Source organism: Perca fluviatilis, chromosome 7 (assembly GCF_010015445.1).
Source record: "Perca fluviatilis chromosome 7, GENO_Pfluv_1.0, whole genome shotgun sequence".
NCBI classification, from domain to species: Eukaryota; Metazoa; Chordata; class Actinopteri; order Perciformes; family Percidae; genus Perca; species Perca fluviatilis.
The window spans coordinates 18,601,942-18,673,457 of record NC_053118.1 but is presented as its reverse complement, the minus strand read 5'-3'; the positions used below and the strand labels follow the sequence as shown (position 1 = coordinate 18,673,457).

Sequence of the window (71,516 nt, the reverse complement as noted above, 5' to 3'; positions counted from 1 at the left end):
CTGTTCAGCCTGTCCCCATCTCTAACTATTTATTTGATATTTGTGTATAACCTGCTGGAAATGTGTGGAGAGCAGAGATAACTTTTTGTGGGACTCAACTATGAAAAGTATAACCCCATCTAGTGGACAATGTTATCCAACAGGCTTTTTTTACACTATTCAAGAGCTTTTTAGAGAATTTTGTAACTTTCTGTTTGTTTACACCTCTGCAAGAACACCAGCATGACTCCAAAGATATTACAGAATGCCATATACAAAGAACTTCACATTAATTAGCTATTAAAGTGTCTGGAGTTTAATTTGCTGGGTGTTGCATGTATTCTGCCAACAAAGTTAAGTTTCTGTAGAAGTCTATGAGAAAGTGACCCACTTCTCACTTGATTTATTACCTCAGTAATCATTTTCATACTGAGTTTATGGTCTCAATCGCTAGGTTTAAGTATTTCTGTAATACATAATTTTTTTTAATTATGGTTTATTGCCGATTGAAAGTGTGTAACGTAACGTAGAGTGTAAGGGCTCCTCCCTCACTCCTTCCTCTCGTTTAAAATCGTCACATCCGCAACAAGGATGGCTGCGCCTGTAACGGCAAACTAGACAACTCATAGCAGATCTCCACAAACCAATGGGTGACGTCACACATGCTCTGTCCATTAATATAATACAGTATGGTCTCTACAAGATGGTTCAAAATGGCAGTCAACAAACCAATGGGTGACGTCACTGATGCTACATCCATTATGTTTACAGTCTATGAACAGAATAGCATACATTTAACACATAGCAAATTAAATTTGAGCCACTTTAAGCCTGTGATGTTCTTTGTATTTAGCATTCTCGAATATAATTTGGAGTCATGCTGAAGTTCTTGCAGGGGTTGTGTGACACTCCAAACTGTTAGAAATGTAATCATTCCAGTTAACCTAAGCTCCTAAAAAGCTGTACAGAACCCTTAAAATAAACTACTTAAGATGAGATCAGTGAACAATGCCAACTTGGTTTTGAGGAGAAGCTGGCACACAAAATATTTCCATAAGCTTTAGTTCTGTGAGATGTCTCAGACCCAGACATGAACAGAACAGATGAATTGTGTAGCTCTAACCTTTCACAGTCATCTGGACTGTGCTGGCTCGTTGCTTGCTGAGCCAGGAGATGGCAGTACAGGTTAGGCTTTTGACCCCGTCTCCTCCACTCTTCTCTCTGCTCCCGGGGTACAGAGGACATCCTGCCTTCTCCACCATGGTTTCAAAACTCTGCAGCCAAATACTGGCCATGCCCCGCTGTCAGCTGTCACACACCATCCTCACTGAGAAGAACTGGTAAACGCATCACATTCTTCTTTGCTCACTTAGCTGTTATGTCCAATAATCAGGTCACATAAAGAATAATTGTGGGTCTGAAAGTGGAGATCGTCGTTTGCACCCTACATGAGGGACAAGTGAAACTGGAAGCCCGTTCAGTGGTGAAGAGTCGGATATAAAGCAGGACACCTTTCTGCAGACTTTGGTGGGACTCTTGGCACTCCGTGTCAGAAAGTGGTGTATCCCTGCCCTGTCAGATTAAAATATATAATTCTTTATTTTTTTTTATTTTTTTTCATTGCACTCTTCTATTACAGCACCAGGATACTGTATCCACTGGCATACTGCTTTAAAACCTTTTTCAAAATAGAGACTATAAAACCTACATCAGCAGGACAATAAAGGGAATTTTTAATTGCCATATTCACATGCTATGTAGCTTTCGTTTCCCCTAAAATAACTCAAGCCTGTTAGATCTTGTGTGTTATTGTAACGGCCTTCAATAAAAAGAAGAAATTAAACTGAAGGGTTGGTGCTGGCAGAAAAAAACCTGTTGAGTCACACCTTATCCCCCCAAGCCATTATAGCTTTAAGACACCACTGTTTAGAATTAATAGAAGTTGTCTAATAAAAAAACTAAACACTGACCCAATCATTTGTTGCAGGTAACAAAACATCAGTTTCATTTCACGTTAATTTAAAGGGCGTTTTTATTTTATTTTTAAGATTCACATTTAGTCACTATTCAGGGATGTATGAAGGAGTGGTCTGAGGATGAAGACAACCCCTTCTCAGGAGAACTACTTTTGCCCTTAACAGATCAAACTGAAACTCAGTAGAATCCTGCCATCACAGAATGCATCTCCTGATGCTGATCTTTGGGATTGTGCTTCTCCCTAAAGGCACGTTTTTGTTTTATCTGTTTCTTTAAAATGTTTAATCTTAAAAATAGAGAAGGATTGTACATGATTGTCATATGCCACATACCAGTAGGCAACTGTATGCCCAACATATACATGTTATTGGTTAGTTTTACTTGTCACTGCTATTGCTTTTTGTTCCTCACCTGTTCGTCCACGGATGATTTGACCTCCATTATACAAACACACACTATTTTGATGATCTAATTAATGTAATTAATGACTAAAATGCCATCTTAAAATACATTTTGGGTATTTTCAAAATAACAATAACATAATCGCTATGCTATATCGACCAAGGAAGAAGAAGTATATTGAAAATGTCATCAGCATGATAGCAGATGGCAATTCAAGTGACATGGAGCAGTTAGAGGAAGATGATGAGGAGGAGGAGGAATGGACTCCTAAGTCTATGCATGATAATGGAAGTTCAGATAGCCATGATGAGGAAGACTATCAATGAAAGTGTAGCCCATACAATCATGGAAGTTGAGGTCCCAAAAACAACACATCTTTGTACCTAAAATGAACATTGTTGTGAGCAAAACGTTGCCCAAAACGCCCAATGTATCAAACATGATACAAAAACTACTATCATAAACAAAATCATATGGCAAAATCTTTTTTTGGGGGATTTTGTAAAAAGGTTTAATAAACAAAATTCAGGCTTTCCAGGGTTAAGCTTTTGCATGTTTATGGAGGGTAACCTGTGGGTCCTCTCTCAAAGTTTTTGAGTAAAAACTATGCAATTTCACATCACTTTGGGTCGGTACTATTACTGTAGATAACACCCCAAAAGCTTATAGACAAAACAAATCATTATTTTATTATGAAGACATATCACAGGCTTTGTCTGAACATTTTATTCTTCTGGCAATGCTTGTTTTATATAATCATTCTGTAAATCAAAATTTTTAAATAACATTTCAATAATTATATCACAAATAAGGAAGTGATAACAACTGACAAAGCCCATTTATTCAGCTGAAAATGTTTGAAGAGGGTAAGTTCATGTTACAGTCTTCCAGAGAATGTGGTTGACCCAATTGCAGAGACAGCAGGCAGTGTAGCGTTGAAAGGTTTATGGACCTTTTTCACAGCAGACATTTTGACTTGTCATAGTAGGAAAAGCACAGCTGGAATTGATCACCTTAACAATGCTCAATTCCATCAAGTGTCCCAGTAAGCTATTTCAGTGAGTCAGCATGCACAATACCAGGACCTCTCCTAAGTGGAATGCAGCCATCATTAATGGTTTTGAATAAACCTGTGCTTTTCCTACTATATGTCAACATGTCTGCCGGGAAAAAGGTCTATTGGCAAAATCCAAAGACTGGAACAGGCAAAATACAAAAACCAGGAGCAGGTAGGAACCCCAAAACAGGAACAGGAACAGGCAAACACAGAACAGCACTAAGCAATCCACTGACATAACCAAATGAAAATAAACTGAACAGCAAGTACAAACTGGAGACAAAACACAACGATCTGACACAGGACAAGGGAAAACACAAATACTAAATACAGAGGGTAACGAGGTAACAAGAGGCAGGTGAGACAAGGGCTGGGAAACAGGTGAAAAACATCAGGCAATCACAAGAGCGGGAAAACCAAAAGACAGGAAGTAAAACAAGACACGACAAGACAGAAAACCAGACTATCAAAATAAAACAGGAAACAGAGCAAAATACAAAACAGAAAAACAGACCACCACAATAAGACAAAACACAGAACAAAATACCAAAACCATAACAGTTCATTTATTTTACTCAACTGGGCTTGTTCACCTGGTTAAACCTACACCTTTTGACTTGTAATTACACTGCATGGATTATGGATCCTGGATCCTGTTAACCTCCTCCTATAGAAGACCATTCCAAACACTTCAGCTAGGATGATTACAAACAGGAGTTGACACTGCAATGGATGCTGACCGAGAGCTTGATCCTGGCGATGTAGAAACATTTTAGGCTCAATTAAAAGTATTAATAAATGTAATATACACAACTTAATGTATGATCGAACTGCATACCCAGACATGAACAGAACAGATGAATTGTGTAGCTCTAACCTTTCACAGTCATCTGGACTGTGCTGGCTCGTTGCTTGCTGAGCCAGGAGATGGCAGTACAGGTTAGGCTTTTGACCCCGTCTCCTCCACTCTTCTCTCTGCTCCCGGGGTACAGAGGACATCCTGCCTTCTCCACCATGGTTTCAAAACTCTGCAGCCAAATACTGGCCATGCCCCGCTGTCAGCTGTCACACACCATCCTCACTGAGAAGAACTGGTAAACGCATCACATTCTTCTTTGCTCACTTAGCTGTTATGTCCAATAATCAGGTCACATAAAGAATAATTGTGGGTCTGAAAGTGGAGATCGTCGTTTGCACCCTACATGAGGGACAAGTGAAACTGGAAGCCCGTTCAGTGGTGAAGAGTCGGATATAAAGCAGGACACCTTTCTGCAGACTTTGGTGGGAATGAAAACCTGTGGACTCTTGGCACTCGTGTCAGAAAGTGGTGTATCCCTGCCCTGTCAGATTAAAATATATAATTCTTTTATTTTTTTTATTTTTTTCATTGCACTCTTCTATTACAGCACCAGGATACTGTATCCACTGGCATACTGCTTTAAAACCTTTTTCAAAATAGAGACTATAAAACCTACATCAGCAGGACAATAAAGGGAATTTTTAATTGCCATATTCACATGCTATGTGCGAGCCGTTTCCCCTAAAATAACTCAAGCCTGTTAGATCTTGTGTGTTATTGTAACGGCCTTCAATAAAAAGAAGAAATGAAACTGAAGGGTTGGTGCTACCAGAAAAAAACCTGTTGAGTCACACCTGATCCCCACTGCCATTATAGCTTTAAAGCGCCCATATTATGCTCATTTTCAGGTTCATAACTGTATTTTAAGGTTGTACCAGAATAGGTTTACATGGTTTAATTTTCAAAAACACCCATATTTTTGTTGTACTGCACAGCTCTCTCTCACTGCTCCAGCTCCTCTTTTCACCTGGTTTCTGTTTTAGCTACAGAGTGAGACCTCTTTTCATCTTCTTCTTCTGTACTATCTTTGATTGCACTCGCACATGCTCAGTAGCTCAGATGTAGATCATGTCAGCTAGCTAACTCTAGAGACAGTAAAAGAAAGCCTGTTTCTCCAACTTCGGTCAGTTACAAGGCAGGATTAGCTGGGAGACTTCTAAATGAGGGCGCACATGTAAGTAGTTCTTTTGTAGATTATGGTGAACTTGTGTGTGTTGTAGCAGTGCTTTGCTATTGAGAACGATGTAGCATGCTAGCGTTAGCATTAGCCGGCTAACGCTAGCATTAGCAGGTTAACGCTAACGCTACGAGCTAACTGTTGTGGTTAGCCAGGCCGATTTTGAACAGCTCACTAGGAGACTGAAGGCAGGACACATTCAGAAACCGTATCTCACTCAAAACAGCATGGATGGATTTTTTTCAAAGTTTGTATGTGTGTGGAAGCACCAGAGACACAAAAGAACACCCCAAATCCCAGAAAAAGTGTTTTTTTCATAATATGGGCACTTTAAGACACCACTGTTTAGAATTAATAGAAGTTGTCTAATAAAAAAACTAAACACTGACCCAATCTTTTGTTGCAGGTAACAAAACACATCAGTTTCGTTTCAGCTTAATTTAAAGGGCGTTTTTAGTTTATTTTTAAGATTCACATTTAGTCACTATTCAGAGAGGTATGAAGGAGTGGTCTGAGGATGAAGACAACCCCTTCTCAGGAGAACTACTTTTGCCCTTAACAGATCAAACTGAAACTCAGTAGAATCCTGCCATCAAAGAATGCATCTCCTGATGCTGATCTTTGGGATTGTGCTTCTCCCTAAAGGCAAGTTTTTGTTTAGTTTTTTTTTTTTTTTTATTTAATCTCTAAAAAAAGGATTGTACATGATTGTCATATGCCAATGTTATTGGTTACTTTTACTTGTCACTGCTATTGCTTTTTGTTCCTCACCTGTTCGTCCACGGATGATTTGACCTCTTTTCTATTCCGTTGAAAAACAAGCAAAAAAATGTCAGAACTGCACTTTGCAACCACCTTCATACTGTACAACACCTTTGTTTTTTGTATCTGCACTCATTATTTTTGTTATTTTACCTCAGAGTTAAGGTGTCAAAATTATTATTTATTTTTTAAGTTTAAACTTTGAAAGTTTTGTGTTTTCTCAGCCCACACCTTGAAATGTTATGAGTGTACACGGGAATCTCAGGAACCTGCACAGATACATCAAAAGAATGCCCTTTGCAGGGTCAACAGTGTGGGGCAATTAAAGTCACTTCATATGCAGGTATAGTCATTTGTGTTGCATTGTTTTTATTGTTAAAATGCTTTGTGCGGTCCCAGTTTACAAAGGTTCCGCTTTTGTTGCAGGTGGTTCAAAAATTCTTGATGTCAATTCAATAAGCTGTGCTTTGGCTGAAGAGTGTATTGAGGCCTCATTCAACCTTGGACGGGCAACACCGTAATAACCAGCAACTGTTGCACCTCCGATCTCTGCAACACCCAACCTGCCCCTGGTAACTTACTGACTGTATATTGTCTCTTGGTATTTAGCTGCTTCTTTTAAATAAAAGCTGTTTCACTTGCATAAGCAATAGCTGTTAAAATGTGAAAACTACTCTCCTTAAAAGTTAGTATTGGTTTCACTTATTTATTATAAAATAAATAATAAAACTCTACATTTAAAAAATACATTTGTTTTAAACATACAGTAAGATGTACAGTATATTCATCATAGTGCCATATGGAAATTGTGAATGTAGGTTTTGTGAATTGGTGATGCCAGTCCATGTATCAGAACCTGAGACAATATGCTTGGAGTTGATATTGTTGAGACAAGACTTAAGTTCCAAGACAAGCCAGTAGAGGGGAATATGACTTTCCATCACCATCTCTTATAGAGGAGCTCAAGGACATGATACCCCAAACTGCCACAGTGCAGATGTGTGTGTGTGTGTGTGTGTGTGTGTGTGTGTGTGTGCGTGTGTGTGTGTGTGTGAGAGAGAGATAGAGAGAGGGGAAGATTCATGTGCAGGATGTCAGACTTTATCTCAGCAATATAAAGCAGACCAAGACAGAGATGCCCTTTTTCTACAATGTAAAACATTCAATGAATTTGAATTTGAGAGAGAGAGAGAGAGAGAGAGAGAGAGAGAGAGAGAGAGAGACCCACTGAATTTCCAGGTTAAAGTCAATCTTAATGTATTACCTATAGGCTAATCATAGCTTAATATAAAAACAATCTAATTTTCCTGTATATTATAATTAGATATTAAGCAAACAAATGGCATAAATCTTTGCATTTTGTATATCTGAATAACTGCATCCACAAACAATATGATCAATGAATGTTAATCTTTTTTACATTGTGTAAATTAGTCTGCTGGACATAGAAAGCTTTGAAAAAGGCACTGAAGAAGAAAAGGGAATTTAAGTCACCCCTCAACCCCCCTCTACATCCCCAAACAATATGAACAATGGATGTTTTTTGTTACAGAACCCAGCAAATCCAATCCAAATGGTAAAAAGTGCTTCTCCTGTGACGGACAAAAGTGCACCAACACTCTAAACTGTGAGGGGAATGAGGACTACTGCATCTCAACAACAGGTAACGACCTACAGCATTAAACATCTAACTCTGTTTGAATAGATGCATTAAAACATTAAGCTCTCACCCTAACATTATTATACTCCCAGTGAATCTAAGAGGTCAAACGATGACTCTGAAGGGCTACGCAGGTGGCAGGAGCCTTTGGAACAGAAATTAGCTGCTGTCAGGGGAACTTCTGCAACAGCGCCAGCAGCACAAGTGCTGGCCTTCTGCTCCTGGTCGCACCGCTGGTCTCTTTGGTCATGCTCTCTTAACTGGTGGAAACGGCAGCATCACCACTCAGCTTTTCTCTCATCTTTGCATGGCCTCATACTGCTGCTCACACCCTGGTCCCAATCCTTTCAATGACTGAGAAAATGACTTTTGAATGACTGAGAAAGTTTAGCAAGCAAAGTATAAAAATATAATTCAGTAAAATAGTTTTCTTTTTACTTGTCTCTTGCCTCATACAGTTTCTTCCAGGATCATTTTCTTTTTTTTTAGTGTTGCCTATAGACCATTTCACAGCTTTGCAGCTCATCCTGTTGTAGAACAAGGAGAATGTAAAAATCATCCTGATGCACAGTTTTTGTTCTGACTGCTATTATTATCCTTAAACATACTTTTAATGTTAATTATCAAGAATATTTTGATGTTACTGATAAAAGCTGAATAAATAAAAATCTTAAAATTCTGCTGTTTATTCAGTTTTGTATTTCTGTGTTTTCTTAAGTGCTCTAGGCCTATATTATTTCTGAGTCTCGTTCAGTGGCGCAAAAACTGGGTATGCACTATACGCGACGCATCGGGGCACAGCACCAAAGCGAACAGTCCCTTGACAGACTAGTTAGAGTTTGCTAACACTGGGAATGTAGCAGCCACATGGGGGTTTATACGGTGGCCGGGAAGTGCAATGCAACATTACAAAGAATGAAACACTTTTACATTTTGGAAAACAAAATAACATTTTAGAAAACAAATTTACATTTTGGAAAACAAAATAACATTTTAGAAAACAAATTTACATTTTAGAAAACAAATTTACATTTTGGAAAACAAATTTACATTTTGGAAAACAAAATAACATTTTAGAAAACAAATTTACATTTTGGAAAACAAAATAACATTTTAGAAAACAAATTTACATTTTCGAAAACAAAATAACATTTTCGAAAACAAATTTACATTTTAGAAAACAAATTTACATTTTCGAAAACAAATTAACAAGATGCAAAACACTTTTACCAGTCCCGAAACAAATTTACAAATGACAGATTCTTCACGGAAAGGGAATGTACCACATACCGGAAGTGATGAGGTTTTGTATACATGTCGCCTTGACTACGGCAGTTATGGATCGAATGCGTCAATAGAGCCGCCATCTTGGAACAGGGGAGGCACTGCCTTATATACTGTCTATGGGCCGTCCTTAATGCATCAGCGTCAATGTAAGCAAAGGTCTAACGGAAATAAAATCACTATAAATCGTCAAAATCTCATGCGATGTTCTAGTTTTTTTAAACAAAAAGACAAAGAGACTAATTAATGTGTTAATACAAAGAATATTTATTATAATCAGTTCACAGATATGAGTACAAACGGAAACTTCACCCTTCTGAACTAAGAGGTTCTGCTTCAAAGTGAAGTTTAAACAGACTGAAATGTCCAGGCTCACTCCCCCACTAATGATTCATTTATTTCTGCATGTAGTTATTCATTTAACGAGACTTAAAGTCATGTTTCGTCGTCCACAGTCCGAGTCCCGCCAGACTCCCTTTAGGAAACCTGTGATTTAAACTTCCGCAGGCTGTGACAGTCCGCTCCGTTCAGTCCTGGATCTGATTCTCCCGGGCTTCCCTTCCCTCCAGCGGGCCCAGCAATACGGCCTGGGTCTCCAGCTGCGTGGTGTCGTTTTGGCTCCCAGGAATGGGCAGTGAGCTCCAGGTCCTGCAGCTGCAAGGCCGGACTCAGCTGCCCCCGCTGGCCTCGATCCGGCCCGCGCTGTCGATCACGTTCCCTGTGTTTCCGTCAGGTCCGCGTCATATAAAAACTCCAAACACCGACCACACGTAAAAGTCACCATAAACTTCATTCACGCCATATACTCACTCCACAACAACACAAATTGACTGCGCTCACCAACAACACCTCATCACTTCCGGTATGTGGTACATTCCCTTTCCGGAAGAATCTGTCATTTGTAAATTTGTTTCGGGACTGGTAAAAGTGTTTTGCATCTTGTTAATTTGTTTTCCTAAAATGTAAATTTGTTTTCGAAAATGTAAATTTGTTTTCGAAAATGTTATTTTGTTTTCCCAAAATGTAAATTTGTTTTCTAAAATGTAAATTTGTTTTCCAAAAATGTTATTTTGTTTTCCAAAATGTGAATTTGTTTTCTAAAATGTTATTTTGTTTTCCAAAATGTAAATTTGTTTTCTAAAATGTTATTTTGTTTTCTAAAATGTAAATTTGTTTTCTAAAATGTAAATTTGTTTTCCAAAATGTAAATTTGTTTTCTAAAATGTTATTTTGTTTTCCAAAATGTTAATTTGTTTTCCAAAATGTTATTTTGTTTTCCAAAATGTAAATTTGTTTTCCAAAATGTAAATTTGTTTTCCAAAATGTAAAAGTGTTTCATTCTTTGTAATGTTGCATTGCACTTCCCGGCCACCGTAATTATGTTCATTTAAGCCCTGTTTACACAAAGGGAAGACGCAGATATTTTACTGCGGTTTGGCCTCTCATTTACACAAAAACCCTGTTTTTATCACAGAAAACGATTATTTCTAAAAACTCCGGCCAAAGTGGAGATTTTGGAAAACTACGTTTGCATGTAAACTGAGACAAACGGAGGTTTAGGCAGCCGAGAGAAAAAAGAAAGCGGTCGATTGGTTGCTGTTGTTGCTATTGTCGGGATTCTGATTGGCTAACGTGGGCTTGAGCTTCTCGTTACACTGCCACCTACAGGTCTGGCATGCTCTTGACTGCATTGACGGCATATATACACGGGTACATATAAACGAACACTTTTCTGAAATCGGAGAGGTTGAAATGTCCGTTTATGAAAATAGCCGGCCACGTGTAAACGTAGCATTAGACTCAACTGGTCATGTATCCTTAAATGTAAAAGGCAGCTTTATTTATTCATCTAAAAGTAGAATGTCTTCATTATCAACATCCACGTTTTGTTGTTTGTCATAAATGTATTATTTTAAGATATTGGGGGAGGTCTAAAGAAAATAGTAATACTTATGGTGGGGGCTTGCTTATTAAACAAATTTAACAGGAAATGTAGCCCCCGTTCTCCCTCCTCCCCAATAATTTTAGTACAGTCCCTATTCACTTGAAGTGGCTGGCGAGCACCAATCAAAGACGCTGCTGAGCTGGCCTGGCCCCGCAAGCCAGCCTTCTTTGAGAATTCTTTATCTTTATCTACCTCCCTTTGTAGAATTTATTTTTTTACTTCAAAGATAGCTACCTAAGTAATAATTATAACTGAACATTCCTGTAGTGAGTTTGTGATTATTTGGCTAAAGATTTATATTGCTTTCTATCTACCTTGCTGACACATTTTTTGTACAACTTTCTTGACCCACATCAGATGGAGCTGTTCCTCAAATGAGTTCAACAATGTTACATATTGGCATATATTGCTTCATCACAGTCAGTCTGTATAGGAAACAAGATTAACTCACTCTCTTCTCTCATGTAAGGAAATAATAACGGAATGAAGAAAAATGTACATACCTCCATGTTGCCATACACATGATCATCGATGTAAATGCCAGAGCACTGTACCTCATCATAGCACCTTTCTATTCTGAGGACAGAATGCACATTTATTATGCAAAGTTTCACTTTTGACATTGACATACTGAGGGAGCACCACATCTTTATCTGTTTTCAGTGAGCTCATGCAAGGTATTGGTGCTAGCGCCCTTCATATAGAGAGTGTGGCCAACTAGGGAATCGAATGTTCTGAGCTATGCAATTGGTTCCGAGGTGGACATGGGTTTCGTGGACTCCATGTTTGATACCAACATTCATCTGATTCCCATTGACATAGTGCAGGGAATAGTGGAAAAATGTAATAAATTATTTAAAAAATGACATAAATCACTGAAAAAATGCCAAACTGTTGCATGTTTGGCTGCGATGAAAGACACGGAAGCAGCAAAAGTCCCCCGTGAACCAAAAAGGCAAAAAGTATGGGAGCTGTTCATTATTGTGAGGTAAATGTCAATTTCTGACAGAGATGGTGCGCTGCCAAAACTTATGAAGGCTTTACTATGCATTCCCCATAGCAATGCAAGTTCAGAAAGGGTGTTTAGCATGCTATGAAAGATTGTTACAGAGAATAGGATGACGTTAGACAACAGAACTGTCTGCGCTCTACTCTCATGTAAAATGAACCACTCTGGCCCAGCCCACAAATACACTCCTTCCAAAACAGTCTTAAAGAAAGCAAAGTCTGCAACAAATTTGTACAATAACTCACTAAAGAAAAGTTATGTGAAATTAAAAGAAAAACTGTAAAAGAAAAGCAATATAATATATAATGAAAAGAATGTGTGGAATGAAAATAAAATGTAAATGTAAAGACAAGCAATGTCATAAATTGTAAATGTTTTCATCATTCTGCATCAAGTGGTTATTTTAGCTTTCTTGTACACCTGTCTTAAAATGTAAGGGATACTGGAGCTTGGTTGGGGTGGTGGGACTGCTCGAGGTGGGCACCGGAAAATTTCCCTTATTTTCAAATCCAAAACTTGACAGGTATGCGTTAGACTAGCCTGCTAGGTAAATATTACGACTGCCTTTGGAGTTTCCCATATCTGCGTCCAAGTTGTCAACATAAGACCTGTGGCGTTAGTAATCCTTTTCTACCATAATTTTATTGAATTAAATATTGAGCTTCGCTCCTCTGAGATGGGTGGGTTTTTGTTACGTTACACACAAAGCTAGCTATAATTAGCCTGTATGCTAGCGGACATTAGAAAGGTAAACACTGCTCAGAGACTTATTAGACGACGTGGTCACTCACTACATTCGGCATTTTTTGAGGCCCATTTACGGTATAGAAGAAATAAAATATACACTGGAATATTTCCGTAATGGACTTTTACATATTGACAAATGTATATGCCTATTTATGGTGAAAATAAGCAATTTATTTCAAGATAGCATATTCGCCCCATAGGGTTACACTGTAGAGTCATCTGACGTTGGTATCTAATATGGCGCCCATGATATGAGTTGGCCACACTCTCTCTACAAAGTTCATTCCTTCAGTCTTCAGGTGACTGTCATGCGCTTCTGAAAATAAAATAATAAAAAACGTCCTTACTGTTAGGTAAAGGGAGTGTGAGGTTGGCATTACCCAGGGTGTTGTTTGCCAGACAGTAGACAGCCTCAGAAGATCCAAACTTTGCCCGCAGAGTCCCAGTGGTAACAAAGCCATGTTTCTCTACCTTGGTGCTTGGCAGGACTCTGTCAGAAAGCACAAAATAGACCATGCTGGGAGGCTTGGACTCCACAATGCACACACACTTTACCATATCTGCCTCTGAGGAGCAGGAAGAAGCCGTTGTAATCTCAGGGGCATTTGTAAGCACAAGGAATGGAGTTATGAGTTAGTCTTCCTTTAGTATAGTACTTTTTATATATGTGTTTAAATGAAAACTCTCTCCTTATTTTTACACTTGTTTATTTACATAACACATTAAGCTGCACAGGGGTTGAATTGCCTCGTCCTACTGCATTGATGGCAGTACAGTACAGAGCTCCTGTGTTTCTGGAGACATTTGGCAGCATGTAGACGTTTTCTTGATGCAGCTGAGCACCAGTTTCATTATGCCACTGATAGCTGCTGGCAGGGGGGTTAGCATCACTGGAGCAGCTCAGCCGCACAGCTTCTCCCTCCTTTACATCTGACTTGTGCTCAACCGTCACATTTACTGGGGCATCTGCATGGAAACACACAATTAACCCTTCATGATACCATGGTGGAGTATATTTTGTAGCCTACTCTTTTACAAAGTATATGCCAAAGCTGAGCTAATAAATGACTCAAAATGTCAAATGTCGGGGCGGCCTCTAGCTAAGCTCAGTAAGAGTGTTCGCCCCATGTTGGCTGAGTCCTGCAGCGGCGCAGGGTTTGAATCCGACCTGCTGCCCTTTGCTGCGTGTCATTCCCCATCTCTCTCCCCCTTTCATATCTATCCACTGTCCAATACAGGGAAAATGCCCAAAAAATTATCTTAAAAAAAAAAAATAGTCAAATATCCACCTCATGTGAGTGCTAGAGGAAAAGTCAGGGGATCAACAAAGTCACGGATGTATCCTCTGGGTACCACCAATGTCGATTACAAAATGTCATGGCAATCCATCCACTAGTTATTGAACTATTTCAGTCTTGGCCATAGTGGTGTACAGGCAGAGCTATGCCACCATTGGTAAAAAAGCAATCGGGAAGGGCCAAAATAACTTCATAAAGCCGTTAAGTAGGTTTTTATGTGTCTATAGAAAATACAGAGAAGCAGACATAATGTGCTGTCCTTCATGCAGCTAGCTAATCCAATATACAGTAAGAGATAACCTAATACTCTTTGTCCATTGCAGACGGATTCCTGATGACTGTTAATCCTCTGACAGTGACTAAACATGATTTAAGAAGCTTCAAAGCTACTATATTTGAATGTATGTGTGTTGGTAAAAAAGCTTCCACATTGGTAAAGAAAACCCTAAATCCAGTAGGTTATCTCATCACACTAACATTTCTACCCATCTATCACTGTAGGCCTCAGTGTGGTTTGGTTTCAAATTTGGATCTTTATTCTCTTTATTGGTATTTCCTTGCCCCAATTCATTCTAATTCTTTTCAATGTTTTTGTCACGATTGTGACTTTCTGTTGTTTACGTTTCCTGTTTTATTTTGAAGTCTTGGTTTTTCTCCCTTGTCATGTTTTGTTTTATTTCCTGTCTTGTGTTCTCCTGCCTTTGTAATTATCTGCCTCGCCCTAACGTGTTAAACCTGTTCCTTTTCCTTACCCTGTGTATTTAGGCTCTGTGTTTCCTCGGATCATTATTTTTGTATGTCGGGTTCTGTCATGCTTCTCTAGTCTTGTAAGGTATGTTTGTCGGTGTTCCAGACCCTGTTTACACGTACATGGTTATTTTTACAAACGGAGACATTTCCCTTCGTTTACATGCAAATGGAGAAATCGCCTCTGAAACCGAGTCTTTCTAAAAACTCCTGGTCTTTTTGTACTCCTCAGTATTTTTGGAGACATTTTATTTTTTTTTGGGAGGGGGGGAGGGACTTTTCCCTTTATTATAGTGACAGTGGATATACATGAAAGGGGGAGAGAGATGGGGGGGTGACACGTAGAAAAGGGCCGCAGGTCAGATTCGAACCCCGAGCTGCTGCAGGACTCAGACAACATGGGGTGAAACGCTCTTACTGGGTGAGCTAGAGGCCGCCCCCTTTGTGGAAACATATTTTGCCTGTGACTTCAGGACACCTTTTTATTGTACCTTTTTGCTTACTAAATCTTTGAACACTACTCTGCTCTCATTTCCACTATATTTGGGTCCAAGCCTCGCCTCTCCCCCTGACAGTTTTTCATTATTTTTGTAGCTGTGAAGCCTGTTGCAACCCTGGTTTTAAAAGTGCTATATACTGTATAATAATAGTATCCCGTACTTACTAAGTTACAGTGTTTAAAGCATTAGCTGTTATCAGAATCAGCTGATTCTGGTCTATTGGGCAATGTTGTGTATTTTTGAAATGTTGTATTGGCCCTGATGGGCGTCGATATTAAAAAAAATAAAAATAAAAATCCCAAATCATGAGAAATGTTGACTGAACTAACAGGATTGAACATTTAGGAATTCTCAAAGTGGGCATTTGGCCTCCATGTCATACATCTTTGTAGAGAAATGAAACTGTTTGAACTGTGTTTTGATCAGTTATTTAAAGTGAGAAGAGGGCAGTTACAATAGCACAATTAAGGAAGTGAGAAACCAGATAGTTGTTGACTATTGAAACCTAAATGACCACTGTTACCAACTCTGTAGTATTGTCAAAAGGACTTTGTTTAAAGTTATAGTTACAAACTCAGCTTTCAAAGACAAGTGAGATGGTTTACGTCACTTTAGCCCCCTTTTTGCAGCATTCCAACTTTTCAATGAGCATATGGCTGGGATGTTTGAAATTAGGGACTGTATTGAAATTATTGGCCACAGAATTTAATGTACTCACAGTGCACCCACATTAAACAACAGAAGTTAGCAATCACCAAAATGTATGGCAAATTTAAGAAAATGATGCATTTGTTAACCTAATTTTAGCCATTCTTTATTTTTAAATGAAGAGCAATCGCTGTCTTTCTATGACACAGCTCATGAACTTCCCAATTTAAAATGTAATGCTCATTATAAAAACACCCATTTTGTTTCCTGGAAAGATCTCTACATTAAGATGCAATGGCATTGCTGAATGAAAGACAAATTCTTCTACAGTTAGCTGTATCAGATGATACTGAAAAGTGATTGTTATGTAAATGTATTTTCTCTCAGAGTAGAACACTTAAAGGTTTAAACTGGCCGAGATTATTTTCTTCTACATGCCTCAATTTGAACTATCTTGTTGTTGAGGAAAATACAATCATTTTCTTTCCATCACACTTGTCACCCAATTTAGTTTGTTTCCTCTTCTTGTTTCACTTCCACCCTTTCAAGACTTCAGCTAGTCTTAAAGCACCACCATCTGGCCGACATGACTGCATGAGTACTGAGAGGGGCCATTTTGGATAAAACCTCTATGGAAGTTAAGTTTGTAACAACCTACAGTATTGGTAAAAAAAAGTGTCTCTCTGACAAGTCTGGTGTAGGAGCTCCAGATTTTGGGTTATCTAAAGGTTGAGTAAGAAAGTAAGCAGCAAATATCTTTTCATAAAACTGAGTATATTCATGAGTCAGAGTACACAGAATGAAAAAGGTTTGTAGAGATAAAATGTAGTTTTTATATTTTGTGTTTGTCACATTTCAGCACAGTGTCATCACCGGCTATAATTATCATTTGAGAAACACAAACGCAAATACACATTTACATGCCAGTTGACAGTGAATACATTTTTTACAGTTTATTTCCTCCTCACAACCCAACGTGTTTACAGTACAAAACGTTGCTTTTCAGGGAACAAGGCTACTATAACATTCAAGCTTGTCAACAGAATTTGATATCTTGTTTTTTTTGTCTTTATTTTTGCAGATTATTGTTTCCATTAACATAATGCAGTTTCTCTTAAGCTAATATGTGAATAAGATGAAAACCAGCTTGTCAAACAAATTACACCCTGAAGCAAATAATTTGCCTTTTTTACTTAAAGGGCCAGTACTCGATAATCAGAAAATTATATAGCAGTAAACAACTATTTGCTATGTAAAGATATAGTGGCGTAATGGTGTCCTGAGCACAGAAGGAAATCACACACCTTCTGTGTGAGTCAAGTTGTCTAAAATAAGCATGTTGAGTTAAAGCTAAGCTTAATCGTTTACAACTCCTCATGAACGAGACAGGAACTACGCACTATAGCTTTAAACGTGCAAAGAAACATGACAAACGTAAAACATTAGGCTAGTTTTCACTACTAAAGAAATAATTAATATAAACACTGTTTTTTTCCCTTTATGACGGTATGATTTTAAGAACAATGTATTCAACACATTTGAGGTAAACATTACACAGTTAACATTGTAATTTTGCAATGATTGACCTGCACAGAAAGATTCCCTTGGTACACAGAGTAACTAATGTCCAATATGTTTAATATCAATTACCACAATCCAAATGCCATCACTCGGTCTCGGGTCATGGTACAACAATAAATGTAGATAAACATGAACACTAAATCAACCATACAAATCAAAAACCCAGGTAACATAAATGCACACCCAACATTAACAGAACATTATTAAAACACATTTTAACTAGGACAGAAACCGTTCAGAATTTTTTTTTCCCATGAGCCTTTGCATCGCTTCAGCACAGAACAGTTCAAATGACCCCGTCCCTCACATACAGAAACTTAACATCCTTAGTTATCTCTGCTTAATATGATCTGTGCATAGCATACTTAAGCTGATTATTACAAACAACAAATGTGATTTACTAATGAATATGTTTTTTAACAAAACATGAAAGAATAAGTACTGAGCACTAAAAAAGTTTAATTACAACTAAATCTGGGTTTACAGTGAGACAAGCCCTCCCTCGGTAACAGAAGAACAGAACTTGTTTGCTTCAACCAAAGACATGCCATGTTTGTTGACAAATTGTTTAAGATTCAATCACAATAATTTTAATACCAGATACATATCATATGAAATACCAGTTCTGAATTGTGTGCAAAAAACATGGGACAGTAATGTTGCTCTGTGTCTGCTGAAACTGTGTGCAGAAACTTGTTTTTGAATTTCTTCTACCCCCTTGTGGCTATAAATGTATTGTTGCAGTTTTATATATTTTTATATATATATTTTTTACATATTGGTTCAACTGTGCGGACATCACAACAAATAAAGCAAACTGTGTGGTTTCACATATTTAAGTGAAGTTCCTTTTTTTCAATTCTCACCTTTAGATTCTCCTGATTAAAAAAGAAGAACAGAAAATAAGGCATTGCCATTTCACATAAAGAGAGAAGCATAGATCGTATCATAAAGCAGAATCAAAATTAAACGTGTTACTTCTGCAGAGATATGCAAGATCAATGAAGCATTGGTGTGTAGAGGTTTATGGTTGGAACAGTACAGAACTAATCACCAAATTATAAGATAAAAATCCATAAATAAATTCCTTTTGCCTTTAATCAGAATGGCCTACATTAATTTCAGCTGTTTATTGCTCTTTTAAAATGCAATCCTTGACAACCTGTACGCTACCCCCCTGCTCTCACATATTCCAGAAATTTTAGGTCCAAAATGTACAAAATGTTTTCTCACCTGCGAGACATTCTGAGAGGCGGTTCCACACACTAAATGTGACAAATAGATAAAGAAATAAATACATGAATCACATTCTAATGAGAGAGAAAAATCAGTAATGCACTAAAAACTGGATCTGATATATTTTTCTCTTTACCTGCCTTCTTGATTTTGGAGTTCTGCTATGCGTTTCCTTAAGCAGACAGAAAGAGGAGAAATGAGGAGTACTTAACAAACTTAAGAATTAGACAGTAATGCAATATATTCCTACTTTATTAATCTCTGTAATATAAGTAAGTAATAAACTCACTTGTATCTTTTCACCATGAAAATGCAGAAGACTGCAAAGATCACAGCTGTACCAATCACTGCCACCGTGGGAATGATGATGTGGTTATAGTTTTCTGTACCTGCAAATAGACAGTAGAGCAATAGAGCCGTATTATATTGCACAAATGCAAAGAGGACAGCATCCAGGATATGAACTTTACATAAAGAAAATCCTCAAAATTCAACAACTGAGTGAAAAGATCTCACGTTTTACATAGAGTCTCAATGTTGCAGATGATGTCTTCTGTCCATTAAATTCTGCTGTACAGGTGACATCACTGTGATCATCCTTCTCCTCAGGAATGATGGCCAGGATGGACTGGGCCTCCCAGTAGCCCAAACTAATTTCCTTGTGGACCTCTGTTACCTCATCTGCTGTGCCTCTACTCCATGTGAGTTTAGGCACATGGGAGGGGCAGGTATGGCGGACTGAACAGGTGATAGTGTAGGGACGATCTTGAATGGCCGTCTTTGGGTGACTCAATGTAGGATTCGGAGGATCAGCTATCAATGAAAAAAAAGGAAAAGCAGATATTAAGCAAGAGGCTAATTATTGTAACATAGAAAATCAGTATAGATTTATGACATTTTGGGAAAGTCTGTGACTATGACGCAACGACATTCTGAGCGTGACGCAACTCTCCACAAAGGAGAACTTGTCAACGGTGGATGTATCAGTCTCTGTTCGTGCTAGTTCGATCCGGAAACAGAAAGGGCCGTTGTCATGATCTTTAATGTTAGTAATTTCTAAAGTGCAGTTGTTCTGACCCAGCTGCCCCAACAACTTTGTGCGGCCCCTAAAGTTTTCCAAGACCTGCGTGCTATCCTCGTAGTAGATGCGTTGGTTTTTATCAGTCGAACGATGCCAGATCCCTCTGAGTCTGGAGGTGGGCAGGTTCTCTTTAGGATGGGTGAATGAACAGGGTACCACAACACAGGATGTGACCAGGGCGTCAAGTTCTTTTACAACACTGGCCCTCCATTCTTCAGTAAACACAGGGCTGATAATAGCTGAAAGAGAGTTTTGGAAGTAACAAAGAAAGAAATGAGTTGAAGCAGGTCTCTTTGACACGTTGTGTAAGTGGGGTGTATGAATGGATGAGATAGGAAACAAAGAGATGACCAATTGTGTTACCTGCCACAAGCAGACAGAATATCATTCTCTTTGTGTCCATCTTTCTCTGAGGTTTTTGTGGTGTAATATGCTGTGGTGTTTAAATGAAAAGAAAAACAAAATGAAGTGGGGTAAAAAATGATGTGCAAGGCCACAAGTATGTTGTTTTGTACCCCTGTAAAGAATCTTGAGATTCATGTCTATGAAAAGCAAATACAAATACAAATACATGTCAATTACTTACTTGCATGCCAATTACAATACAGTTTGCGGTCATGGACAGTTTTGCTGTCATTACTTAGAATTCCTCACGGGGAGGAAGAAACTACGCACTATAGCTTTAATTACATCATGTGATCTGACTTTATTCTCTTTTTCCTTCCTTTTCTGTATTCAGTGACTGAAAGTGAAAGAAAAGTGACTAAAAGTGAAAGAAAATAAAAGAAATCTAAGTATGTTGACAAACAATTATGATACAGTAATGATACAAAATATTCAGAATTAGGATAAACCTATGGATCATATTGTTCATGCTGCTGTAATATTTTCACGTTTTTCAAGTTTTAGATTTAACTACTTACCAAAATTGTGAAATTCCAAGTAGCTCAGACAGGCTCTGTCTTGGCCTACTGTGTTGAGACAGCTTACAGTAAACAACAACTGCAGTGTCCACGCTGGCAAGATGCAGTAGGCTTAATATTACCTCAATAACATCAACAACTGCACAGCAAGTAGTTCTACTCAGTGACACTGGGAACAGAGACTGTTTTATTTTCTCTCGATCTCTGACTCATTTTTAGTAATTTTTTCCCTCATTTACAGAAACCGCCCACTTCCAGACAGAGGCACAGAATAGGCCCTACACCCATGCATTAGGGGCAGATACTTTACAAATGCTTCTTCAGCAGACCCTCTTCTTGACTTAAAAAGCTAAAATACAATCCCCCTAATATCTCAAAATTGGGACTGTATGACTATTATGTGAGATGCATCCTATAAAAGAGCAAGAGAGTGATGTATCATATTACAAGGGATTAAAGTAACATCAAACAGATGGCTTTCATGTGTATTTGGCCCTGGCTATCTCTGTTTCAGGGCTCCGTTTTTCCCTATCACAGCCAAAAGATAAGTTAATGCCAGTTAATGCATATTGATCTTAATGTGATATGGCTACTAATTAAACATTATCTCTAGCAGAGAGGACTTTTTACAAAGGTCTAAGTTCTATTCAGTTCTGCACACAAGCTTAATTCCTTCAGTCCAAACTGATGTGGAATAACTAACTTTATAATCCTGTCACGTCCCACATCAGAGGCCCGTTCCAGAAAGCAGGTTTAGTGAAAAGTCTGAGTTTGTTAACCCTGAGATGAGGGAAACTCTGAGTTTTCCGTTTCAGAAAGAGAGGTAACTTAACCTCAGAGTCAGTTACTATAGTAACTGACCTTATGAACCTAACCTGGTCGTGAGCAGGTTTTCTTCAAGAAACCTTGAGTTTCTCCCTCTGAGAGGGAGGAGACTGAGAAACTGAGAAAAAAAACCTCTGAGAGGGAGGAGAAACTCATTTCCTCATTCATTCATTCAGTCTGTATCAGGCGCATTTTAATGCAGTTTGTTATCTGCATGAATAAAAAAAAACGTATTGGTTTATGTTAGGCAGATTATAAAAGGTTTTTTCCTCAAATATGTCATGTCCTTTTGTCGACGATCCTGTTGATGAAAAAGCTGTATTAATTCACAGAGAGTTTATGTCGGGAGATGATTTTGAGTCCCGACTATAGATGTATTTACATTTCCACATAACCGATTTGAGAGGTATTTTTTATCACAGTCCATTAGATATGTAGATACCTTATCCGTCCTCATATCAGTAACATCCACCATCGTGGATAGGCTTTAACATCCCAGCAGATTCTTTGTGTCGCATTACGTTTTTTGCAAACGGCAGTTTTCTTTATAACAGTGTAGCGGATCATACTGTAATAGTAAAGCCACTGTATGCAGAGCCGTCAGAAAAGTGTGACTCGCTCTGAAACGTTTTTTTAAACGTTTTTGTAGTGTTCCCTGGACACAAACCAGTGAGAGCCATTAAAAAGAAATAAATGATTATACGTTATAGTTCTGTTAATGATATGGTGCTGCAGCCTCAGAATGGTATTAGTAGCCTGTAGTTTACTTTTTCGCCTGCAGGATTGCACCTAAATGAAATTATAGGTGTAATACAATTCCAGTTTTCACCAGTAATATTATAAGTTAAAGAAATGAATACACTGTTAATGCGTACGCATTGACTCAAGCAGCAATTTTCTCCAACACCAATTCTCTCTCTTTTGCAGCAGCGACAGCTGTGTTGCTTTTTCATGCATGTTCAAACGGTTCAAAGTCGCTGTTTGTGCGCATGAGTATTTCCACCGACCCGTTTGTTTGTGGTTGTTACCATGGTGAATCGTAGAATCATGGCTCCATTCATACTGCCTTTTTATAGTGGTTGTGCACGCACGTAACCCTGAGTGAACCTACTCCGAGTTGATTGAACCAACTCAAATCAGCTGTTCTGGAACCGAAAACTCAGAGTTTCCCATCTCAGGGTAAATCAACTCAGACATCAGGGTTAGACTCAGAGTTTGTTAAACCTCCTACCTGGAACGGACCCCAGCAGTTAGGTTGTGTTTTCATTTTCAAGTCAATATTTGTCACTTCCTGTTACATTTTGAAACACACTGCATCGCGATACAGGTCGTTGTCTTATACATTTCATATTTACTGTCATTTAAAAATTTTTATCCGAGAGGGGCAACCAAAGTTAGTCTGTCAGCAGTCTCAAAGCTGATAGACTTGCATTGCCATACCTATTTCTACGCCAGAGCTAGAAAACCAAAGCACTAGACACCGGGGACAGGAGGTAGGAGTATAGTTTGAAAGAAGAATTATTACAAACTTGAATATTGCCAGCAGAGAGGGAACTAGATCCAAAAGGTGGGGAACTGAAGTTGGGAGTCCAGACAGGGAGTAGCCAGGAGTGATGTGTGCCAGGGTGGTGTGGAACAACACGGCTAGGAAAGAGTTAAAAAATGTACTGTGTTGAGGCAGGAACTGTGAACTGACACAGTGTGAGCAACCTTCAGGCAGTGTTATACCCCGTTTACAAGTACATGGTTATTTTGAAAAACTGAGACATTTCCCTTCGTTTGTGCCCTTCCTTTACACGCAAACGGAGAATTTGCCTCTGAAAACGATTCTTTATAAAAATTTCGGCCAGAGTGGAGATTTTTGGAAAACTTTATTTGCACGTTTGCATGTAAACTGAGGTTTAGGCAGCTGAGAAGAGCTGCCTCCGAGAGAAAGAGGAAGTGATTCGTTGCTGTTGTTGCTATTTTCAGGATTCTGATTGGCTAACATGAGCTTGAGCTTCTCGTTACACTACCATCTACAGGTTTGGCATGCTCTTAACAGCATATATACACAGGTTTATGTAAACAAACACTATTCTGAAAACTGACAGGCGTGCACGATGTTATTTTTGTAAACGAAGAGGTTGAAACGTCCATTTAGGAAAATAGCCGGCCACGTGTAAATGTAGCCTGAGTGACAATGTAGCCACACTGACAGAGAGGGACAGGTTAAGCAGAGGCCATGACACCCATCAAAACAGTGCTGCTTGTGGCTAACTATTATGTTCATTTAAGCCCTGTTTACACAAAGGGAAGACGCAGATATTTTACTGCGGTTTGGCCTCTCATTTACACAAAAACCCTGTTTTTATCACAGAAAACGATTATTTCTAAAAACTCCGGCCAAAGTGGAGATTTTGGAAAACTACGTTTGCATGTAAACTGAGACAAACGGAGGTTTAGGCAGCCGAGAGAGAGAAAGAGGACGTGATTGGTTGCTGTTGTTGCTATTGTCGGGATTCTGATTGGCTAACGTGGGCTTGAGCTTCTCGTTACACTGCCACCTACAGGTCTGGCATGCTCTTGACTGCATTGACGGCATATATACACGGGTACATATAAACGAACACTTTTCTGAAATCGGAGAGGTTGAAATGTCCGTTTATGAAAATAGCCGGCCACGTGTAAACGTAGCATTAGACTCAACTGGTCATGTATCCTTAAATGTAAAAGGCAGCTTTATTTATTCATCTAAAAGTAGAATGTCTTCATTATCAACATCCACGTTTTGTTGTTTGTCATAAATGTATTATTTTAAGATATTGGGGGGGAGGTCTAAAGAAAATAGTAATACTTATGGTGAGGGCTTGCTTATTAAACAAATTTAACAGGAAATGTAGCCCCCGTTTCTCCCTCCTCCCCAATAATTTTAGTACAGTCCCTATTCACTTGAAGTGGCTGGCAGAGCACCAATCAAAGACGCTGCTGAGCTGGCCTGGCCCTGCAAGCCAGCCTTCTTTGAGAATTCTTTATCTTTATCTACCTCCCTTTGTAGAATTTATTTTTTTACTTCAAAGATAGCTACCTAAGTAATAATTATAACTGAACATTCCTGTAGTGAGTTTGTGATTATTTGGCTAAAGATTTATATTGCTTTCTATCTACCTTGCTGACACATTTTTTGTACAACTTTCTTGACCCACATCAGATGGAGCTGTTCCTCAAATGAGTTCAACAATGTTACATATTGGCATATATTGCTTTATCACAGTCAGTCTGTATAGGAAACAAGATTAACTCACTCTCTTCTCTCATGTAAGGAAATAATAACGGAATGAAGAAAAATGTACATACCTCCATGTTGCCATACACATGATCATCGATGTAAATGCCAGAGCACTGTACCTCATCATAGCACCTTTCTATTCTGAGGACAGAATGCACATTTATTATGCAAAGTTTCACTTTTGACATTGACATACTGAGGGAGCACCACATCTTTATCTGTTTTCAGTGAGCTCATGCAAGGTATTGGTGCTAGCGCCCTTCATATAGAGAGTGTGGCCAACTAGGGAATCGAATGTTCTGAGCTATGCAATTGGTTCCGAGGTGGACATGGGTTTCGTGGACTCCATGTTTGATACCAACATTCATCTGGTTCCCATTGACATAGTGCAGGGAATAGTGGAAAAATGTAATAAATTATTTAAAAAATGACATAAATCACTGAAAAAATGCCAAACTGTTGCATGTTTGGCTGCGATGAAAGACACGGAAGCAGCAAAAGTCCCCGTGAACCAAAAAGGCAAAAAGTATGGGAGCTGTTCATTATTGTGAGGTAAATGTCAATTTCTGACAGAGATGGTGCGCTGCCAAAACTTATGAAGGCTTTACTATGCATTCCCCATAGCAATGCAAGTTCAGAAAGGGTGTTTAGCATGCTATGAAAGATTGTTACAGAGAATAGGATGACGTTAGACAACAGAACTGTCTGCGCTCTACTCTCATGTAAAATGAACCACTCTGGCCCAGCCCACAAATACACTCCTTCCAAAACAGTCTTAAAGAATGCAAAGTCTGCAACAAATTTGTACAATAACTCACTAAAGAAAAGTTATGTGAAATTAAAAGAAAAACTGTAAAAGAAAAGCAATATAATATATAATGAAAAGAATGTGTGGAATGAAAATAAAATGTAAATGTAAAGACAAGCAATGTCATAAATTGTAAATGTTTTCATCATTCTGCATCAAGTGGTTATTTTAGCTTTCTTGTACACCTGTCTTAAAATGTAAGGGATACTGGAGCTTGGTTGGGGTGGTGGGACTGCTCGAGGTGGGCACCGGAAAATTTCCCTTATTTTCAAATCCAAAACTTGACAGGTATGCGTTAGACTAGCCTGCTAGGTAAATATTACGACTGCCTTTGGAGTTTCCCATATCTGCGTCCAAGTTGTCAACATAAGACCTGTGGCGTTAGTAATCCTTTTATACCATAATTTTATAGAATAAATTTTTTTTTTTTTTTTTTGTGGTTTTTTTTTTTTTTTTTTTTTTTAAAAAAAAAAATTTATATTAATTTTTTTTTTAAGGAGATATTAAAAGAAAAAAAAAATTTGGAAAAATTTTTTAAAGAGGGGTTTTTTTTTAATTATTTTTTTTTTTTTATGTTTTTTTTCTGTATAGAAGAAATAAAATATACACTGGAATATTTCCGTAATGGACTTTTACATATTGACAAATGTATATGCCTATTTATGGTGAAAATAAGCAATTTATTTCAAGATAGCATATTCGCCCCATAGAGTTACACTGTAGAGTCATCTGACGTTGGTATCTAATATGGCGCCCATGATATGAGTTGGCCACACTCTCTATATAAAGGGCGCTATTGGTGCATCCTTAGACCTCCCCCTGCTGGCAGAATAATAGAGAGCCGAAGTCCCGCCCTTCTACTTCTGGTCCATGGGACCTTAATTCAGAAAAAATATGAACGAGAGTCAATGGAGAGATAATAATTTTTTTATCCCGTTTGAATTGAGCCATGGATTACAAATATGATGTTCGTCAATTTAAAACATTTTTTTTCTTGCTTGTTCTTTTGCTTATCTGCTGAAAACACTTCACTGAATAAAACACAGCAGTTAAGATAACGTTACATGTGTTGTGGAACAGAGCTAAGCTAGCTAGCTAGCGAGCAAGCCGAGCATCAAGCTAGGTGAGGTAGATTGTGTGAGACGGGAGATGTAGTTCACTGAGCGGTTTCACACAAAACTAAGTGGTCATATGACAAACCTACGGCTAACTGAGACTTTCTTCGGTTGAAAAATTGTCTTTTAAATTGACGAACATATTTGTAATCCATGGCTCAATTCAAACGGGATCAAAAAATAATTTGCTTCTCCCCGTTCACTACCGTGAGTTAAGGTCCCATGAGGTCCACCGGAAGGGGCGGGACATTGGCTCTCTATGGTGTTTAGTTTAAGAACCTGAAACCGAGCGATGTTGTTGTTTTTTTTGGATGGTAAGTACAGCAAATCTACCAGCCACTTGCATATTTTACCAGCATTTGGCTAGTAAATACTGTTAATTTTGAACCCTGGATGTATGTATGTTTCTGGTGTCTGTTCACAATGGTATTTGTTTTTTTATGTACACATCTTTTAAATGTCTAACAGCAATCACATTTCAATGCTTTATTTGAAAAACATAACTTACCGTTTTTCAACAACTGTCACTGTTATTAAAAGCATCACCAAAATCCCTCCTGCTCCAGAAGCGATGATAATATGAAGATTCTGCATCTTACCTGTCCAAACAGAAACCATGTAGTGTAATTTTACTCTTTCTCAATACAAAGTTCATTCCTTCAGTCTTCAGGTGACTGTCATGCGCTTCTGAAAATAAAATAATAAAAAACGTCCTTACTGTTAGGTAAAGGGAGTGTGAGGTTGGCATTACCCAGGGTGTTGTTTGCCAGACAGTAGACAGCCTCAGAAGATCCAAACTTTGCCCGCAGAGTCCCAGTGGTAACAAAGCCATGTTTCTCTACCTTGGTGCTTGGCAGGACTCTGTCAGAAAGCACAAAATAGACCATGCTGGGAGGCTTGGACTCCACAATGCACACACACTTTACCATATCTGCCTCTGAGGAGCAGGAAGAAGCCGTTGTAATCTCAGGGGCATTTGTAAGCACAAGGAATGGAGTTATGAGTTAGTCTTCCTTTAGTATAGTACTTTTTATATATGTGTTTAAATGAAAACTCTCTCCTTATTTTTACACTTGTTTATTTACATAACACATTAAGCTGCACAGGGGTTGAATTGCCTCGTCCTACTGCATTGATGGCAGTACAGTACAGAGCTCCTGTGTTTCTGGAGACATTTGGCAGCATGTAGACGTTTCCTTGATGCAGCTGAGCACCAGTTTCATTATGCCACTGATAGCTGCTGGCAGGGGGGTTAGCATCACTGGAGCAGCTCAGCCGCACAGCTTCTCCCTCCTTTACATCTGACTTGTGCTCAACCGTCACATTTACTGGGGCATCTGCATGGAAACACACAATTAACCCTTCATGATACCATGGTGGAGTATATTTTGTAGCCTACTCTTTTACAAAGTATATGCCAAAGCTGAGCTAATAAATGACTCAAAATGTCAAATGTCGGGGCGGCCTCTAGCTAAGCTCAGTAAGAGTGTTCGCCCCATGTTGGCTGAGTCCTGCAGCGGCGCAGGGTTTGAATCCGACCTGCTGCCCTTTGCTGCGTGTCATTCCCCATCTCTCTCCCCCTTTCATATCTATCCACTGTCCAATACAGGGAAAATGCCCAAAAAATTATCTTAAAAAAAAAAAAATAGTCAAATATCCACCTCATGTGAGTGCTAGAGGAAAAGTCAGGGGATCAACAAAGTCACGGATGTATCCTCTGGGTACCACCAATGTCGATTACAAAATGTCATGGCAATCCATCCACTAGTTATTGAACTATTTCAGTCTTGGCCATAGTGGTGTACAGGCAGAGCTATGCCACCATTGGTAAAAAAGCAATCGGGAAGGGCCAAAATAACTGCCTAAAGGCGTTAAGTAGGTTTTATGTGTCTATAGAAAATACAGAGAAGCAGACATAATGTGCTGTCCTTCATGCAGCTAGCTAATCCAATATACAGTAAGAGATAACCTAATACTCTTTGTCCATTGCAGACGGATTCCTGTGATCTGTTAATCCTCTGACAGTGACTAAACATGATTTAAGAAGCTTCAAAGCTACTATATTTGAATGTATGTGTGTTGGTAAAAAAGCTTCCACATTGGTAAAGAAAACCCTAAATCCAGTAGGTTATCTCATCACACTAACATTTCTACCCATCTATCACTGTAGGCCTCAGTGTGGTTTGGTTTCAAATTTGGATCTTTATTCTCTTTATTGGTATTTCCTTGCCCCAATTCATTCTAATTCTTTTCAATGTTTTTGTCACGATTGTGACTTTCTGTTGTTTACGTTTCCTGTTTTATTTTGAAGTCTTGGTTTTTCTCCCTTGTCATGTTTTGTTTTATTTCCTGTCTTGTGTTCTCCTGCCTTTGTAATTATCTGCCTCGCCCTAACGTGTTAAACCTGTTCCTTTTCCTTACCCTGTGTATTTAGGCTCTGTGTTTCCTCGGATCATTATTTTTGTATGTCGGGTTCTGTCATGCTTCTCTAGTCTTGTAAGGTATGTTTGTCGGTGTTCCAGACCCTGTTTACACGTACATGGTTATTTTTACAAACGGAGACATTTCCCTTCGTTTACATGCAAATGGAGAAATCGCCTCTGAAACCGAGTCTTTCTAAAAACTCCTGGTCTTTTTGTACTCCTCAGTATTTTTGGAGACATTTTATTTTTTTTTGGGAGGGGGGGAGGGACTTTTCCCTTTATTATAGTGACAGTGGATATACATGAAAGGGGGAGAGAGATGGGGGGGTGACACGTAGAAAAGGGCCGCAGGTCAGATTCGAACCCCGAGCTGCTGCAGGACTCAGACAACATGGGGCGAAACGCTCTTACTGGGTGAGCTAGAGGCCGCCCCCTTTGTGGAAACATATTTTGCCTGTGACTTCAGGACACCTTTTTATTGTACCTTTTTGCTTACTAAATCTTTGAACACTACTCTGCTCTCATTTCCACTATATTTGGGTCCAAGCCTCGCCTCTCCCCCTGACAGTTTTTCATCATTTTTGTAGCTGTGAAGCCTGTTGCAACCCTGGTTTTAAAAGTGCTATATACTGTATAATAATAGTATCCCGTACTTACTAAGTTACAGTGTTTAAAGCATTAGCTGTTATCAGAATCAGCTGATTCTGGTCTATTGGGCAATGTTGTGTATTTTTGAAATGTTGTATTGGCCCTGATGGGCGTCGATATTAAAAAAAATAAAAATAAAAATCCCAAATCATGAGAAATGTTGACTGAACTAACAGGATTGAACATTTAGGAATTCTCAAAGTGGGCATTTGGCCTCCATGTCATACATCTTTGTAGAGAAATGAAACTGTTTGAACTGTGTTTTGATCAGTTATTTAAAGTGAGAAGAGGGCAGTTACAATAGCACAATTAAGGAAGTGAGAAACCAGATAGTTGTTGACTATTGAAACCTAAATGACCACTGTTACCAACTCTGTAGTATTGTCAAAAGGACTTTGTTTAAAGTTATAGTTACAAACTCAGCTTTCAAAGACAAGTGAGATGGTTTACGTCACTTTAGCCCCCTTTTTGCAGCATTCCAACTTTTCAATGAGCATATGGCTGGGATGTTTGAAATTAGGGACTGTATTGAAATTATTGGCCACAGAATTTAATGTACTCACAGTGCACCCACATTAAACAACAGAAGTTAGCAATCACCAAAATGTATGGCAAATTTAAGAAAATGATGCATTTGTTAACCTAATTTTAGCCATTCTTTATTTTTAAATGAAGAGCAATCGCTGTCTTTCTATGACACAGCTCATGAACTTCCCAATTTAAAATGTAATGCTCATTATAAAAACACCCATTTTGTTTCCTGGAAAGATCTCTACATTAAGATGCAATGGCATTGCTGAATGAAAGACAAATTCTTCTACAGTTAGCTGTATCAGATGATACTGAAAAGTGATTGTTATGTAAATGTATTTTCTCTCAGAGTAGAACACTTAAAGGTTTAAACTGGCCGAGATTATTTTCTTCTACATGCCTCAATTTGAACTATCTTGTTGTTGAGGAAAATACAATCATTTTCTTTCCATCACACTTGTCACCCAATTTAGTTTGTTTCCTCTTCTTGTTTCACTTCCACCCTTTCAAGACTTCAGCTAGTCTTAAAGCACCACCATCTGGCCGACATGACTGCATGAGTACTGAGAGGGGCCATTTTGGATAAAACCTCTATGGAAGTTAAGTTTGTAACAACCTACAGTATTGGTAAAAAAAAGTGTCTCTCTGACAAGTCTGGTGTAGGAGCTCCAGATTTTGGGTTATCTAAAGGTTGAGTAAGAAAGTAAGCAGCAAATATCTTTTCATAAAAACTGAGTATATTCATGAGTCAGAGTACACAGAATGAAAAAGGTTTGTAGAGATAAAATGTAGTTTTTATATTTTGTGTTTGTCACATTTCAGCACAGTGTCATCACCGGCTATAATTATCATTTGAGAAACACAAACGCAAATACACATTTACATGCCAGTTGACAGTGAATACATTTTTTACAGTTTATTTCCTCCTCACAACCCAACGTGTTTACAGTACAAAACGTTGCTTTTCAGGGAACAAGGCTACTATAACATTCAAGCTTGTCAACAGAATTTGATATCTTGTTTTTTTTGTCTTTATTTTTGCAGATTATTGTTTCCATTAACATAATGCAGTTTCTCTTAAGCTAATATGTGAATAAGATGAAAACCAGCTTGTCAAACAAATTACACCCTGAAGCAAATAATTTGCCTTTTTTACTTAAAGGGCCAGTACTCGATAATCAGAAAATTATATAGCAGTAAACAACTATTTGCTATGTAAAGATATAGTGGCGTAATGGTGTCCTGAGCACAGAAGGAAATCACACACCTTCTGTGTGAGTCAAGTTGTCTAAAATAAGCATGTTGAGTTAAAGCTAAGCTTAATCGTTTACAACTCCTCATGAACGAGACAGGAACTACGCACTATAGCTTTAAACGTGCAAAGAAACATGACAAACGTAAAACATTAGGCTAGTTTTCACTACTAAAGAAATAATTAATATAAACACTGTTTTTTTCCCTTTATGACGGTATGATTTTAAGAACAATGTATTCAACACATTTGAGGTAAACATTACACAGTTAACATTGTAATTTTGCAATGATTGACCTGCACAGAAAGATTCCCTTGGTACACAGAGTAACTAATGTCCAATATGTTTAATATCAATTACCACAATCCAAATGCCATCACTCGGCCCCCGGTCATGGTACAACAATAAATGTAGATAAACATGAACACTAAATCAACCATACAAATCAAAAACCCAGGTAACATAAATGCACACCCAACATTAACAGAACATTATTAAAACACATTTTAACTAGGACAAAAACCGTTCAGAATTTTTTTTCCCATGAGCCTTTGCATCGCTTCAGCACAGAACAGTTCAAATGACCCCGTCCCTCACATACAGAAACTTAACATCCTTAGTTATCTCTGCTTAATATGATCTGTGCATAGCATACTTAAGCTGATTATTACAAACAACAAATGTGATTTACTAATGAATATGTTTTTTAACAAAACATGAAAGAATAAGTACTGAGCACTAAAAAAGTTTAATTACAACTAAATCTGGGTTTACAGTGAGACAAGCCCTCCCTCGGTAACAGAAGAACAGAACTTGTTTGCTTCAACCAAAGACATGCCATGTTTGTTGACAAATTGTTTAAGATTCAATCACAATAATTTTAATACCAGATACATATCATATGAAATACCAGTTCTGAATTGTGTGCAAAAAACATGGGACAGTAATGTTGCTCTGTGTCTGCTGAAACTGTGTGCAGAAACTTGTTTTTGAATTTCTTCTACCCCCTTGTGGCTATAAATGTATTGTTGCAGTTTTATATATTTTTATATATATATTTTTTACATATTGGTTCAACTGTGCGGACATCACAACAAATAAAGCAAACTGTGTGGTTTCACATATTTAAGTGAAGTTCCTTTTTTCAATTCTCACCTTTAGATTCTCCTGATTAAAAAAGAAGAACAGAAAATAAGGCATTGCCATTTCACATAAAGAGAGAAGCATAGATCGTATCATAAAGCAGAATCAAAATTAAACGTGTTACTTCTGCAGAGATATGCAAGATCAATGAAGCATTGGTGTGTAGAGGTTTATGGTTGGAACAGTACAGAACTAATCACCAAATTATAAGATAAAAATCCATAAATAAATTCCTTTTGCCTTTAATCAGAATGGCCTACATTAATTTCAGCTGTTTATTGCTCTTTTAAAATGCAATCCTTGACAACCTGTACGCTACCCCCCTGCTCTCACATATTCCAGAAATTTTAGGTCCAAAATGTACAAAATGTTTTCTCACCTGCGAGACATTCTGGAGAGGCGGTTCCACACACTAAATGTGACAAATAGATAAAGAAATAAATACATGAATCACATTCTAATGAGAGAAAAAGAATCAGTAATGCACTAAAAACTGGATCTGATATATTTTTCTCTTTACCTGCCTTCTTGATTTTGGAGTTCTGCTATGCGTTTCCTTAAGCAGACAGAAAGAGGAGAAATGAGGAGTACTTAACAAACTTAAGAATTAGACAGTAATGCAATATATTCCTACTTTATTAATCTCTGTAATATAAGTAAGTAATAAACTCACTTGTATCTTTTCACCATGAAAATGCAGAAGACTGCAAAGATCACAGCTGTACCAATCACTGCCACCGTGGGAATGATGATGTGGTTATAGTTTTCTGTACCTGCAAATAGACAGTAGAGCAATAGAGCCGTATTATATTGCACAAATGCAAAGAGGACAGCATCCAGGATATGAACTTTACATAAAGAAAATCCTCAAAATTCAACAACTGAGTGAAAAGATCTCACGTTTTACATAGAGTCTCAATGTTGCAGATGATGTCTTCTGTCCATTAAATTCTGCTGTACAGGTGACATCACTGTGATCATCCTTCTCCTCAGGAATGATGGCCAGGATGGACTGGGCCTCCCAGTAGCCCAAACTAATTTCCTTGTGGACCTCTGTTACCTCATCTGCTGTGCCTCTACTCCATGTGAGTTTAGGCACATGGGAGGGGCAGGTATGGCGGACTGAACAGGTGATAGTGTAGGGACGATCTTGAATGGCCGTCTTTGGGTGACTCAGTGTAGGATTCAGAGGATCAGCTATCAATGAAAAAAAAGGAAAAGCAGATATTAAGCAAGAGGCTAATTATTGTAACATAGAAAATCAGTATAGATTTATGACATTTTGGAAAGTCTGTGACATACGGAACATTCTGAGCGTGACGCAACTCTCCACAAAGGAGAACTTGTCAACGGTGGATGTATCAGTCTCTGTTCGTGCTAGTTCGATCCGGAAACAGAAAGGGCCGTTGTCATGATCTTTAATGTTAGTAATTTCTAAAGTGCAGTTGTTCTGACCCAGCTGCCCCAACAACTTTGTGCGGCCCCTAAAGTTTTCCAAGACCTGCGTGCTATCCTCAAAATAGATGCGTTGGTTTTTATCAGTTGAACGATGCCAGATCCCTCTGAGTCTGGCGGTGGGCAGCTTCTCTTTAGGATGGGTGAATGAACAGGGTACCACAACACAGGATGTAACCAGGGCGTCAAGTTCTTCTACAACACTGGCCCTCCATTCTTCAGTAATCACAGGGCTGATAATAGCTGAAAGAGAGTTTTGGAAGTAACAAAAAAAAAAAAGATTTCTTTGTTTGAATGGGGTGTATATAGTAATAAGATTGGAAACAAAAAGGATGACTAATTATATACCTGCCAGGAACAAAGAGAATATCATCTTCTTGCTGTCTTTGTCCTTACTTCTTTGAGCTTTTGGTGGTGTTGAAATGAAAAGAAAAAAATATGGCAAATTACAATATAATTGCAAAAGTGAACTCGAAAAGGTATTCATAAGTATTTTAATTTATATGACAAATGTACCCGTAGATGATCTGCATTATCGTTCAAAAGGTTTGTCTGTTACATTAATGTTTTTCTTCATTAACATAGATAAAAACAGTATATTCTAAGTATTCCAATAGTGCTAAACCTAGACTAATCTTCAATTTCTATTGTGATGTTTGAATATTAGCTTTGCTAAAGCAGCATATCTATATTAGATATTCTTAAAGTATTATTCTTTTATTCTGAAAGTGTAATTCAGTGTTGTCAAAATCTTACCTGATTTTACTGCTATCTTGCGGATCACAACTGTATCTGCTAGCCTGGAATTCAGTTCAATAAGACAGATAAACTGTAGGGGAAACACAAAGCACTGCAGGCAAAACTACAAAGTGAGTCCAATTTTGTTTGTTTGTGTAGAGGCAGTGACAGTTGAGTTCATGGTGTAGAAGGCAGGGGGTGGTCTCTTCTCCATTTGCTTAAGAATAGTCATACCTCACTAGACCTCTCCTTTGGTCATGTGAGTGAGTTTTTTGACTTTCAATAAAAACATCTCTGAAAGAGTCCTGTTTTGTGTTTTTAGTTTTTGAGACTAAAGCACAAAAGTATTGTTTTGGCTCTAAGAAGATGAAGAAGACCTACTTTTTTCATTCCCGAGGGGGTATTGATTTTTTTCTGTTGTTATTTTACAGACACAAACACATAAACACACACACAAACACACACACACACACACACACACAGGACCTAACCTGCATTAATGGAGAGATGTCAGAATTACGAGGCTGCCCATGGACAGGCAGTTGGGTTGCACTTGCTCAAGTGCACTTTCACACTGCAAACTTAGCTTGTATGGGGCAATGCGGACCTGAACTGACGAGTACCCACATACTGAGCTTCTTCCGCCTACTCAAGCATACTGGATATAAATTGGACAGATTGAGATTAAATGCTGACTTTTTAGTTTTAGAGGCAATTAAGGGCAGTGGTGGTTCTGGCCCGAAGGAAGAGATGTGAGGCAAAGATACTGCGTGAGGTGAAAGGGACAGGTGCATGCCTGTGATCTGAAAACAACAAGTTAGTTACCGGTGTTATAGTTTGGCTGCTGATTTGGTATGCTTATCAACAATGTCAGCAGTTGGAGCTGCAGCTGTGGCATACTGAGAAGGGGCCAGTTTGTAAAAAAACATCCATGGCAGTTACATTGTAATGAGGCAATACGATCACGATTGTTTTGTGGTTCTTAGCCTATCATCTACTGGCTTGGCCTCTGTGAGTTAACTCTGAAAGCTGTTAAGAGATCTCGGGAGAAAAAAGTGACACAAAGCAGGGTTCAGTTCAACAATGTTCTAAAGGTTTAATGAGACACACAAGAATATACAGGCTACATTTTCTATGCTCCATTCACTTCGATGATGAGTAGATAGATAAGAAAGGGGCACCCAAATGAAAGGAGGATTGGTTAAAGGTTGGTTCATGCTGGTAAATCTTCAGGAAGTAAAAAAGTAACAATTCATATTGCCAAATTTTGATGCCAGTTTAAACGGATGAGAGAGGCTTTATTCAGTTATAACAAAATGGAATGTAACAGATTCACAACATATGTCTTTAACTGTCATGTAACTGTTCACATGCTGGATCTAGTTAACGGCGTAAGGTTATTTGCATAGTGATAAGGCTGCCACAACAGGGCGTGATACACATTTCTTAAGGCAGTCGGGAAAATGTCCTAGGATGTAATGTTGTATGCTACGGCCCATACTGTCATACACGTCAGTAGACAAATAAATGAGAAGCCTCTCGAGTTGTATGAACATGTCACAGAGCATTCATTCCCCAAGTAGAAACTTATACATTAACAACCTATTGTCCAAAAAAAGTCTGGCTGACAAATTTGGTGTAGTTCTAGATTTTACTCCATCTAAAGGTAGCTGAATATAAAAGTAAGTGCAAAATATATATTTTCATGAAAATTGAGTAAATATATGAGTCAAAGTATACAGAATGAGGAAGGTTTGTAGAGTTTCGCCCCTGTGGAGGACAAAGGAATTATCAATAAAGCAATGATGAAGCAATCACAACAGAGTGAGCACAAATCAAAAATGTAATGTACAAATCACTTTCTTTTACTCTTATCTGTTCAGACAGATGGAAATGGTGGGTGTTTAATTTAATTAATGTATTTCTTTTATTTTGGGGAGAAACTGTTTTGTCACATCTCAGCACAGTGTCATCACCGGCTGTAATTATCATTTGAGAGACACTAGCACAGTGCATTTAATACACTCACATGCCAGTTGACAGTGAATACATTTTTTACAGTTTATTTCCTCCTCACAAACAAACATGTTTACAGTACAAAACATTGCTTTTCAGGGAACTATGCTGCTAAAACCTTCAAGCTTTGTCGACAGAATTTTATATCTTATTTTGTCTATTTTTTCAGATTATTGTTGCCATTAACATAATGCAGTTTCTCTGAAGCTAATATGTGAATAAGATGAAAACGAGCTTGTCAAACAAACTAATTAAACCCTTCAGCAAATAATTTGCCTTTTGACTTAAAGGGGCAGTACTCGATATTCAGAAAATGATAAAGCAGTAAACAACTATTTGCTATGTAAAGATATAGTGGAGTAATGTTGTCCTGAGCAGTGAAGGAAGTCACACTCCTTCTGTGTGAGTTATAATCTGAGTTTCTCTGTTTGTTGTTTTGAAAGCCAACCGGCCACGCGTGCATGTGATGTGAGTGCCTTGTGAGTCGGTATCTGTAGCCGAGGGATGTGACAGTGTTGGTATTTGAAAAGGGGAATGGTCTGTGAGAGCCATGTGGCAGCAATCCCAGACCACTTTTTCTTCTGAATATCGAGTACAGCCCCTTTAATTTCAGTAAAAAAAAAAAAACACATGTAGGATTTAAAACTTTCCAACTTTGCTGTCTCCACAGTTGTAGCATCAAAAAAGTGGCATGACAGTGGCAGTCAGCAATAGACCGTAATGGAGGACACTGGTCACTTCTTCTGCTTTCTTTTGATTATCTAAAAACAACAAGAAAATACACATATGATCTGATTCAATTTTGCAATCAGAATGCGATTGTGATCAGATTTGTTTAAGGAGTCAATACAATCTGTACCATGGGACCACATTCTCAAGAAAAAGGTTTACCTTCAAGTAAACCAGACAAAGAGCCACAGACAAGCCCTCCCTCGGTAACAGAAAAACAGAACTCATTGTTTGCTTCGACCAAAGACATGCCATGTTTGTTGACAATTTTTTTAAGATTCCATCACAATGTGGGCAAAATAGACAAATGAATAATAAGAAAACATATCTGTAATATCAGTTCTGAATTGTGTGCAAAAGACTGCGATGGGACAGCGATGCAGCTTTACATGTTAAATATTATTACATTTAATATTTGTTTTTTAACGGTTTAACTGTAAGGACATCACAACAAATAAAGCAAACTGGGTGGTTTCACATATTTAAGTGAAGTTCCTTTTTTCAATTCTCACCTTTAGATTCACCCGATTAAAAAAGAAGAACAGAAAATAAGGCATTGCCATTTCACATAAAGATAGAAGCATAGTTTATCGTAAAGCAGAATCAAAAATAAACATGTTACATCTGCAGAGATATGCAAGACAAATGATGCATTGGTGTGTAAAAGTTTACAGTTGGAACGGTACAGAACTAGTCACCAAATTATAAGATAAAAATGCATTAAAAAATCCTTTTTTGCCTTTAATAAGAATGGCCTACAACAATTTCAGCTGTTTATTGCTCTTTTAAAATGTAATCCTTGACAACCAGTAGGCTTTTTTTAGGTCCAAAATGTACAAAATGTTTTCTCACCTGCGAGACAGTCTGGAGAGGCGTTTGTTTTGGAGGAGCACAGAACAAACATAAGAATTAGACAGTAATGAAATACATTCCTACTTTATTAATGTAATAACTGATCATGTTGTTCTCTGTAATATAAGTCAGTAACAAACTCACTTGTATCTTTTCACCATGAAAATGCAGAAGACTGCAAAGATCACAGCTGTACCAATCACTGCCACCGTGGGAATGATGATGTGGTTATAGTTTTCTGTACCTGCAAATAGACACAGCCATATTATATTGCACAAATGCAACGAGGACAGCATCCAGAATATGAACTTTACATAATGAAAATCCTCAAAATTCAACAACCGAGTGAAAAGATCTCACGTTTTACATACAGTTTCAATGTTGTAGATGATGTCTTCTGTCCATTAAATTGTGCTGTACAGGTGACATCACTGTGATCATCCTTCTCCTCAGGAATGATGGTCAGGATGGACTCGGCCTCCCAGTAGCCAAAGCCAGTTTCCTTGTGGACCTCTGTTACCTCATCTGCTGTGCCTCTACTCCATGTGAGTTTAGGCACATGGGAGGGGCAGGTATGGCGGACTGAACAGGTGATAGTGTAGGGACGATCTTGAATGGCCGTCTTTGGGTGACTCAGTGTAGGATTCGGAGGATCAGCTATCATTGAAAAAAAAGAAAAGCAGATATTAAGCAAGAGGCTAATTATTGTAACATAGAAAATCAGTATAGATTTATGACATTTTGGAAAGTCGGTGACATACGGAGCATTCTCAATTCGACACAACTCTCCACAAAGGAGAACTTGTCAACGGTGGATGTATCAGTCTCTGTTCGTGCTAGTTCGAGCCGGAAACAGAAAGGGCCGTTGTCATGATCTTTAATGTTAGTAATTTCTAAAGAGCAGTTGTTCTGACCCAGATGTCCCAACAACTTTGTGCGGCCCCTAAAGTTTTCCAAGACCTGCGTGCTATCCTCGTAGTAGATGCGTTGGTTTCTATCAGTCGAACGATGCCAGATCCCTCTGAGTCTGGAGGTGGGCAGGTTCTCTTTAGGATGGGTGAATGAACAGGGTACCACAACACAGGATGTGACCAGGGCGTCAAGTTCTTTTACAACATTGGCCCTCCATTCTTCAGTAAACACAGGGCTGATAATAACTGAAAGAGAGTTTTGGAAGTAACAAAGAAAGAAATGAGTTGAAGCAGGTCTCTTTGACACGTTGTGTAAGTGGGGTGTATGAATGGATGAGATAGGAAACAAAGAGATGACCAATTGTGTTACCTGCCACAAGCAAACAGAATATCATTCTCTTTGTGTCCATCTTTCTCTGAGGTTTTTGTGGTGTAATATGCTGTGGTGTTTAAATGAAAAGAAAAACAATATGAAGTGGGGTAAAAAATTATGTGCAAGGCCACAAGTATGTTGTTTTGTACCCCTGTAAAGAATCTAGAGATTTATGAAAAGCCTAATACAAATACATGTCAATTATTACTTGCATGTCAATTACAATACAATTGCAAGAGTGAAGTGATTTGAATGCATATATGTATTTATATGACATCATACATATATTGTATGAGGAGACTATGTCCTCATAAGTAATAGGCCTATACTGTATGTATTTTCACTTATCAAAGGTTAAAATGTTAAAGCTTTAGTGCATAACTTTTTGATATTAATAAACATCTGTTACATTCAAGCCATTGCCAAATGAGTTGCTACAAAGCTAATTAAGACTTTCAACTTCACACAACTCTCTGTATTTCTTAGTATGGCTATGTGCATTAGATTATGGTGTCTGGTGACTTTCCTGCGCAGAAGGGGAGTGTGTGTGTGTGTGTGTGTGTGTTTATTTGCAATAATGGACAGTTTTGTTGTCATTACTTAGAATTCCTCACAGGGCGGCAGAAACTACACACTCTAGCTTTAATTACATCATGTGATCTGACTTTATTCTCTTTTGAAAGTGAAAAAAAGTATGTTGACAAACAATTATGATACAATACATAACAAAGAAAAAAAACATTGACCGTGTTCGGGCCTTTACCAAACCAAAATATTCAAAATTAGGTTAAACATATGAATCACATTGTTCATGCTGCTGTAATATTTTCACATTTTTCAAGTTTTAGATTTTACTACTTACCCAAATTGTGAAATTCCAAGTAGCTCAGACAGGCTCTGTTTTGGCCTACTATGTTGAGACAGCTTACAGTAAACAACAACTGCAGTGTCCACGCTGACAAGATGCAACTGCACAGCAAGTAGTTCTACTCAGTGACACTGGGAACAGAGACTGTTTTATTTTCTCTCACTCTCTGACTCACTTTCAGGAATGTTTTCCCTCAATAACAAAAACCGCCCACTTCCAGACAGAGGCACAGAATACACCCTGCATTAGGGGCAGTGCACGAAATATAGGCTTCAGATGGGGGGGGGAATTCTCCTATTTGATTTTTTACAAAATCTTCTTCAGCAGACTCTTGACTTATATCTCAAAATTGGGACTGTATGACTATTATGTGAGATGCATCCTATAAAAGAGCAAGAGAGTGATAGATCATAGAAAAAGTGATTAAAGTAACATCAAACAGATGGCTTTCATGTGTATTTGGTCCTGGCTGTAAGCAGAGGACAACAATCCTATCTTTTTCAGGGCTCAGTTTTTCCCTATCACAGCCAAAAGAGAAGTTAATGCATATTTATCTTAATGTGATATGGCTACTAATTAAACATGATCTCTAGCAGAGAGGACTTTTTACAAAGGTCTAAGTTCTATTCAGTTCTGCACACAAGCTTAATTCCTTCAGTCCAAACTGATCTGGAATAAGTAACTTTATAATCCTGTCACATCCCACATCAGCATTTAGGTTGCATTTTCATTTTTTCTAGTCCATATTTGTCACTTCCTATTACATTTTGAAACACACGGTGTCTTCTTATCCATTTCATATTTACGGTCATTTCAATGTTCAAGCCGAAAGGGGCAACCAGTCCATCAGTCCGTCAGCAGTCTCAATGCTGATAGTCTTGCATTGCCATACCTATTTCTACGCCAGAGCTAGAAAACCAAAGCGCTAGACACGGGGGACAGGAGGCAGGAATATAGTTTGAAACAAGATTTATGACAAAACGTAATATTGCGAGCAGGGAGGGAACTAGATCCAAAAGGTGGGGAACTGAAGATGGGAGTCCAGACAGGGAGTAGCCAGGAGTGAGGATGTGTGCCAGGGTGGTGTGGAACAACACAGCTAGGAAAGAGTTCAAAAACTGTGTTGAGGCGGGAACTGTGAACTGACACAGTGTGAGCAACCTTCAGGCAGAGGGAGCGTAGAAGTGCAGAAGTCTTGTAGGCAGTCTTGATTGCAGAATAGGAGACAGCTGGTGAAGCTCCACTCAGGTCTGGCACACCTGACTCTGTTTGAGTAATCAGTCCCAGCCACACACTGACAGAGAGGGACAAGTTAAGCAGAGGCCATGACACCCATCAAAACAGTGCTGCTTGTGGCTAACTATTATGTTCATTTAGACTCAACTGGTCATGTCTCCTTAAATGTAAAAGGATAGTGTAACAGATTTTTAGTTTTCAGTTTGTTAATTTTAAGTTATTTTAGATTCGGATTCACAGCTACACCAACACAGAGGAAAGGACCCTTTAATACAAATTAAAGTCCAGTGTTCTGCACCAGGGTTAAACAATAACCAAGTCCAGTCTGGAGTCAGCTCCCCGTTTACCTTGGCGCCGGTGAAACGGGGTTCTACAGGTGTGTCAGTGAGTGTTTGTTGTTGCGGTTCGTGAAAGAGGTAAACAGTACGATCAATTGTCCGACACAATAATAATCCACAGCAAACAATAAGGGAAAATCACAGCAATCAATATAAAAGTTTTAAGGCAAAAATCGCTATATCAATCAATAAAAATTCACAAAAAGGTTACCCATCAATCACACTGCTCCACTTGTTTTACATTAGGCTAGGCTATATGACATTTATTCTTTTATTTATTCATCTAAAAGTAGAATGTCTTCTTTATCAACATCAAAGTTTTGTTGTTTGTCATAAATGTATTATTTTAAGATATTGGGGGGGGGGAGGCCTAAAGAAAATAGTAGCCTAATACTTATGGTGAGGGCTTGCTTATAAAATAAATTTAACAGGAAATGTAGCCCCCCTTTCTCCCTCCTCCCCAATACTTTTAGTACAGTCCCTTTTCACTTGAAGTGGCAGTCAGAGCACCAATCAGTTGGCTCGTTCGAGATGAGCCAGATCTGCACAGAATCGATCACCGGCGATCGGCGCCCAATGCATGACGGTTAGATTTGTGTCCGACTTGATCCCGACTTGCTCTGACGTCATGCACACGTGGGCAACGATAATCTCACGAGACCAAGGCGGCCGCAGTTCTGAGACGCAGGTAGCGCAGTTGCTTTTCACCAACTGCAAGAGCCAGGCGGACGCAGGTGGACCCAGGGCATGCTGGGAAACGCCGGCCTCTTAGCTGATCGGTTCAGAATCGACTCAACATGATGACGTTTTATATAAACTTTTTATTGATTTTCAATTGGAGGGATTTTAACTGCGATTTGTCTGATTTAAAAAGCTTATTCCTTACAGAACACATGTTGTGAGGCTGATAGTGATGTTTAGCGAGAAGTCAGAGAGACTAAATCTGTTCAGATTACAGATCATCTACAGTCTGTTGTTAATTAAAATCAGCAACAGATCGCATGTAGAGCATTTTGAGAGCTACTCTGTCATAATAAAACCAACTGGAGACTGTGTAGGAGCTGATGGGTCTGATAACATTTTATTAAATCGGAATCGGACCCGAACGGACCACAGTGTTTGTGTCACTTCCTGTTCAGCCTGAAGGCTGCTGGAGGCTGGAATCAGCTGGAAAACTGTCCGACTTGAGAGCGGATTTTTGTCCCCGCCCCCCGGCTGCTGCCGCCTGCTCTCGTCTACTTTACAGGCGAGGCGCAGTTCATTTCGAACGAGCCTAGAGTTACCAATTTAGCGACTTTTCAGACCCCCTAGCGACTTTTGTTAACACAAAAGCGACTAGCAACAAATCTGGCGACTTTCTGTAGTAAAGACGCCAGTGGGCTATCGTCCGGCGAACACGCAAGGTATTTCTCTCTTGTGGCCACCAAAACAGTCCCCTCTCTTCTGTTCTGAGACTGAAGAGCAGCCCCAGCCCCCTCCCCTCTCTGCTCTCTCTCCATGCAGCAGCACTGCGCAGGCAGGGGACAGGGTGCGGGGCGGGGACAGGTGTAGACCTGTACGAGAGACAGCGAGACGCGACGGGAGAAAGGAGAGCTGGCCTGGCCCTGCAAGCCAGCCTTCTTTGAGAATTCTTTATCGTTCTACCTCCCTTTGTAGAATTTTTTTTTTTTATTATTACTTCAAAGATAGCTACCTAAGTGATAATTGTAATTTAACATTCCTGTAGTGAGTTTGTGATTATTCGGCTTAAGATTTATATTTCTTTCTATCTACCTTGTTGACACAACCACTAAGCTTTTATGCAAATTATTGTGTAATGACATCACAAATATGCATACTTTAAGCGACTTCTGGAGCTGGTGCTAACTACTTTCACTGGAAAAAAGTTGGCAACACTGACCATCAGGGAAGTGTCTACATATCACAGAGAGATATATTTAGTTTATGGTAACATGTCCACCTACTTTCTGTCCTCTATTCTCTTCACTGCTGAATTGATATGGATAAAACTCCTTCAAATTTAAGGTGGAAGCCATCACTTATAACAGATTAGTCTTTGTTTCATTTAAAACCCAATCTCCTGGTGTGCAGAGCAGACACAAAATGTGTCAGTGTTCTGATGTTCTAAACTGTAAGATCACAGATACTTTCAACTCTGTTAACCCCCAAAGTAAATATTTGAAATATGAATGTCACACAATATCACAGAACAGGAGTAATTATTCTATGCAAACACGAACAAGGTCTAATAACACTAATATCGCACACATACAGCAGACATCTAGAAATGCCCGCTGAGAGCATCAATTTTAAATTACTGCCGCTGTAAACTAAAGACCACTCCCTGCTTTCTACACCATTAACTCTTCTGCTACTGCCTCTGCTACGTCTGCTTTCACGTTCCCCACACAAATACATCAAAGACACTACTGTCTCATGTGGCCTGCAGTTTTTTCTGTTGCCTCTAGAGTTCATATCTTTATCAACTTAACTGCAGAATAGCACACTGCATGTCCTCATTCTCATACTGTCTCATGTGGCCTGCAGTTTTTTCTGTTGCCTCTAGAGTTCATATATTTATCAACTTAACTGCAGAATAGCACACTGCATGTCATCATTCTCAAGGAGATATTTTTACGAGAAACAGACGCTCTGATCAGCCAGACAGCAGCTTCATCAGGTGAGAACATTATTCTTAATTATGGTACAACAGCATGTTAAATGAATACTGGTTAGTTTACTACAATTGCTGTGAATATGTCAGTTTGGAAGTTTCAAATACACTGCTGGGCTCAGGAACAATGCAGCTTAGCAATTCAATATGTTTTGGTTTTATATAAACCCGATTTAACCCTTGTGTTGTCCTTCGGGTCCCAGTGACCCGAAGGACGACACAAGGATTATGTACTTCTGTTTACTTTGTTGAGAATTGCTCTCTAAACAAGGGTTAATACAGCACCTTAGTTCTTGTTTGTACAGCATTTTGGTCAGCTTAAACTGTTTAAATGTGTTCTAGAAATAAACTTTACTTACTTACTTTACAAGAAACAGGGTTTAGAGAGCAATTCTCAACAAAGTAAACGGAAGTACATAATCCTTGTGTTGTCCTTCAGGTCACTGGGACCCGAAGGACAACACAAGGGTTAAGGATTTTTTTTCACAGTTATTCATCATCGTTTGTGTGCAAATTTCCCCCAAAAAAAGAAAGAAAAAGTCATGAGAATGAACGGAAATAGTGCAGGCAATTCTTTTACTTTGGCCTACTATTTACTTTTGGTGAAAACATTTGAATGATGTACTATGTGTTGTTTTAGATGTATGAGGACATTAATAATGCCAGTATTTGCTGTATAAATGAAGGGCTCTTGTAAGAGAAGATTAGTACGGTTTGAAGAAGTTCCACACAGCTGTGTTGTAATTTGCATACAGTGGGAGTAGTGCTTATGATTTTATTTTTCATGTAGTTTCTTTTCATCCCACAGTGTAATACACCACCCAAACCTCAGAGAAGTATGTACAAAGATAGAAAGATGAGGATATTCTGTCTGTTTCTGACAGGTAATATAATTAGTCAATTCTTTGTTTTCAATGTCAATCATTCATAGACCCCACTTACACAAAAACATCTGTCAAAGAGACCTGCTTCAACTCATTTCTTTCTTTGTTACTTCCAAAACTCTCTTTCAGCTATTATCAGCCCTGTGATTACTGAAGAATGGAGGGCCAATGTTGTAAAAGAACTTGACGCCCTGGTCACATCCTGTGTTGTGGTACCCTGTTCATTTACCCATCCTAACGAGAAGCTGCCCACCTCCAGACTCAGAGGGATCTGGCATCGTTCAACTGATAGAAACCAACGCATCTATTTTGAGGATAGCACGCAGGTCTTGGAAAACTTTAGGGGCCGCACAAAGTTGTTGGGACATCTGGGTCAGAACAACTGCTCTTTAGAAATTACTAACATTAAAGATCATGACAACGGCCCTTTCTGTTTCCGGCTCGAACTAGCACGAACAGAGACTGATACATCCACCGTTGACAAGTTCTCCTTTGTGGAGAGTTGTGTCACGTTCACAATGCTCCGTATGTCACCGACTTTCCAAAATTCAACACATATATACGATTTTCCACATTCCAATGATATGTCTTTTATTTTCTCTCTGCCTTTTTTTCATTGATAGCTGATCCTCCGAATCCTACACTGAGTCAACCAAAGACGGCCATTCAAGATCGTCCCTACACTATCACCTGTTCAGTCCGCCATACCTGCCCCTCCCATGTGCCTAAACTCACATGGAGTAGAGGCACAGCAGATGAGGTAATAGAGGTCCACAAGGAAACTGGTTTTGGCTACTGGGAGGCCCAGTCCATCCTGACCATCATTCCTGAGGAGAAGGATGATCACAGTGATGTCACCTGTACAGCACAATTTAATGGACAGAAGACATCATCTGCAACATTGAAACTCTATGTAAAACGTGAGATCTTTTCACTCGGTTGTTGAATTTTGAGGATGTTCTTTATGTAAAGTTCATATCCTGGATGTTGTCCTCTTTCCATGTGTTGTACATTACATTACATGTCATTTAGCTGACGCTTTTATCCAAAGCAACTTACAATTAAGTGCTTCCAACCTTGAAGGTACAAACTCCAGACAGCAAGAAGTAAGTGCAAGTACATTAGTTTCAAATAAGCCAAACTACAAACAGCCACTTGAAAGTGCAACTGTAAGTGTTTTTTGTTTTAGTTTTTTAATCCAAGGTGCAGTCGAAAGAGAAGTGTTTTTAGCCTGCGGCGGAAGATGTGTAGGCTAGGCATTTGTGCAATTTAAGTGAAGGACGGCCCTCATATATGGCTCTGTCTATTTGCAGGCACAGAAAACTATAACCACATCATAATTCCTACGGTGGCGGTGATTGGTACAGCTGTGATCTTTGCAGTCTTTTGCATTTTCATGGTGAAAAGATACAAGTGAGTAATGCAGGACACTGACATTAACTGACCAACAGAACACATCAGAAAAGTAATAACATTTTTAAGCGGAGGATGACTTTCTTGCACTTGTTTCTATGCTTAACACATTTGTGTACAGTATGTGCTGCTCAATACAGTGACTTTGTTTTCTCTCAAGGAAACGCATTGCAGAGCTCCAAAGTGGGGATGGCAGGTAAAAATGTTGTAAAGCAGATTAGTTCATATAGCTCTACTAATAATCACATGAGTCAATTATTTTCCTTCATTATCATAATATATGTTTCTGTATTATGTGTCATAATCAGCATGTGGAACCGGCTGTCCAGGCTCTCTCGCAGGTGAGAAAAAAAAGTGGTTTGTAATTATTTTTTCTTTCTCATCCAACACTGTTATAGGAACTTTTAATTGTACAGTACTGATGTGTTATTTAATGTGTGAAACTTTCAGGATTCGCTCTGACGGCCCAGGACCATCTCGTTCTGATCAAAGGTCTTTATCTGAAATCTTTATTTTAAATACCCTCATGTCATTTTAGTGACTAGATCTGTAATCTCCCCACAGCTTAGTATAGACCGCTAAGTGGTCAGGCTCACTGTAATTTCCATGTGTGGGCAGACAAAGATGTGTGACATTTTTGATAAGATCTATGCTTTTATTTTTATGCCTCACAACATTTGCATAGTTTCTGTTCTTCTTTTTTTACACAGAAGGTCTATGTGGAGCAGATTTTCAAGGTAAGACATGAAAAACATTGACGTAGCATGCCTGCCTCAACAAGTTTTTTCCTCACATGGTTGTTTTCACAGTTAAATCAAATTTAACACTTGATAAAGTATTTTGTCATAACGAAACAAGTACATCTGTGTTTTGTTTTCCGCATTAAAATCTTTTTTTATTACACTATGTACTTTTTCACTATAACAGAAGGCCTAAAGGGGAAACAGTGGATTGGGGTCATACGTAAGTATCTTAAACGTTAGAAAATGAAGAAATACATTTTTGGTTTCCGAGGTGTGTAGTAACGTGAACTTTAATTCACAGGCCTAAAAATCTAAACTCAAAATCCTGTGCTGACCAGAAAGCCTCCAAGGCTCGTTTCCCATCCCCCAAAAGGTACTTGACTTACTCCTGAACCTGAGCAGTTGATACAATATAGATATCATATATTGTAGTACAGCAATATCTTATGCCGTTCTTTTTCTTTGTCTTCTTCTTATTGCTGCTGTTGTTAATGGGCCTCAGCCAGCCAAAATCCTGCAATTACCAAGAGGTACTAATAAATCAACGATTTATTTCCCAAGAATTACATAAAGTCGCTATCAACATCTGTGACAATAATGACCTCAATCTCTCACAGGACCTTGCTGATGGTGACGATTACATGAACACTGCAGACCTCAACATCTATGGAAACATCTGAAAAACACCAGCAAACTAATCTAATCAGATTCATTATGATCTGATCTGTAATAAGAGCATCTGATGACTGCAGTTTTGTTGGACATGACTACTATGATCATCTCAATCAAAATATATTTAATTATGTCTTATAAATTGATCATATTTTATTTATATATATATATATATATATATATACATACATACATACATACATACATACATACATACATACAGTATATTATAATTTATTATAAATATAATGACTTCTGCATAACAGTAAGTATGCAACTTTGTTCAGCCAGTGTATTCATTTGTTTAGGCATGATGTCACCATTGTTGGGCCTGAAACATAATCCAAATGTCATAGTGAGGTACAAGTTAATAAATACCAAAGGCAAAAAATCCAGAAAACAAGATAGAAGACTAGTTTTTCGGATCTAACTCTCAAGTGAAAAAGTTTATTTACTAAAATGTCAAACAATGTCTTCTTCTTTAAATCATTTAAATACATCTTCATACTTATATCCATACGGTGCTGGTGCATTTCATATCTCACAGTCATTAACTAAATTAAATGAGTTAATAAATATGGCTTTGTAATGGGAAAAGCTGTACGTATCGAGAATCAAAGACGTGATTTATTGTAAATAAGACTTAACCTATCTAGAGAGAGAGAGAGAGTTCATCAGTATCTTTTACAGGAAGCAGGATATTTCTTTTGTTAGGCAAATTGCCCTCCCCCAGGGAGGTTTCTTAGAATGATGGGTGGTTAGAAACTTTAAAAGGTGGAAAAACAATTCATAAACATTCCACTCTGAAGGTAAGTCATTCTGATTTTAAAGAAAGAGCATATCAAAAGCTAAAGAAGCTTTCCTTTTTCTCCATCTTATAAATTTATTTTAGTTTAAATGCTAAAATGCTGAGTTTTTCTGATATCATGGCTTCCTTAAAATCTAGTTGCTGACAGAAAGTAGCACAGACTTTGGTTTCTATTAGAAATCTGAAACATGTTTTAAGTACAGGAAACCACTCTTGCATGTTGTGGCATATTCAAAATATATCAACACAAAATAATATCTTTTTAGGCTGAAATGATTTAGCTTGTTACCATATCTGGTTTTGTCGGCAAAGTCTACCTTGTCTACCTGCTTTGTTATGCCTTTTTATGCCATATTAACAATGACTGGCCTAAATATAGAACTTTCAAAAATGTAACTGCTTCAGAAATTAGGAATTATCTCAGTCTAAAAATTGCTTTTTTGTTCTAGAAACAACATAATGGGGTTTGTTTTGAACATTTTTTAGGTTTTATTTGTATCTATGGCATTACTGTGATTTAGATGTTTTTTTTTAACCATGTAAATTAATAATCTGTATGTATTTATGTATGTTGTCTTCAACTCTTTTGCCATTGCTGCCTATTTTTGTCAGTATTCCCTGTTTAACTTAAATAAATACATATGAGATTGAATGTGATATTTTATTGTAGCACATGCACATGCATATGGTGTTATTGTGTTGGTACTATTTATCAGTATACATACAGTGCCTTGCGAAAGTATTCGGCCCCCTTGAACTTTTCGACCTTTTGCCACATTTCAGGCCTCAAACATAAAGATATAAAACTGTAATTTTTTGTGAAGAATCAACAAAAAGTGGGACACAATCATGAAGTGGAACGAAATTTATTGGATATTTCAAACCTTTTAAACAAATAAAAAACTGAAATATTGGGCGTGCAAAATTATTCAGCCCCCTTAAGTTAATACTTTGTAGCGCCACCTTTTGCTGCGATCACAGCTGTAAGTCGCTTGGGGTATGTCTCTATCAGTTTTGCACATCGAGAGACTGACATTTTTGCCCATTCCTCCTTGCAAAACAGCTCGAGCTCAGTGAGGTTGGATGGAGAGCGTTTGTGAACAGCAGTTTTCAGTTCTTTCCACAGATTCTCGATTGGATTCAGGTCTGGACTTTGACTTGGCCATTCTAACACCTGGATATATTTATTTGTGAACCATTCCATTGTAGATTTTGCTTTATGTTTTGGATCATTGTCTTGTTGGAAGACAAATCTCCGTCCCAGTCTCAGGTCTTTTGCAGACTCCATCAGGTTTTCTTCCAGAATGGTCCTGTATTTGGCTCCATCCATCTTCCCATCAATTTTAACCATCTTCCCTGTCCCTGCTGAAGAAAAGCAGGCCCAAACCATGATGCTGCCACCACCATGTTTGACAGTGGGGATGGTGTGTTCAGGGTGATGAGCTGTGTTGCTTTTACGCCAAACATAACGTTTTGCATTGTTGCCAAAAAGTTCGATTTTGGTTTCATCTGACCACAGCACCTTCTTCCACATGTTTGGTGTGTCTCCCAGGTGGCTTTTGCAAACTTTAAACAACACTTTTTATGGATATCTTTAAGAAATGGCTTTCTTCTTGCCACTCTTCCATAAAGGCCAGATTTGTGCAGTATACGACTGATTGTTGTCCTATGGACAGAGTCTCCCACCTCAGCTGTAGATCTCTGCAGTTCATCCAGAGTGATCATGGGCCTCTTAGCTGCATCTCTGATCAGTCTTCTCATTGTATGAGCTGAAAGTTTAGAGGGACGACCGGGGTCTTCGTAGATTTGTAGTGGTCTGATACTCCTTCCATTTCAATATTATGCCGCTGCACAGTGCTCCTTGGGATGTTTAAAGCTTGGGAAATCTTTTTGTATCCAAATCCGGCTTTAAACTTCTCCCACAACAGTATATCGGACCTGCCTGGTGTGTTCCTTGTTCTTCATGATGCTCTCTGCGCTTTAACGGACCTCTGAGACTATCACAGAGCAGGTGCATTTATACGGAGACTTGATTACACACAGCTGGATTCTATTTATCATCATTAGTCATTTAGGTCAACATTGGATCATTCAGAGATCCTCACTGAACTTCTGGAGAGTTTGCTGCACTGAAAGTAAAGGGGCTGAATAATTTTGCACGCCCACTTTTTCAGTTTTTTATTTGTTAAAAAAGTTTGAAATAGCCAATGAATTTCGTTCCACTTCATAATTGGGACCCACTTGTTGTTGATTCTTCACAAAAAATTACAGTTTTATATCTTTATGTTTGAGGCCTGAAATGTGGCAAAAGGTCGAAACGTTCAAGGGGGCCGAATACTTTCGCAAGGCACTGTATATGAAATCACATGATTTTTAGGCTACTAACTACAAACATGGACACACGTGTGTGCTCTCTTTCCTTTTTCTCCCATTGTTTTGTTGGGTTCTCTTTTCTTTTCCAAAAATCTGTTCCGGTTAAATTGTTTATACGGTTGCAGAAAATATGGGCAAAACTTTTAAACTGATACTCTTTCTCGAGCTTGAAACAAGACAGGATATCTTGGCCTCTTCTGCTTTGATTTTGATTGTTCCTTTCTGAGTCTTTGAATCTGTCCTATGTGAGTCCCCAAACTTTGAAAATTCAACACTAAATTTCTTGAGTACCCCTTGAAGATTGGATCTGTAGGATGAATGAGATTTGTTTTATTGGAACATTTGAATTTTCTGGAGCCGGGTACTTTTGATGAATTTGAAAAAAAGAATCACAGATATTTATTCTATTTTATTTTATTTTCTAATTTTAAATGCATAATACTAAGGTGTTCACTGTACATATTTTAGGTATGTGGTACCCTTCACAAGATGTCTGGATTTAGCCATTTTTTTCTGAGCTTCTGTATTCTAGGTAAATCAATTTTTACTACTCAATTTTTGTTAAACATATAAAAACTGGCCACATTTTATTTTTTATCTTTTGTAATGTGCCTTATGCATATTTGTGCTCTTGCAGGATATACTTTCTGCAGTTCCACAGCTTGGCATGTATATATGCCAAGCAATATCAGAGGATTGGTGGGTTCCTGCCTATTAATCCCTTGCACCTTCGACTACTATCAGAATCCACCTCGCAGACCAGATCGTGTGGCTTGGTACCAGTATGCGAGCCACTCATATCCTGTAGTTTGTAAAGATTGGGACAAGAGTGATGAAATTTATGAATTTCAAGGTCAAACATCGACACCTAATTCTAGATATGGGAGAAAGTGTGACCTTTTAATCAAGCCAGTGACATGGGCTCACCACAGACAGAAGATTTACCCCTGGGTAGATCCAGACTATATTGGGAAATACACCCATGCATTCTGGCATAAAACTGTAACGATTGAAGTAGTTGGTAAGTAATCAAGGTGAGCTTAGAAAAAGATACATTTTTAGATGGATGTATATACAGTTTCCTCAATAATTCTTCACATTTCCTTTGTTAAGACAGGGCAGAGGAACCTCATATTACGATCTATGGAGACAGGAAGGTTGGACAGTCTGTGACAGTGAAATGCACCGCTTCCCACACCTGTTCGATATATCCACCGGATCTGAGTCTCAACATCCCACTGCAAAGCCACAGTCTAACTCATAGCTCGAGGTCTGATGGCACAACCGAAACCACCTTGACGACCACATTAAACATAGAGAGAGACCACCAAACTGTACAGTGCTCCGTCCGACACAAGAGTGGTCACACTGTATCAGCCACTCAAACCTTAAATGCAGAATGTGCGTGATGCATATACAAGATTAAAAACATTTTTCTTTTTTGCTGACCTAAAATGTTAACATTTACCATTTGTATCTCAGGCTCCTTTTCAGGGTTGACTATCAGCCGTACATCAGACGATTTTCTTGAGGGACAGGCAAGCAAAGTAACCTGCACTGCCTCATACACATGCTCCAAACATATACCAACCCTGACATGGAACTATGGTAGCATGCCAGCCTCCACTGATACCAGCAACAGTGGAAGCACTAGTTGGAGGACTGTCTCCACACTGACATTCACAGCATCAGCTAACGACCATGGACAATCTCTGACATGCTATGCACGATTCACTGGAGGAGGGACGCAGGATAAGAGCATCACCCTCCAAGTAAAGAGTGAGTAGAAATAATAATCATCTTCCTATATACCAGTATATGCTGCCTTTGTAGCAGTCATATGCCAGAGCTGCTCTGCATTTTAGCTGAATCACCAACAAAGTTTGAAATATAACTGAAATGTATTTTTGATCAAATGTAATTCATTCTTCACATTTTGCCATTTTACCATAAAATCATTTCACAGTGCTGGTTTGTTTAAAACAATAGCTCTCAGCATGGGGTGTAAAACGAGGATTAAAGGGAAGGTAGAACATAAATTATTTATTTATGACTATGACTATTTATGACTTTTATCATTTATTATCTTGTGAAATACTGGATCGTTTAACTTCTTACTGCCTCTAAAAATCAATTGCTTCAAATGAAGCAATTTGAGTGGAAACACGACTCTTTTCTTGAACTGCTTCTAAAAAGCTCTGCGACTTTGCTTCAAATGTTTCCTCTTTTTACAGGAAACATGCTGTCTCGCGGCTGGTCCTTCACCACCCCCCGCAGCATCACAGGCATGAGAGGCTCATGTATCATCATTCCTTGCACATTCACCTACAGTAATTCTCAGCCTGCTGACCTCCGAGTGATATGGTACTTGTTCCAGAGCAATGGGTACTCCCCTGTATTTGATGAGCGACAGAATATTATGAGTAAGTTTAACGGGATAACCAGCTTGATTGGATCTGTGGGGGAGAGGAATTGTAGTCTTAAGATCGAGAGACTGGAGATGTCACATAACCAGGACAGACTTTACCCATGGGTGGACAAGCACCCTATCACCTCCTACCAAAGCCTGGGCCCCACATTTTATGACAAAACATCTCAACTTATTGTTTCAGGTAAGTATCTGGATGCCATTTCAATTTAAATTCTGAGAAAAACTGTTTTCCAAATGACCATTCTTGCTTTGATTTCATAGACCAAGCACAGGAACCACAGGTGAGCATCATAGGTATCCCCAGGGTGGGAGAGGAGAGCACAGTGTCCTGCAATGTGCGCCACACATGTATCTCTGCTCCCCCCACCCTGACCATAAGTGGTATACCTGGAAAAGATCTCATTACGGACACTTTGGTATCTGATGGGATTTGGGAAAGGACAGTAGAGAGAACCTGGGCTGTAAAAGAAGAGGACCAGAGTGTGAAGTGTACTGTTAGCTACAGTGGGGGTCAGAGAAAACAAGTGAGATCAAGCTGAATGTTGAATGTAAGTACAATATGAGACCATGTTTTAACTGAAGTCAAATGAAAAGTATCCTGTTTAAATATAAGCCTCACTATCAAATTACTACTCAGGTCCACATGATGACATCACAATGACTGAGCGGCCTGGCGATGCAACAGAGGGTGTGGCAAAGAGTGTCATTTGTTCTGTTTCCTACAAATGTAAGAAAAATAAACCAACCATTGTGTGGAACTACGAAGACATGCAGAGTTCGTTAAAAACCAAAGCGAACTCCAGCAATACCTTTATCACAGTGTCAAATCTAACCTTTATTGGCTCTCTTGAGGATGACGGTAAATCTTTGACCTGCACTGCTCAGTTTGTTACTGGCGAGACCTCAGACTCTGAAACCCTTCATATAAAAAGTGAGTTCCTACATGTCATACACAGTGGTCAAGACATTGGGAGCTATTCTTATTATATATCACTCGTATATGGGAGTTGTATCAATATTCTCTTATAACTTTCTAGAGAAAGCCTGAAAGAAGAATTTTCCCCAAAATGTCAAACTTTGGTCTAAAATTTGAAGATTTATTTAATAATTGCTTGTTATCATTTTCTTCCTCCAGAATATGTGAGAGATCCATATGAAAATGACAGTGGGTGTACCTCTCCATTTTCTCAAAACTTATTTTGCTGCCATGTTATTTCACAAGTGAAGTGATTTCTTCAGTCATCCCATCATGACTTGTTTCTCTCTTTACAGCGTTCCATGATCAGGCTGCTGACGTCCCTTTCAGATTCAGCGCCCTGACCGGTTCCTGTGTGGTGATTCCCTGCAGCATCCCATACAAGGAAGATGAGCCTTTCACGCGCGGCATCTGGTCCAAAAGAAATAATGATATCATCTACCATAATGGCCAGAGCTTTGTGGTTGACCATTTCAAGGGCCGCACCAGAATGTTAGGAGATCTGAATGAGGGAAACTGCTCATTAGAGATTGATGACATCAAACCCTTTGACAATGGGCCCTTCTGTTTCCATGCAGAGAGAGCTAACATGGAAAGATACAGATTCAACAATAGCTGCGTATTTATTGTTATGAAAGGTCTAGAATTTATTCTTCATTTTATTTAAATGTACCAAGCTATTGATCTGCTTGCTTTCTAATCAACAAAAGCACTCTGCTTTGTGTTTCACATGCTCAGCGTCCCCAGAAAAACCAGTGATGACCTCAGTTCCAGCAGAAGTCGATGCTGGCTCAACGATTACTGTCTCGTGTTCTGTGACGCACACATGTCCGTCACATCCTCCAGTGTTCTCATGGAGTGTCTCTCCCCTCACCAGTGAGGTCACGCACACCTGGACGCCGCAGGGCATCTGGGAGACGACCTCCACCATCACGTTCATGGCTGCTGGAGGAGACGGGGTCAAAAGGCTAACCTGTACTGCCATCTCCTGGCTCGGCAAACAACGAACCAGCACAGTCCAGATGACTGTGAAGGGTTAGAGCCACACAATTCATCTGTTGTGTTCATGTCTGGTTATGCAGTTATATCATACATTGAGTTTTGTATATTATATTTACTAATACATGTAATTGAGACTTAAATGTTCCTACATCGCCAGGATCAAGCTCTCGGTCAGTAGCCATTGCAGTGTCAACTCTAGTCCTGGTTGTAATCATCCTAGCTGCAGTGTTTGGAGTGGTCTTCTATAGGAGGAGGTAAATACATAATACAATAATGGAGATGGGTAATACCAGTGCTATTGGTGCTATTAGTTGTTTATTGTAGAATTGTAGAAAAGTCAAGTATTTGTAAAAAAATATATCTGACCAACAGGAAGTGCTCTGACGACCAGCTTAGACCACCACCTCGTCCAGAGAAAAGGTACGTGAACCTAAATGTGTAATGATGACATCATTGATGACAAGTTTTCAGTCAGGAACGCTTATGCCAAGGAAATTACCATTATAAGAAATGGTTACTGTATTCAGTAATAGTAAGAAAAGTCAGATTATAATGTTTGCTTCGTGCACTTGTATGATTGGACATTACTAATCAGTTGATAGCACCACAGTGCTGCTGTATGAACCAATGATTTAAGCGTGGATAAATAAGATGATGCATATCAGCTAACGAAATCATGTATTTGCCTGAACTATCTTATCTGTCATTATAAACATAATCCTGTATTTCCAACAAAAAGCAAGTAAATCTCTGTCTCTGCAATTCAAACTTTCACAGGAGATCACTGTGGGATAGATTATCCAGGTAAGCATTATCAAAGTTTCCTCAAGACCAATCTCTTTTGTTGGTCTCATATCATGAAGATAAAATCACTGATGAGTTGTAATCTGTTTTACTTGAAATAATTTCTATTCATTGAAATGTCCAGGAGAAACCCTGAAGACAGGGAAAGACCTCCAAGACCAGAGAAACGGTATGTCAGCACACTGCTAGTTTTAAAAACTGGACAAATACAGGAGACCAATACATAAGTAAGTAAATAAAAGTATAACACTGTGCTTTTCATACAGGGGGTCCATTTGGAATCGATTCTCCCGGTAAGAACACCCAAAAATAACCATTCACTTTCAATCCCCAGATGAAGTGCCCTATGTTTACATTTCTACCCTTTCCAGTAGGGCAAACCTCTTATATTGATCACTTGTAAGAAATACATTTTTAAAATATTGATTAATATAAATAAAATGTATCACCCTTACAGAAACCAAGGCAATGCTGCAAACATCAGTGTTGGCTATTCGTAAGTGTCTAACAATGTTTTTCTACTACGTACATCAGAAGCTAATAGCAAGCACAGACAAAAACTGATAGTGTGATTCCCTCCTCCTCCAATAGACGCGACACCACCACTGTAAACTGTGACACTCAAATCTCCAAACAACGCTTTCCATCCCCAAAGGAGTGAGTTTTACTAACACAGCTGTTCCTAACTCTTTAAAATGATATCGGATTGTGTCTCATTTAGTTGTACATTAATTATCCGCTTCCTTTTATATTTCTGTTTGATCCAGTCACCGGAGAGCTCCTCGCTCCGTCAGGCCTGAGGTCAGTAGTGCTGTGGTGATGTGGTAATGTAATGCCCAAACCACATGTAAATCAAAGACTTTTGCCTCTGCTTATTTCCTGTTTCCCAGCTAACTATTCAACCATCCAACCAATCATCCCATCACATATTTTTGAACAATCTGCACCTTTCTATGAAACAATTTTTAAATTATAAAAAAAAAGGGAAATGATGTCACAGCTGGTGTTGTTATTCCTGTCCCGGTGGTTATTTCCATGTAGATTCTCCTTCACTCGAGTCATTGTATATCTGGAAGTACTAAGTTATAAACAACTATAGCTTTAGATTCTTGAAGACATTTTACCTCTCAACCCAAAAATACTGAAAAGTGTTTGTTGGATGGTTGAACGTCTGAAACCCCCTCCCCCCACATCTTTCCGATATGTCACAATATGGGAGGCAGCATCTTACAGTTTTTGTAACTTTCCCTTTGGATAAGAGGCAAGAATCTAAAGCAAGTCAGTTAGACTTAGCGCCTTTAGTCCCTAAGTGGAGTTTGTGTCACAGCCTGTCCCTCCTCTTCAGCCACATTCCCTACTCCCCAGGCCCCTTCAATGCCATTTTCCAACTATCCACCAGATGTCCTCGGACGTTCTTTCCTTTCCCCAACACCTAACTGTCCCAGCCATCTCCACACCTGTTCCCACCCACTCTGCTGCTCTGCCTGGCTTTCCACGCCCACCTCCTCACCTGCACCTCATTCCCTCATCAGCCTTTGTTCCTCGGTCAGTTCATCAATGTGGTAATGTGGTTTTCGGTCATCGCTTTCCAGCCTCTGTTGCCTGCTGGCCTGATCAGCTGCCTAATTTGGACTCCTGTCTATCTTTACCCTCGTTTCAACAATAAATCTGTGAAATCATCCTGCTCTCTGACAGCTTGTCCAATCCACAGTATAGTTAAAAAAAAATTGCAGCAATGTACCATGCTCAGTGATCAATAAAACAGGTTCTAACTGAAGGAATGTTACCCTCTGCATATGATAAACTAAGCTTCCTTGTTCTTCTTCTCCAATGCATTTGAATGACAACCCTCCAACCAGTTTTTAGGTCATGGGCCAGAGGGTGGAGGATACTTGCCTCACCAGAAACAAAACTATACAACAGTGTAATTAATTCCAATTTTCCACACATTTTTGTGTATTTTTTATTTTTACATTCATACACATACTGCACAGTACATGTTTGCATCTGAAGGGAAGTGATGTTGGTCTTGCATTTAACCTTGCTTCATTTAAAGAATGCATTATCAGCTGTCAATGAACGTATAAACACAATAAATGAATATGCTTATCTCTCATTTTGTCTCAGTTGTGTTTTGCATACAAACTCTCTAAAGACTAGACGAGTCTCCAAATATTGTGGTACAGTCGACGTGAAAACGGGAACGTCTCAGACTTCATGTCTTCAAGAAATATATTTTTACACACTTTCACATTATGAGGGGTGGCTCAGGTCTTATAGGGCATGTTTTTAAACACCATCTTTATTGTGGGTAGTGAGTGTATCATGAGGGCACATGGGTCCTCTACTGAAAACAACACATTACATACTGTACATCCAAATAAAACATGAAACAATCATGTTAAGAAATTGATCTGGTGATGGAGAATATCTCTTTAACATTTGAAGCCTTTAAACTAACCATCCATACAAAAATGTGTATCAATATAATATTCAGCTTTTTAATTATCTTTATATTAAATCTATCTTGTATTCAGCTGCATTTAAAGAATCCCCAGACACAATTCACAATTGTATTCATTTGTTTTATGCAGCTTAATTCTCTGAAAAGCTCTTGAAGTGTAAAAATAGCTTGTTGTATAAACTTTGTCCACCAGATGGGACACAAAAGTTCCCTCTACTCTCCTCACATTTCCTGCAGGTTATGTATAGTCTGGCACAACAGAAGTACATTGCCAGGATAAAACCTGACTGAACAATGTCTGGCTTTGGACTGTTTTCACAATGCCTTGGCTACGGGAAACAACAACAACAACAACCTCTGAGCTACCAAGCTACACGCTAAAAATGGCAAGTGTTGACAAAAATGTGGATCATCTATAAGGCAGGCCTGCTTGGTTCTTTCAGTGAATGATGTAAAGATTTACGAAGAATATATTTACGGTTTACGTTGATAATGATAGATGGAGAGCCATCCTGCAAATGCCACAGGTTACCTCCCTGCGTGTAAATTTTCCACCAAAACAATTTTTTTTTTTTACTATTTTACGATTGTGATTGATTTAAAGACATGCAAACAAGCCAGAGGATTTTTTTTTATACTTGCATCTTTATTGGAGTTTTATGGGAACAACAAAACAGTAGAAAAAAAATAAATGAATAAATAAATAAAAATACCATACATTGAACCAAATCAAAGGGAGGCCAAGGAGGAGGTATCTAGTACAAAATGAAACAAAATGTCATGGTCTTCAGAATCACTGATCAGTACACCATACATATACCGTACTTCTACCCTCTTTTGTGTAAGTTTACCAAAACCCAATCAGTAGAATCTCACAAAGTTAACACACAGAGTATAGTTATATTGGGAGGAACAGTTATGCAGTCTCTAGAGCCAGAAAATTTACCCATTTTCTCAATTTTTTCTTAAATGATGAATCTCTTAACCTTATGGAATAGGTCAATTTTTCCATTATAAAAATGCTTTGAATTATACTTGTCCTTTGCTGTTGATCTGGGATGCTCGATTTGAGCCAAAGTCTAGTAACAGCCTTCCGGGCCGCAGATAATAAAATCTTGGCTAAATAGAGGTCCTCCTTCCGCACACTTTCTATGATGTTTCTAAGAAACATAACTTTACATTCCTTTGGTATAGTGTATCCTAGCACCTTCTGTAATGTATTGTTAACAATATTCCAAAATGGTTGAATTTTAGGACATGTCCAGAAGATGTGTGTGTGGTTTGCGTCCCTGCTACCACAGACTCTCCAACAGTCTTGAGGTATCCCAAGTTGTTTACTCTTTAAATAAGGAGTGATGAAAAACCTCATAAAACACTTCCAATTAAATTCTCTTCACTGTTGGCAGTTGGTGGAGGTCTGGAGTAGACAACATGTTTGATACCATTCATCCTCCGTGAGGACAACCTTTAATTCCCATTCCCATTTTGCTAGAGTGTAGTGTTTTTCAAGTTCTCTATCAGACTCCGATAGAATTTAGACATGATCTTATTAGATTTTTGTTGATAAGCACCACACATATTTCAGTAAGAGGGTTTACCACGTCAGAAGGAATCCCCTTAATTTCTTTGCAGTAATAATCTCTCAACTGTGAGTATCTGAATAGATCATGATTATTTAGATCAAAACTATCCTTTAGCGCCTGAAAACTCTTCATCTTGTTGTTTTTAATAGCTATGCAGAAAGCTGTCAGGCCCTTATTCATCCAATCCTTAAAAGTCCTGTCATAAATAGCCGGCTTAAATCTATTGTCCAGTGCTATCCATCTCAGTATTTTTTGATCATTTTTAAGTTTCAATTGCTTAATCAGAGAGAACCATATCCCAAGGGAAAAAGTAACTATAGGATTCAGACCCTTCCTTAGAGTGTCATCCAGGCCCTCCTCTCCCAACAGGGTTTGAACATTATAATCTGGTGCATAGGTCTCAATATCTTTCCATCGTGCAATATAAGAGTTATCACACCAAAGGCACAAAGGTCGTAGTTGTGCAGCTTGAAAGTATAGTTTTAGGTTTGGCAAAGCCATTCCACCTTTCTCTTTTGTCAGATACAAAGTAGAGAGACCTATTCTGGGGTGTTTTCCCCCCCATATGAACCTTGACACCATTTTGTCCCATTGTGCAAATTGTTGAGGAGGTATTTCCACTGGAAGCGACTGGAACAGATACAGGAGCCTTGGCAGAATGTTCATTTTTATTACATTTATTCTGCTACTAAAATCTAGCGGGTAGGTCGACCACCTCTCCAAATCTTTTTTTATGTTATCATTTATTGGATTATAGTTTGCTTTGTATAGCAGCTCAGGGTTTTTTGTTATGTTAACACCTAAATATTTCAGTGTTTTTGTTTTCCAATTCACATTTAATTTATTTTTAATTTCTTCTCCTGGCGAGTAATTAAAATGAATAATTTGAGTTTTTGTAATATTTAGTTTATAACCTGAGCAAACATGAGTAGTTATATACTGCAGCAAACATGGCGGACGGAAGTGGGCGTGTCTATGAAACCGGAAGCGGAGCTAGTAAACCGGAAGTGGGTGTAAAATTTCGTTATATACGGAAAATGTAAATCAGAAACCGGAAGTCAGAAAACAGTTATATCCGGAATATGTAAATCAGAAACCGGAAATCAGAAAACCGTTATATCTAGAAAATGTAAATCAGAAGCCGGTAGTTAGAAAACCGTTATATCCGGAAAATGTAAATCAGAAACCGGAAATCAGAAAACCGTTATATCTGGAAAATGTAAATCAGAAGCCGGTAGTTAGAAAACCGTTATATCCGGAAAATGTAAATCAGAAACCAGAAATCAGAATACATTTATATCCTGAAAATGTAAATAGTGGCCGGAAGAGTGTGTGTCCATGAAACCGGAAACAGAGGGGTTTGGGGTTAAAACTAGCTAAACTTGTTACAATCTACTACAGGGGGGTACTTTGTGACTGCTTTTGTTTCAAGGGGCCAGATATTATTTCTTTTCTTCATTTCTTTTTTGATTTAACTTTTTAAAGTACATAAGTATTATATATACAATGTGTAGCAATGAGGTAGAAATTATTATAAAAGGATACCAGATATAAAACTACATAAGGATAGAATCAAAATCTTAAGCAGTTCTCAACTAAATGTAATTACAGAAATAGTGACAGACTTTGATTACAAATATTCAAGTTTCCCTGGGGGCCACGCCTGTGTCTTGAGTTGAAGGATGTAAAAACTAGCTAAACTTGTTACAATCTACTACAGGGGGTGCTTTGTGACTGCTTTTGTTTCAAGGGGCCAGCTTTTATTTCTTTTCGTCATTCATTTTTTGATTTAACTTTTTAAAGTACATAAGTACTACATGTACAATATGTAGCAATGAGGTAGAAATTATTATAAAGAATACCAGATATAAAACGACATAAGGAATACTGTAATCGCTGATCTATCTCTTCATACATTGTAGGCTATTCTATAAGATCTTTTATTGATAACTTATGTAATAACTAATGTAATAATATAATAATGTTGTTAGATATAACTTTAGACCAAGTCTGTCCTCAGACATTTTTAGTTTCTGAGTCTGAGAAAAATGGGGAGAAACAGTACTGTAGGAGCCAAAAAGTAGTTTTTGTTTATATTTTAACAACAATAGTTATTATTTTAAGATTTTGCTTATAGTTCTGATCCACTGATTTTGATTGACAGCTAGGCCACTGATTGACAAATCGGCCTCACCATAGTAATTATGAATGTGGTATAATTAATGTGATAAAGGGGTAATTGGAAACATGAGTGCAAAGTTTTTGGAGTCCTAGCATTAGTTTTCAACCATCTGCGCTATTATAGCCTAATAATAATGTTGTTTGAGGTAACTTCAGACCATATACATAAAAAGGTCTGTCCTCAGACATTTTTAGTTTCGGAGTCTAGGAAAAATGGGGAGAAACAGTACTGTAGGAGTCAAAAAGTAGTTTTTGTCTATATTTTAACAACAATAGTTATTATTTTAAGACTTACTTTAAGACTTTGTTTATAGTTCTGATCCACTGATTTTGATTGACAGCTAGGGCACTGATTGAGAAATCGGCCGCACCAAGTAATTGTGGATGTAGTATAATTATTGTGATAAAGGGGGTAGTTGGAAACATTAGTGCAAAGTTTTTGGGAGTCCTAGCATTAGTTTTCAACCATCTGCGCTAGTATAGTCTAATAATAGTGTTGTTTAATGTAACTTTTGACCAAATACATAAAAAAGGGCTGTCCTCAGACATTTTTTAGTTTCTGAGTCTGGGAAAAAATGGGGAGAAACAGTACTGTAGGAGCCAAAAAGTAGTTTTTGTTTATATTTTAACAACAATAGTTATTTGTTCATAGTTCTGATCCACTGATTTTGATTGGCAGCTAGGCCACTGATTGACAAATAGGCTGCACCATTTGTGAATGGGGTATAATTAATGTAATAAAGGGTAGTTGGATACATGAGTGCATAGTTTTGGGGGTCCTAGCTTTAGTAGAGACCAAACTGTTTTTTTTAACCATCTAGTCATCCTGTTCATCTTATTTGATTTTTACCAAAAATACTGTAATCGCTGATCTATCTCTTCATACATTGTAGGCTATTCTATAAGATCTTTTATTGATAACTTAACTAATGTAATAATTGTCCAATCCATTCACTGGTCCTCCCCTGAAACAGTTTCAGTTTCCCTGGGGAGCTCTGCCTGTGTCTTGATTTAAAGGGTGTAAAAAACTAGTTCAACGCGTTAAACCATCCTACAGGCGGTGGGGTGTCTTGATTTGAAGGGTATAAGGGTCCGTGTTCTGACAGTCTTTGTGACTGCTTTGTTTCAAGGAGCCAACTTTTAATTCTTTTCTTCATTCATTTTTGTTTTAACTTTTTAAAGTACATAAGTACTACATGTACAATATGTAGCAATGAGGTAGAAATTATTATAAAGAATACCAGATATAAAACTACATAAGGATGGAATCAAAATCTTAAGCAGTTCTCAACTAAATGTAATTACATAAATAGTTAGTCTTTGATTAAAAGTGATTCAAGTGGCTAAGTTGGCATCCCTGTAAGACTCAATGTGCTTATCATAGGTTCAGCTCATGGGTTGGTTGTGACTGTGACCTTTATCACATCTCTCAATAACAAATAACTTTTTTAATTATAACATCTAAAGCATGTGAAATATACACCCTATCTGAATATCTGTCATTTATTTTCCTTGTATCAGGTCTGTCTGTATGGCGTTTGTACTCTCTAGCTGTAATGCAAATAAAAAACAAATATAACTTCTTATCCAAATGCCTTGTGTTACACTGTGCTCTCTTGCACCTTTAGGGAGACAAAAGAAGAAGCAAATACGTGACAAGATATATTGTTGTCGGAGTTCTTACGAGTACTACTTAATTTGAGTGGAACATTTCCCCTTTTTACTTTTTACTTGTGAACAATTGTCCTCTTAAACTTGTGAAATCTGCGCTTGTTAATGGCACTTAGGGCTTCTTATCGCCTTCTTGTCAAAAACCTTGCAATGAGTATAACTACTTCTTAAAATTAGCAATCATGGAGAAACTATTATATTACAGTATGACATGTTCTGCTAATAGCTATGTTGCATTTTTTGTATTAAAGATAAACAAATTAGCCATGTTTCTATTTCTACTGGTGAATAAACTCAAACAGGATAAAACTGAAAAACTTAAAATGTTTTACAAAACTCACATATCTCTTGAAAATATTTGACATACCGTGATACAACAACTTAACAACGCCCAGTGAGAGTACTATTAAAACGCCAATATCTAATATTCACAGCTCACACTGGGGCATTAAGGTCATTGATATTCACAACTTCTTCAAACAAATCATCATATTCAAAAGAAAAGCAGTTTTATTTTGGCTTCAAGGAAGTTTTCAACAATAAACATCACAAAGTGCAGTAACAAATAACAGAAATGTAAATGTTTTTTAATATTGGTCTAATTTTCTTGTGTAACTACATACTTTTCATGTTTAAAGCTTCCAAAAGGACATTGGAAGAGTGACTTGACTTTATTTTTATTTTTTTTGCTGGACACTTTCATGTGCAAACTAATTTGGCTATTGACCCGCTGGATGGGGTGTGTGAGTGTTCGGTTGTACTAAAAGACAGACAGCTAGAGACAGCTGCTCATTTATCCTTGTAAGTACATTTTGTTTTAAATCTGTTTTTCGCTAGCCAAAATTAATAACCAATTAATATTACAGTTAACCAGAATTACATATGCACCTTGAAAACCATGCTAGATAGCCACCAGGTCCTTATTGCAAAACTGTCTTATTTTAATGTCTCCCCGTTAGCAACAAAATGGATTGAGTCGTATCTAACTGGTAGAGAACAATATGTTTCTGTGAGCGGTTATCATTGATCATCTCTTGGCTTTTGCACAGGGTTACCACAAGGATCGATACTTGGCCCGCTTTTGTTTAGTTTATATATTAATGATTTGCTGTTTGTTTGCCCTGGAGACCAAACACTAATGTATGCGGACGACACCGTAGTATATGCGCATGCCAAGACAAAACATCTGGCTGCTGCCAAACTTACCACAGCCATGGATCAGATCACCGATTGGCTAAATCGTTCATACCTTCAATGTACCTTAATGTAAATAAAACTGTAGGAAATGTTTTTCACAAAAAGACAATGTAACACTGTGTCAAATGTAACCATCTCAGGGCAAAACATTATGATTGTGTCACAATTTAAGTATCTGGGCATTATTATCAACTCTAATCTTGCTTTTAAAGCACATATTAAGAAAGTGTGCAATAGGGTAAAGTTTAGTCTAGCAAATTTTAAATATATTAGTAATGCCCTAACTTTTAATACTGCCAAATTATTTATGGATGCTATGATTATGTCGCATCTATCATATTGTCTGACAAGCTGGGGACAAACTAACAGCTCATCATTAAAGCCACTGGCTACTCTTTGCAAGAAAACACTCAAAGTTTTGGAGCAGAAGACGAACAGCTCGCATCACTGTATTATCCTTAATAACCGTAAACTGTTGAGCTGGGAAGATGTAATTAAATACAAAAACATCTGTCGGGTGTACAACATTCTGCATAACACTGCTCCTACTCCTTTGAACCCTTTCATAACACAACGTAGCAACAGCAGTCAGATCACTAGAAGCACCGCACGAGATGACCTTCTAATTCCATTTCAGGAAAAGCACATTTGGCCAATTATCATTTTCTGTTACGGCATTACAAAACTGGAATTCATTGCCCACTACAATCAAAGATATACATACATATTCCACCTTTACAACACACCTTAACCCATGTGTTGTCTTCCCAGGTGACCAAGAACAAGTCGTTCAGGGTCAAATTTGAAAAAATCATGGTCAATAAACCTATTTTATATGACATTATCACTGTAACAAAATAAGAAATAAATAAATAAAAACGTAAAAAAACAGTAAAAGTCTGGCATCCAAGTTGCCAAACACTTACCGTCAAATCACAGTAAAAACCTTACATTATTTTACAAGAAAAATCTTTTTTAAAATACAGACATTTCCTGTAAATATTTTTTCTGTATTTTTACAGTCTATAGTGTAGAATAAAAACAAATTCTTGTTATAAAACATTTCTAGAATGTTAAAAAAATGTATAAATCTTTATCAAAACTAAGACATATTGCAGAAATACCTTAAAATTACATAATTTAAATGAAAACTGCTGTTTTCATACAGTTTTCTTTGGTAAATTCACAAGATTATCCAATCCATCCGCAAGAACTCCCTGTTAAAGTACAAATTTCTGGATGTAAAACACACAAAAATGATGTAAAATGAGTTTCAAATACCCTCCTTTAGGCGTTTATTTTCTGATTATCCAGTCTATTTACGGTAAATTCCTGTTTAATACTGTTATTTTACTGTACAAAAAAAGAGAAGATAATGGGATAATACCTTCGAGAAACATTGTAATAATAGTCAGTACTTTATATAAACAACATTTGAGAGTATTTACAAGCAACTCTCCAATATATCTGCATACTTTTACCATTAATGTATGTTGTTTACTTTAAATAAACATTCATTTATAGTTATAAAAGGCAACTCTCCAATATATTTACATACTTTTACCATTAATGTACGTTGTTTACTTTAAATAAACATTCATTTAAAGTTATAAAAGGCAACTCTCCAATATATTTACATACTTTTACCATTAATGTACGTTGTTTACTTTAAATAAACATTCATTTATAGTTATAAAAGGCAACTCTCCAATATATTTACATACGTTTACCATGAATATATGAGGGTTACTTTATATAAACATTATTTTTGTAGTTATGAAAAGCAAATATCCAATATATACATATAGTTTTACCATTCTTGTATGGGTGTTCACTTTATATAAACATTATTTGACAGTTATAACAAGCAACTATCCAATATATCTACAGACTTTACCTCATTATTGTATGGGGTTTTACTTTATATAAACTGTTGCTTTATAGTAATTACAAGCAACTATTTTTTTGTAGTTATAAAAAGCAAATATCCAATATATACACATAGTTTTACCATTATTGTATGGGTGTTCACTTTATATAAACATTATTTGACAGTTATAACAAGCAACTATCCAATATATCTACAGACTGTACCTCATTATTGTATGGGGTTTTACTTTACATAAACGGTTTCTTTATAGTAATTACAAGCAACTATCCAATATATATACATACTTTTACGATTAATATATGAGGTTACTTTATATAAACATTGTTTTATAGTAGTTTAAAAGCAACTATCTTGTATATCTACAGAACTTTCCTCATTGAAATAGGGGTTTGTTTATATAAACATTTTTTGACAGTAATAACAAGCAACTCTCCATTATATGCACATACATGTTTATTTTATATAAACTTTGACAGTAATAGCAAGCAATACCAATATATCTACAGACTTTTCTTACAAGTGCATGGGATTTACTTCATGAACATTATTTTACAGTAATTACTATTACTATCCAATATATGTTCACAACTTCCTCATTAGTATGTACAAAAACCAAAAGAGCTATGTAAAAGTGCATTTGCATCAACTACTTTTTGCACGCAATAAATATATACATTTTTCTGCTGACATTTTACAGCATTGTCCAATCCATTCACTACAGATCCCTATTTGAGATGTATGAGATTTTAAGATGTATCATAACCAGAAAGTATCATAAATTGCCCATAGTTCCCCTTTTGCTATAATGCAATGTACCAGACAGTTTATTCATATGTGAACTTTATGGATAGCACTGTTTACATTTCTGCATTTCTTTGTAAAACAAGCAGTAAATGGTCCTTTTATGATACTTTCTGGTTATGATACATCTTAAAATCTCATACATCTCAAAGAGGGATCTGTAGTGAATGGTTTTAAATGCTGTAAAATGTCAGCAGAATAATTATATATTTATTAGCGTGTAAAAGAATTGGCCTACAACTCTGCTCTTTTTTTTATAATACTAAATAGAAGTTGTGAACATATATTGGATAGTAAAAGTTATTACTACAACAAATAATGTTCATGAAGCAAATCCCATGCACTTTTATAAAAAGTTAAAAATGTATATTTACTGTCAAAGGCTATATGTAAAATAAACATGTTAATAATAATTATACTGTCAAAAATGTTTTATAAACAAACCCCTTCAAGATCAAGTTGGATATACAAGATAGTTGCTTTTAAATGACTATAAAACAATGTTTATATAAAGTAACCTCATATATGGCGTAAAGTATTATATTATGTTATTGATTACATTACACACTGAAAACGTTTATGAAAGTAAAACCATATATTGGATAGTTGCTTGTTATAACTGTCAATGTTTAAAGCCGTGTTATATATAAAGTAACACCCATAATAAAATGGTAAAACTATGTGTATATATTGATATTTGCTTTATAACTACATACAAAAAATAGTTGCTTGTAATACTATAAAGCAACAGTTTATATAAAGCAAAACCCCATACAATGATATATGAGGTATTTAGCTAATAGTTTTATAACTGTCAAACAATGTTATATATAAAGTGAACATCCAGATAATATGGTAAAACTATGTATGGATATTGGCTTTTATAACTACAAAAAATAGTTGCTTGTAATTACTATAAAGCAACAGTTTATATAAAGTAAACCCCCATACAATAATGAGGTAAAGTCTGTAGATATATTGGATAGTTGCTTGTTATAACTGTCAAATAATGTTTATATAAAGTGAACACCCATACAAGAATGGTAAAACTATATGTATATATTGGATATTTGCTTTTCATAACTACAAAAATAATGTTATATAAAGTAACCCTCATATATTCATGGTAAACGTGTAAATATATTGAGAGTTGCCTTTTATAACTATAAATGAATGTTTATTTAAAGAACGTAAACGATTAATGGTAAAAGTATGTAAATATATTGGAGGGTTGGCGTTTATAAATTTTAAATGAATGTTTATTTAAAGTAAACAACGTACGTTAATGGTAAAAGTATGTAAATATATTGGAGTTGCCTTTTATAACTATAAATGAATGTTTATTTAAAGTAAACAACATACATTAATGGTAAAAGTATGCAGATATATTGGAGAGTTGCTTGTAAATACTCTCAAATGTTGTTTATATAAAGTACTGACTATTATTACAATGTTTCTCGAAGGTATTATCCCATTATCTTCTCTTTTTTTGTACAGTAAAATAACAGTATTAAACAGGAATTTACCGTAAATAGACTGGATAATCAGAAAATAAACGCCTAAAGGAGGGTATTTGAAACTCATTTTACATCATTTTTGTGTGTTTTACATCCAGAAATTTGTACTTTAACAGGGAGTTCTTGCGGATGGATTGGATAATCTTGTGAATTTACCAAAGAAAACTGTATGAAAACAGCAGTTTTCATTTAAATTATGTAATTTTAAGGTATTTCTGCAATATGTCTTAGTTTTGATAAAGATTTATACATTTTTTTAACATTCTAGAAATGTTTTATAACAAGAATTTGTTTTTATTCTACACTATAGACTGTAAAAATACAGAAAAAATATTTACAGGAAATGTCTGTATTTTAAAAAAGATTTTTCCTGTAAAATAATGTAAGGTTTTTACTGTGATTTGACGGTAAGTGTTTGGCAACTTGGATGCCAGACTTTTACTGTTTTTTTACGTTTTTATTTATTTATTTCTTATTTTGTTACAGTGATAATGTCATATAAAATAGGTTTATTGACCATGATTTTTTCAAATTTGACCCTGAACGACTTGTTCTTGGTCACCTGGGAAGACAACACATGGGTTAAGGTGTGTTGTAAAGGTGGAATATGTATGTATATCTTTGATTGTAGTGGGCAATGAATTCCAGCTTTGTAATGCTGTAAATGTAACGAAAAGATAATAATTGGCCAAATGTGCTTTTCCTGAAATGGAATTAGAAGGTCATCTCGTGCGGTGCTTCTAGTGATCTGACTGCTGTTGCTACGTTGTGTTATGAAAGGGTTCAAAGGAGTAGGAGCAGTGTTGGCGAATGTTGTACACCCGACAGATGTTTTTGTATTTAATTACATCTTCCCAGCTCAACAGTTTACGGTTATTAAGGATAATACAGTGATGCGAGCAGGTCTGCCTCTGCTCCAAAACTTTGAGTGTTTTCTTGCAAAGAGTAGCCAGTGGCTTTAATGATGAGCTGTTAGTTTGTCCCCAGCTTGTCAGACAATATGATAGATGCGACATAATCATAGCATCC

At 37.6% G+C, this 71,516-nt stretch overlaps 5 protein-coding genes and 1 pseudogene across 8 annotated transcripts; 3 read left to right on the top strand and 3 right to left on the bottom strand.

The window, feature by feature from the left end:
* Positions 1–5,424: 5,424 nt before the first annotated feature.
* LOC120562813 lies at positions 5,425–8,552 on the top strand (annotated as a pseudogene).
* A 9,174-nt stretch (positions 8,553–17,726) lies between these two features.
* Positions 17,727–21,072, bottom strand: LOC120562819 (myelin-associated glycoprotein-like). Its single transcript, XM_039806723.1, has 8 exons — positions 20,873–21,072; positions 20,313–20,382; positions 19,790–20,188; positions 19,385–19,681; positions 19,158–19,257; positions 19,005–19,040; positions 18,866–18,897; positions 17,727–18,510 (listed from the first exon to the last, which is right to left on the bottom strand). Exons 2-8 carry the CDS (start codon positions 20,350–20,352, stop codon positions 18,488–18,490), a joined length of 927 nt encoding a protein of 308 aa, XP_039662657.1. The 5' UTR covers positions 20,353–20,382; positions 20,873–21,072; the 3' UTR covers positions 17,727–18,487.
* Positions 21,073–32,128: 11,056 nt separating this feature from the next.
* Positions 32,129–35,249, bottom strand: LOC120562049 (myelin-associated glycoprotein-like). Its single transcript, XM_039805488.1, has 8 exons — positions 35,098–35,249; positions 34,690–34,746; positions 34,189–34,584; positions 33,787–34,083; positions 33,560–33,659; positions 33,407–33,442; positions 33,266–33,298; positions 32,129–32,910 (listed from the first exon to the last, which is right to left on the bottom strand). The coding sequence occupies exons 2-8, from the start codon at positions 34,712–34,714 to the stop codon at positions 32,901–32,903; spliced, it is 897 nt and encodes a 298-aa protein (XP_039661422.1). The 5' UTR covers positions 34,715–34,746; positions 35,098–35,249; the 3' UTR covers positions 32,129–32,900.
* Positions 35,250–36,150: 901 nt separating this feature from the next.
* On the bottom strand, positions 36,151–41,056 carry LOC120562796 (sialic acid-binding Ig-like lectin 13). 3 transcript variants are annotated; one of them, XR_005639844.1, is made up of 7 exons: positions 40,823–41,056; positions 39,958–40,027; positions 39,438–39,833; positions 39,037–39,333; positions 38,821–38,920; positions 37,987–38,688; positions 36,151–37,856 (listed from the first exon to the last, which is right to left on the bottom strand). XR_005639844.1 is itself a non-coding variant. In XM_039806694.1 (7 exons), exons 2-7 carry the CDS (start codon positions 39,995–39,997, stop codon positions 37,853–37,855), a joined length of 849 nt encoding a protein of 282 aa, XP_039662628.1. In that variant the 5' UTR covers positions 39,998–40,027; positions 40,823–41,056; the 3' UTR covers positions 36,151–37,852. The 3 variants fall into 3 exon arrangements, 1 of the variants encoding a protein (XP_039662628.1); XR_005639845.1 differs by having other exon boundaries at positions 38,677–38,688; positions 39,048–39,333; positions 40,823–41,052; XM_039806694.1 differs by having other exon boundaries at positions 38,677–38,688.
* Positions 41,057–42,197: 1,141 nt separating this feature from the next.
* Positions 42,198–48,937, top strand: LOC120562039 (myelin-associated glycoprotein-like). Of its 2 annotated transcripts, XM_039805466.1 has the most exons (14): positions 42,198–42,440; positions 44,998–45,082; positions 45,885–45,960; positions 46,090–46,485; positions 46,584–46,880; positions 47,274–47,373; positions 47,534–47,569; positions 47,682–47,714; positions 47,824–47,865; positions 48,084–48,110; positions 48,301–48,336; positions 48,418–48,489; positions 48,619–48,646; positions 48,734–48,936. In XM_039805466.1, the coding sequence occupies exons 3-14, from the start codon at positions 45,915–45,917 to the stop codon at positions 48,794–48,796; spliced, it is 1,176 nt and encodes a 391-aa protein (XP_039661400.1). In that variant the 5' UTR covers positions 42,198–42,440; positions 44,998–45,082; positions 45,885–45,914; the 3' UTR covers positions 48,797–48,936. The 2 variants fall into 2 exon arrangements, with proteins under 2 accessions (XP_039661400.1, XP_039661401.1); XM_039805467.1 differs by lacking the exon at positions 42,198–42,440 and having other exon boundaries at positions 44,865–45,082; positions 45,867–45,960; positions 48,734–48,937.
* Positions 48,938–52,437: 3,500 nt separating this feature from the next.
* On the top strand, positions 52,438–59,101 carry LOC120562019. Its single transcript, XM_039805428.1, is given in 19 exon segments — positions 52,438–52,501; positions 52,607–52,990; positions 53,083–53,370; positions 53,452–53,748; positions 54,204–54,581; positions 54,662–54,916; positions 54,919–54,948; positions 55,038–55,331; positions 55,536–55,565; positions 55,673–56,014; positions 56,115–56,411; positions 56,536–56,632; positions 56,751–56,798; positions 57,156–57,182; positions 57,307–57,351; positions 57,449–57,475; positions 57,640–57,678; positions 57,774–57,839; positions 57,950–59,101. Coding segments are annotated over 19 exon segments (3,048 nt in total). The 5' UTR covers positions 52,438–52,458; the 3' UTR covers positions 58,011–59,101.
* The last annotated feature ends 12,415 nt before the right edge of the window (positions 59,102–71,516 follow it).

Coding starts and splice junctions, on each gene's coding strand:
- LOC120562819 (XM_039806723.1), bottom strand. CDS start 20,352: ATGGACACAAAGAGAATGATATTCTGTCTGCTTGTGGCAG. Junction 18,898..19,004: donor CTCCAAAATCAAGAAGGCAG/GTAAAGAGAAAA, acceptor TGTCACATTTAG/TGTGTGGAACCGCCTCTCAG. Junction 18,511..18,865: donor CCTCTCAGAATGTCTCGCAG/GTGAGAAAACAT, acceptor TTTTTTAATCAG/GAGAATCTAAAGGTGAGAAT.
- LOC120562049 (XM_039805488.1), bottom strand. CDS start 34,714: ATGATATTCTCTTTGTTCCTGGCAG. Junction 33,443..33,559: donor TTCATGGTGAAAAGATACAA/GTGAGTTTATTA, acceptor TGTCTGCTTAAG/GAAACGCATAGCAGAACTCC. Junction 33,299..33,406: donor CTCCAAAATCAAGAAGGCAG/GTAAAGAGAAAA, acceptor TGTCACATTTAG/TGTGTGGAACCGCCTCTCCA.
- LOC120562796 (XM_039806694.1), bottom strand. CDS start 39,997: ATGGACACAAAGAGAATGATATTCTGTTTGCTTGTGGCAG. Junction 39,834..39,957: donor ATTCTGTTTGCTTGTGGCAG/GTAACACAATTG, acceptor ACTCTCTTTCAG/TTATTATCAGCCCTGTGTTT. Junction 39,334..39,437: donor TGTCGAATTGAGAATGCTCC/GTATGTCACCGA, acceptor TTTCAATGATAG/CTGATCCTCCGAATCCTACA.
- LOC120562039 (XM_039805467.1), top strand. CDS start 45,915: ATGTACAAAGATAGAAAGATGAGGATATTCTGTCTGTTTCTGACAG. Junction 46,881..47,273: donor ATTGAAACTCTATGTAAAAC/GTGAGATCTTTT, acceptor GTCTATTTGCAG/GCACAGAAAACTATAACCAC. Junction 47,570..47,681: donor CTCCAAAGTGGGGATGGCAG/GTAAAAATGTTG, acceptor TGTCATAATCAG/CATGTGGAACCGGCTGTCCA.